Here is a 54,673-nt window from a genome sequence, read left to right on the forward strand (position 1 = left end):
GCGCGAGCTACTGTCACAACAGTAGAACTGCGTCTTGGGCCTCTTTCTGGCACCAGAGTAGGTATGGCATGGAAGTGGGTTTTAGAGGGCATGGTTCGGATGACGGTCAGAGAGAGGGCATGTGAGGATGTGACTGTCTTTGGGCTCGCCTTCCCATCAACCAGAGGCGAGGAGTGGTGGTTGTGGTTACTTATGCCCCCACTGAAGGCGAACATCCGTGGAGGGATGCAGGCAAGGCCGATGAGTCAGATGCCTTATATGACCTGTCACAGGTGCTAGCTAAAGTGCGCCCTCGGGAAAGAGCCATCTTGTTGGGTCACTTCAATGCCCGGTTTGGTCATGATGCTGGCACCTGGTCTGGAGTAATTGGAAGGCATGGGCCAGATCAGCTCAATAACGGCAGGAGGCTGCTCGATTTTTGTGCAATTAGCAACACGCTGTTCCGGCATCGGCGCATCCACACCACATCATGGATGCATGCCGGGTCCAAGCAAGAACATCTGCTGGACTACATAGTGACGGACCAGCGGATGCGAGCCCATGTCCTTGACACCAGAACTACCGTGGAGCTGATCTGCCCACTGACCATTGACTTGTCATCTGTAAGATGCGCCTGCCATTCTTCCATTCCGGTGGTGGGTGTACACCCAGGACCCCATTCAAACCCTTAGTGGCTTGGTCTCAGCGAGCTGATGAAAGTTGCAAGCGAGAATGTCATCATCGCTTGCGGCTGGGGTTGGCATTGTCCCCCACTCCTGATGTCGAGGGGAAATGGTGCGAAGTGTAGGACTGTGGCTCATGCAGCTGCAATGGCTGCTTTGGGTACACGGTCCAGACCTACCAGAGACCCTGGCTGACAGAGGTGTTCAAGCTGGCTGAGAAAAAAGCGACAGGCCCACTCTCATCGGCTACAGCATCCCACGTCGGAGAATGAAGAGGCTTAACGCAGCCTTCGCTCGGAGGTTCGGAGAGCTGTGAGGCGCTGCAAGGATGGGTGGTCGCGGGTTGCTGAGGAGATGGAGTCTGCCTTAGTGGCCCGCGATCGTGAAGGACGCTACTGGGCAGTTGGAGGCAGTCGCCCTCCAACAACAACGGAGGGCGGAGGAGCGACGCTCACAACAACGAGCGGAGCGCCGGGTGGCTCAAGCACAGCAAGTTGGTACAGTAGGGGGCACAGGTGGTGCATCAGCCAGTCGCCTCAGTCGACCCGTGGCATCTGGGTCTGCCCCGTGACCTGCCAGCGGGCGTTCGACACTTCACTTGGCCTCAAGGTGCACATAGCCTGGCACAAGCGTCGTGGTGACGTCACCGCCACTTAGTGGCGAATGGCGGTTGTTGTTGTCTGGGTGACCCCTAGAAGGTACGTGACCGCACAGGGTAGCGAGGGGGCCCAAAGGGTGGCTTGAGGGACACGTGATGCTCGGTCGAGAACCTTCAGATGAGATCCAGAAGGGGGCGTGGCAGAGGGCGGAGCGAGGCCACGCTCGGAGCATCAAGCAGAGGTCCCGAGAGCAATCGCGGCTGTCTGTTGGAATGGATCCCGTTGGTGCTACGTCTCTTCGATCCTCGGCCTTCGGTCTTTACGCTCAGCTTCATGAGTCAGGCAATATGTTACTGACTGACATGGTTACGTAGTTACCTCGTTGTGGTATAGTTACCCCGTTGTGGTCTAGTTAACCAAGTGTACGTTTATGCAGTTACCCTGTTGGGGTGTTATAATAATGTGTTACCTCCAAGTTCTAGTGTGTGCCTCCGTGAAGAACACTACAAATATAATGAAATCTAGTAGTTTCCTAATTGATGTTTGCACTGTTCCAGACATTCCCAGAACCATAAATACCCCCCCCCTCCCCCCCACTGAAAATTGGCGAGAGGTTTACGACTGCATAAGCAGCCCTAAGGAGGCTTTAAAATCCAGCAGAGACATTGGATGGTCACCAGCAGTTCTATAAAAAAAAACACTGCAGTGTTTGGAAGTAGCGACGTCAAACACTGCAACGTAAATATGCCGTGTGGTCCACACTCGGCAATTCACTGGAGAACAATAGACACGGCCAATTGTTTGATGAGAGAGACTCCCATTAAAGCGATTCTATAAGACAGCAGGAAGACTAAAATTAACTCAGGCATCACAGGAATTAGGATGCGAGATAGATTGCATGTCGTGGGTCATAAAGACTGCATCGGGTCACGAGCGAAGATGGCAAATGGAGGAAGAGACGAGCTGTGGAGGTGAACTGTTTTTATTTTACCAGGTAAGGCCCACTGAACTATTCGTCTCTTTTTCAGAAGCGACCTGGCTATCGCAAATGATAGCTCAACGAAGTGGGCTTACTCATCACGTGCAAATGTATTTCAGCCAAATATTCTAAAACGCATGTTTCTAAATGTGGAAGGGGAAACACCAGAGGAGAGAGAGAGAGACATGCAAACTCCAAATAGACAGCAGGTGTCAGGGTCGGGATCAAACCCACGACCTCCTGCATCTCGCCACCGTGGCACCCTGCCGTCGCGCCCCAGATGATGGCCCAGGACAAGCCTGAGTGGAAATGGAGGAATGGCAGGTACCGTGAGTGGGAATAGCGCCATGAAGAGGAGTTCATTTTTGAGGCCCGTTCCCTGACATGCCACGGCAGTCTCGCTGCTGTCTGAGATTTTGAGGACAATTCCATGGTATCATTGGCACAAACGGCGTAGAATGTAAGTTAAATACCAAGCGGTTGTGTACATGTAGCTATCTAAACCGGCAACAAGGCTCCCAAAAATCACTTGACTTCTGTGCGGTCGCCACCAATCGAATTCAGCCCATAATTTATATATCTCTTATCTCTCTAAATCATCTCAAGCCTCCCTTAAATCACGTGACCTGTGTGTGTGTGGCCACCCCCACTCTGAGCTCCTCTCTCCCCGCCACCGCCCGCTGTGAAAACAGACGCGGCTGCTGCTCCGTGCAGTAGCAGCAGCGGCGTCAACGCCCCGATGCAGCCTCTTCCTCCTCCCTCTCATCTCCCCCCGACCGCTCTTGCTCCCGTTTCTCCGTTCCTTCTCCACCCTTTTCCTCTTAATTCCCAAATCACTCTCTTTTTCCCATTCGTTACATCCTCGACTATCTTCCCGGGGTGTGCCACGGATACAACGTTTTAGACCCTCTAGTTACACAAACTCAACTGGTATTGACACTTTGATTTACCATGAGCATCCGCGGGCATTACGAGTTATGGACGTAAAAGGGCTTAAGACCGTTCCGAAGAGTTTGACTGTATAGTTGTGTTTTCGCTATTAACTGCATGATGTGTAGCATTTTATATTTAAATAATTCAAGGGTAAAAACAAAATTGACTCCAGTAATCTGAACGCACAGTAACGTATGCCATGTGTTGTGTGCAAACATTTTTCACTCCACTCTCCGTTTGTGTTTCATAATTGCAAAGTTCAAGTGCACATGACCATACATGTTCACGTGTGCGTGAGTGTTTACATGGGGATCGGTGGTGCAGTGGTTAGCGCCACACGAGTTCGATTCCCGCACACGGCCAACATCAGCGACGATTATCTGAACCGGTCCTGGGCCTCCCCTAGGTCGACTCGGCCTCAAATGAGTACCTGGTGCGGTGTGTAGTAAACATCGCCACTGGGGAGACAAAGGCGACCGCGCGTGGTGCTGGCCACCCACCCCTTCGTGTGCCGTGCCGGCCTTCATAGGTGCTCGCTAACAGCACTTGCCCCAACAGTCTGTTAAAGGCTGTACGGGGGTGGAGGAGGAGGAGGGGGCGGTGTTCTATGTCTTTGTTTTGTTTCCATCGAGAGGGGGGGGGGGCGGGGGGGTATAACGGCGTGCACTTAAACCTTCTCCCGCGGACTCCATAGTTGCCAGCGCACGTGCGCGTGACCGTGCGCGAGTCGGTGCGCGTGTCGGTGCGCGTGACCGCGTGCGATTATCTCCGCAGCGTAACACGATGTAGCACAATTTTTGTTCCTTGGTACTAAGTGTTACTTTTTTTTAATTGCTCATGCCTAAAAAGTGTATAAAATGGCTATTATTCCCCACAATCTTTAGCTTTTGTGACCAGGACTTTATGTGAACGAAAGACACAAATGCACACGTTTTCTCACTGAAAATATGTCAATTTCAAAATATCAATGACCTGGTCACAAAAGCAAAGTTTGTGGGGAATAATAGCGACTTTCTGTACTTTTGAGGCATAAGCAATTAGGAACTAAGACTTACTATCCAGGAACAAAATAAAATGTTTTTCTCTTACACAAGTGTAATCGCTCTGCCCGTTGTGGTTTTTGGTTTGCGATCATCCCGTGGGGATGATCGCAGCAACAAAACTCGAGACGTGATGTCACCCCCCCCTACTCCCGCACCCCTCCTTGCGCTGCGAGTCGCCCCCCCCCCAGGACTTGTTTATGTTCTCAGACGTCTAACTCGGCATCCATCTATCTCCGTTTCGGAAGGTGGGGCGGGGAGAGGGAAAGAGCGCTCTTTGCCAATTGTGTCAGGGCGAAAGCGGCCTATCTATCGGCTCTCTTGCCTCTGTCTCGCTGCACGTACGCACGGGCGTTTCCCCTGGGGAGTGTGCGCGCGTCTGCCGTATCGCCACGTGTGGGAGCAGCGGTGAACGCGCTTGTCGCTTTAACGCGCGGTAGGCTTTTGCGACCAATGTCATCCATAATAAGAGGTTGTTGTTTTTTTGGGTTGGATCGCATAAATGTATGTGTCGTTAAAACCCGCCACCACCCGACACAGTCAACTCGTAAGGGTTGTCACGTAAACAGAACGTACCTACGTGACTTTACCGAAAGAACCAAAGAGTATGGATCCCTGCAGTCACGAAAACTTCAAATCTTGATCAAACGTGCCAATTCTTCACTAGTACAACACACCCGTTGTGTGTTGGAGAGCCAAGCCACAACATTTACAATCTGAGCTACGGACCCGGCAGAGACCCGGGTTCGATTCCCGCTCACAGCCACCAACATCGGTTATCTGTGCCGGTCTTATGCCTCCCCCCTATGTCGACTCGGTCTCAAATGAGTACCTGGTGCCCGTGTGTGAAGCATCGCCACTGGGGAGACAAAGGCGGCCGGGCGTGGTTGCTGACCACCCTTCATAGGTGCCACTCGCTAACAGCACTTGCCCAAACAATATGTTAAGGCTATACGGGGGGATTTTCGTCTTTGTATATATCCATACACACACACGGAACATGCGTGTGATTTATATATTTTACGCATGTGCCAATATGTCTCTGTCTGAACCCGCCTCTCGCCTTCACCAGCCAACCAAATAACCTCTTGGGGGCCCCCAGATTATGAAAACCAGCTGTGGCTTTCCTTCCAACCCTCTCTCCTCTCTCTCCATTTTCCTCCCCGCCCTCGCTCCAAGTTCAATCTCATCCACTCTCTCCTTACCCAGCCCTCTCTGTGGCGTTCGCCCTACGTGATGTGTCCTCGTCAAATTTAGAATAAATACGCGTCCCGAGATATAGATTTGATTTTGCTGCCGTGAATTTCCACATTTAGGATATCGTTTGTGGCCAGGTCGATTCTGAAAAAGAAGCGAATAGCTCAGTGGGCCTTACCTAGGAAGATAAAAACAAATACAAATTTCGTTTTATTTTTATATATTTTGAAAGTTTTGTTTACTTTGTCTATAATGTGCACTCCCGTCGTGTTTTTGTATTATTTGTTGTTGGAATGTTCTGACGTGCCCCAACTTGACATCTGTGAAAAAGAACTTCATAGCTCATCGGATTCCTCCTGCAGTGTCAATACATAATACAGGTAGGAACAACAGTTCCACACTGCCCACCTGGGATTATTTGTCTGTCGTGCATAGCCCCTCCCTCCCAAACATGTACGCTCCCGGATTGGTTGAAGTGCGTCACGTGACCGCGAGCTTTCTGTCGTGCACGAATGCGCTGTCCAACCAAGTTCCTACCTGCCCACTCCGAAGGAACATGTTTTGAAATATTCTGATTTGAACATTGCGGATAGTTAAAATACCACCAGGGGTGGGGGGGGGGGGTTGACGAAGCCCATCGCTGTTGGACTTGCCCCCGTCATGCGAATGTGGTGTGTCCACGTGTTTGGCCAGGATGCTGCTGTAATGCGGGCGTAAACGGCCTCGCGGATATGACGTCACGGGGGGAGGAGTTAGGTCACTTGGGAGAGAGGGATCAAGTCTTAAGGGGGAGAAACCGGAAGAGAAGGGACACAGTTGGGGACAGAGATAGGGTGAGGCCACGCAGGGCGGAGGTTGGAGGGTGGCGAGATCGCCACACACACACACGGGAGACTCGGCACCGTCGGCCAGCAGTGACCGAGCAGGGAGGAACGGGGAGCCGGGTGAGGCTGCAGTGAGGGCAGCCGGAGGCCTGCACGAGGAGATCAGCAGCGGAGCTGCGTCAGAGTGGAGTGAGAGGCTACGGGAGCGACGGCAGCACAGCGGCTGCCAAGCGGGGGAGTCTCTGAGAGGGAGCCGTGTGGGACAAGTGTAAGAACCCGAATAAAGGACAACGAAGACAGACACAGTGATCGAGTCCTTTATTACACTGCCACCAGGGGTGATGTAATGGTTAGCCTTACTGTAATGGTCAGCTCACTAGAAACCACAGGTTTGAATTCTATCTCCCGGTGCGGCAGGCAGTTTAAAGAATTGTACGTTTATGACCCCCCCCCCCCCCTGTCCGCACCTTGGTTCACCCGGCAGTATAAACGGGTACCGCCACAGTGTGGTGGGGTAAAGTGTGGGTACCTCCACCTTTTCCAACACGTCTGGCCCAGTGTGGAAGAGTAAGCCAAGTATACCGTCTAGAGGGGCTCTCTGCAGAGCTCCCTCTATTGGAAGGTTCTTCTGCCAGCACTTGCTTGGGTAAGCAATTGCAGGGCTGCACCTTTCTCTTTACCCTGCACGGAAGTTGAGCCAAAGCTAAATATCCCCCGTATAACCAAACAGACTGTTGGAGCAAGTTCCCCAGCACTTATAGAGGCCAGAGCGGCACACGAGGGGATGGGTGGCCAACACCACGCCCTAAAGGCCTTTGCCTCCCCATTGGCAAAGTTTACACACCACACCAGGTACAGCCCTCATTTGAGGCCGAGTCAACCGAGAGGAGACCCAGGACCAGTTCAGATAATCGTCATTGGTGTTAGCCGTCGGCGGGAATCGAACTCGGGTCTCCGGGCTCGTAGCGAAGCGTGCTAACCGCTACACACACACTCCACTCTCACGCTTCCCACTCCTTTGAACATTGAGACCACGAACCGGACGAGTTCCCCCTACAAGGCTGGCTTTTCTTGGCTTGGGGTCTGCAATGAACCCATCTCGATGTATACCAAGCACCCCCCGCCCCCCAACCCATGTCTGTTTACCCACAAAGGCCTCCACCCCCGGAGTCGAGAGACACGGTCGTTTGCAGTTGCGTTTCACTGTGGGATATTTGGCCATTTCCTTATTTGTGTGTGCATAACGTTCAGACCTTTGTCAATCCACTGCTGGACGAAGGCCCTTCTCCCTATGACGTGTCGGTACCAAGGGTTGGTTTGACCATACTTCACCACGCAGATTATCACTCAATTGATGTTTGCGATGCCCGGGAATGAAAGCCGGCCCCGCCACGATCATGGTCATGCTGTCCGAGTCGGCAGCAGAGAGAGCCAACACCTGGAGAGTCAGCTTGCCCGGCTGAAGTCACGCTCCAAGGAGGCACGCAGATAACGGGCTGTGTAGGTGGGTGAGTAGCGCGGGTTGGCGCCAGCCTCGCTCGCCAAACTCGTCGGTCCGCCGGGCACGTGCTGACAATGCCGCCGCTGCTGCTGCTGTCTCGAGCCAAAGGTGGAGCTGTCATTTCGCCAGAGGGCCCCGCGCAGAGCAAAGTGGGCGCGGGGCGGTCACCCATGATCTTGTGTTTTGATTTAGTGTGCGGATCTTTAAAGGTGCATTGACAAATGTTGATACTCCTATTGATGCTCCTGCTGTTGTGGAGTGACTTATGCAGCTAGCTTTGGCTACAGGGTTTTGGTGGTACATGTTGTTAATGTCGTTTATTGTTAAATTTCGGTCACAGTTCCTATGATCACTGTTGCATTGCTTTTATGGCTTTATTTTGGTGATTTCGAAAAGTTTTTTTGGTTTGGCCATGTTTGTGTTGTTGTAGTACGGAGTTAGAATGATGGCTTTAAACAAAGTTGTCGTGTGGTTGTTGTTGTTGTTTGACTTGCATCCCACTGGGATTTTTGCACACAGCGTTGGTGTACGGTGCTTTTTCTGGAAGATTTTTTAGCAGTTTTTTCCTGGATTTTTCTGTTTGCGCATATTCACTTTAAGATGTTTTCTTGTTCATGTTTTTGTTTGTTGCGGTTGCACCCGATTCAAGAGCCGAATGGCTCACAGGGCTATACCAAATAAATGAAACTGAAAACTGATTTCGCTAAGGCAGGGGGCGTCGTCAACCAAAATAACAACAGAAATGTTTTTCTCAGATTCGGTCAAAAAAAAAGCCTTTAATATTTCAAGGGCCGCAACACACTGTGGTGAATACGAGACGGCGAGTTCTTCATAAGTAACGTCACGCAGCCAGTCATTTAAGGGGCCGTCCATAAATGACGTCACGCACCTAGGGGGGTCAGACATTTGTGACGATGTGTGACGAGGATGGGGGGGGGGGGATTTGAAAAATATGACGTCACATCAAAATGCGCAACTTTAAATAAATATAGACAACACGTTCTACTTAATTAAATAGACTTTTTAATAAATGATTTCTCCTACAACATCAGAGTGCAGCGCCACATTAAATACGCACTACAATGACAATAGTGTAAAGCGATTTGAAGCATGTTTAATTTTCAAAATGGAAATGTTTTTTTTTTGGGGGGGGGCAGAGCTTTGTGACGTCATTTTTGAGGGGGGGGGGGGTCTGACTTTTTGTGACGCCGTGTGACGAAGCGGGGAGGGGGGTCAAAAATCGTCCAAAATCGCGTGACGTCATTTATGGACGGCCCCTAAAGACACGCGTGCGGATCCCGGAGCTGGACGTTGCCGACCAATGGCACTAACCACTGCACCACTTCACGGGACCTCCTTTGCCAGTACCAAAATATGAGAATAGGTTTTCCCCTGTAGCCGACCTCCCCAGTGCTGCCGCGGGGTCCACCTTCTGCCCCGCCTCCTGCCTCCCCCCCTTTTCTCTTCCCCCCCCTACTGACGAGGCCTATATAACCTCATGCCACGGCAGATCTCTCGCCTACTTTAGCAGTTTTTTTTCTTGCTGTGGTTGTCCCACCTGATGACGATTGCTTGTGTTGCGATCGAAACGTCGTGATCGGTTATTTTTCTACCTACGTGACTTTACCGGAAGAACCAAAGCGGAACAAAACAGCTGTGTTAAGATGTTAAAACACAAAACTGAAACCTTTTAGAAGGAATCATGTCTGCAGTAACCACAATACTTGTGGTCAGAATGCAAACAAAAAACGCTCTAATAATATTTGCATTGTCTTTGAAACTGATTGTTCCACACCAGAGACAGCTTTCTTTTGAGCCTCGTCTCAAACAGTGTTAAACCAAACGGTGTTAGACCGCCTTTTGGCGTCCTCTGGTCTAACACCGTTTTGAGACTCGGCTCAAAAGAAAGCTGTCTCTGGTGTGGACCAATCAGTTTCAAAGACAATGCATATATTATCAGAGTATGTTGTTTGTTTGCATTCTGACCACAAGCATTGTGGTTAATGCAGACATGATTCCTTGTAAAAGGTTTCATTTTGGTGTTTTAACATCTTAACACAACTGTTTTGTTGCCAGAAAAAAAGGGGAAAACCTATTCTCACTGCACCACTGCTCCCTGTCCCAGAAGCCCTAGTGCCCGTTGGAGCCACGCATTCGGAGGAAGAACACTCACCGACTGTTCAGTAGTCTATTCGCTTTTACCTATTTATACAATGACAGTGTCCTATAACGTGTGCAGTTTTCACGACAAATTGGATACAACGCGATGATGAATGTATTAGGGATTTTTTTTATATCGAGCAAAAGGAACTATGTCGCGCGAGTAGGAATAAGCGGTTAAATCTCGACTTAAAGCTTTCGACACTGCTGGGATTCATATTCTTGGGTCTTTCGGTAAAGTCACGTAGATGGGTGCAAAGAAAATAACAACAACCTACGACGTTTCGATCGCAACACAAGAATAGGAATAAGCGGTTGTATGTCTGCCTCGGCATAGCATCACGCAAGGCGGGATCCTGCTGGATGCTTCTAGATGCTACCCACGCGCCTCAGTCTTTGTTCAGCCTGCGTACGCATCTCACGGCATTATCGCGGACTGTGCCTTTACCCTATGTTACATATTATTCATTGCAACGCAATTTTTCTACAACGCGGTGTTCTTCAGGAACGAAACTGCTGCCGCGTTAGAGGAGAACAGACTGTACCTTGTGCTGCCCGACAGGTGGGCGTCTCATGCAGGCTCCATCTCAACGTGACCCACCAACCCCGGCCAGATTACAGGTGTGCCACGATGTCTGGCCGCCTGAGTCTCTTGAGTGGCGATGTTTACACAAACTGGCCAGACAATTGCTCTTTTGTTATTTCGGTAAAGTCACGTAGGTATAAAAAATGCAATAAATTTAATCACAATTGCTGAAGTGGGCAGCTTGCTGTGGTTGTCCCACCTGATGACGGACGCTTGTGTTGCGCCCGAAACGTCGTAATTAAGTTTACATTTAGTTTATTTTTTATACCTACGTGACTTTACCGAAAGAACCAAAGAGTTAGGATCCCTGCAGTTACGCAAACTTCAAATCTAGCTTGCCAGACACTTATTTAAGGCTGAGCCTATCTAGGGGAAGTCCGGACCGGATTTGGATAGCACATGCGACTAAAAATGGTTTCGTGGCCTGTCACATTATTTGAATCACTGGGCTCAAAAATCACGGTAGCACCACTCCGAATCAAAGGAACACTCGCACGCACACACCAGAGCACATTTGCTTGACTTTATTTTGTGAAATTACATTTCGTAAAACGTATAAAATATATATTATTTGTATTATAATCAATTATACAGAACACAATATTAATATAACACGTAAATGATTTGTAACTTTTGTACTGTATGAAAAACAAGAATCCTTTATGTGTTTAATATGCATTGTTAGGCTGCGAGCAAGGGTCGTCAAAAGCACACGTGGATTCTCAGGACTTAGACGCAGTCGCACGCACGGCTCGGCAAAGAACGCACATGGGCAACATCCGCACGCACGCAGGCACGCACGCACACCTCCACACCACGCCACGAGGGCAACACGAGCTCACAAAACACGGGACGGCACCATTTGTACAAACAGCTCTTTCGTCCATAATATAGGTTTTTTTTTGGGTCAGATCGCGTTATTTATAAATGTGTCGTAACCCTCCACCACCCGACACGGCCAATCAGTAAAAAATGTGTCACGTTTTCAAAGGACAAAATAATTCACTTCTTTAGCCTACCGGTGTGCTGAAGAGAGATTCAACAGCATTTTTAAATTTGAGTAGTGCGACGTTTCGCTGATAATTACAATCAGCTTCATCGGGCAAGAATGGTGAAGCTCTCCTGTTGCTTCCGGTCTTAAATAGAGCAGTATCAGGGTGACGTCATCATTTAATTCAATTCAATCTCTCTTTCGTGAAAAACATTTCAAAAACACAAAAAGACCGAGATCCTCATGTGTCGAGATCCGTATCGGCTGTTTGACTTATACCGAGTTTCCATGAGCCACACGAACTCGCGTTTGAACTCGAAATTGTCATCCCCGCCAACCCCTTCCCATATTATTTCGCCAACTCGAGTGGCCCATGGTGGTTAGGGCTACGGCTTGGGATTCTCTGGGACGGATTTGGCTTTCGTGGGGGGATCACCCAAATCCCCCTACTGCCAGAATACAGGCTCTGCAGAAATGTAAGAACCGAAACGCGTTGTTCCAATAAAAAACAGATTGCAGGTGGTGGGAACATTTTGACGTTACATTAAAATGTTGTCATCACCGTGCTCGACTCGTGTATGTCAGGATGGAATTGTATGCGTTTTATTTTTCTGGAAAAAAACGGCCCAACTCTACGCAATAACTCAAGTAACTCAGCAGACAATGGGAGATAACTATATTTTAGCCGACCAGAGTTGTCCTTCAACCAGATATGCCCTTCAACACAACTGGAGTTCTGGAAGAAATGAGACTAACTCTCATGGAAACAAGGTACGTATTAGAAATTCGTTGGCCAGGTACTGTTAGTGATCATCTTTTAAAGGGTCAGTAGCATGAAACGCTCCGCTACCTTTTCCCATTGCCAATGAGTGGACCACACCATTACGCCTGGTACAAATGTTTAGGCCAAACGAACTACATCCCCAAGGACGTACTCGGCAGGATCGGACCACCAGCCACAACGCACGTGCATCGCAGTCAGGAATCGAAACCGGATCATCAGGATCGTAGCGCAGTGCGCGAACCACCGCAACAACAAAAAATACTACGCTGTTGCTTGTACATGTGGTTAAGTCTTTTGTGACTAGACTTTTTGGCAAGATGAAACCAGGGCCCTTGTGAGTTTTAGTGTTGCACACACACACAATACAAGAAAAATCGTTACATCTCTCATTTGGATATAAAATATAAATCGCATTAAATAACAGACATCAGACAATAAAAATACAATTCGCAGGCTCTCAAAACAAGTTTCAACAGTTCCCGAGAACCCAGTTGCTTTTTTCCGACCAAAGATTAAGAAAGACTTCACATTGTAAACATACGCAGTATATGGTACGAGGAAGTGCTATATAGATGAAAGTATAACATCGGGTTAGTTATTCATGTACATGCAGTTTCATAAACAAACAAAAAAAACCTGCAGCCGCACGCGCGAGCTCGAGTTTTCTTTTAATATAAAATAAACCTTCACTTCATCGTTGGGAGTCTGGGCCGTGTGTGTCAAGGGGGGGGCGTGGGGGGGGGTCTCCTTCGACTCGGGGGGGGGGGGAAAGAGGGCACAGAGGGCCCCCTCACCAGATGTCGCAAACGGGTTTTGATTCATTACCCGTACCCGACCGCACCAGGGTCGCAAACGGGTACCCGTACCCGGTCGTACCCGTACCCGGCCGGGTACGGGTAGGGTATCGGGTACCTGATTGCGACCTCTGGAATGAAGCCATGTTGCAGGCGCGGGTGGGTTGATTCTAGGAACTTGAATTGTGAGAAGAGACAAGACGTTGGGAAATGAATGACAAACGGTTACTCACCAGTGACTCACGGCCTACCCGTAGCCGTATCCGGCCGCACCAGGGTCGCAAACGGGTACGGCCGGATACGGGTAGCCGGGTATCGGGTAGGGTACGGGTATCGGGTACCCGGTTGTGACCTCTGCCCTTCGCTACCTCAATCCGCAACCCCGAACGCGAGTTGGCACTCGCCGCACTCAAACCACAACGCGGCGGCGGACTTGACAAGAGCGACAGCGGACGTGGTGACTCTCAGCGCCGATTACAGGGCCAAGCGAATCGCTCCGCCGTTTTTACGGAGTTTTTTGGTGTTGTGTGTTGTTGTGTTGTCAGCGGTTGCGGAGAAACGTGGTTCATTTTGCGAGCGTGGTTTTTTTTATTTACACGCTTTTTATTAACTCACTCCGTCTGTTGTTGTTGTCATATCCTTAAATCTTGTAACTCAATTTTAACCCACTTCCCAATGTGGTATCAACTGCAAACTTGGTATACTTATGTCATACTGATGACAATACTATATTCTTTCATAAAAAAAACATATTTTTAAACATATTTTTTATATGTTATGTTTCGGCTTGGGTCTAATTGTCCACGCTCAACTGACGTTGGCTTACGTTATGGCAAGCCTCGGGGCCACTTCCTGGAGTCGTGGAGTTCTTCCATTATTAGTACGGTACATTTCATTAAAGCGTGTTTAAAAAAACTGTCTTTTTAATATTACTTATTTTTGTCGTGGCCGAGGCAGCGTGCTTGTTTGGAGAGGGTACCGTCTCCAATAGAAATAATAAGGCGACGTTTTCACAATTGTCCCGTCTTCATAGCAGATGAATTGACAGGGCCAGATAGACAGTGGAGAATAAGAGTTGGACACTGCACTTAATGTCATGGGGGTCCCATGAGAATTATATAAAAATGCGTTCTGATGATCAGGTTATTCAATTGGCAGAATCTGGTTAAACCAGCAGTATTTGTTGACCGAGGCGAACTGATGTTTGAGAGGCGATCAATTAGATAAGTTTTGTTGGGTAGGTATAAAAAGGAAGAACAATTTTTTATTTCGTGATGACAATTGTCAGGCGATGACAGTAATGTGACATGGACTTCCTACGGCATCCTTCCTGTAGCAACTGTGACCTGACAAGCGTTATGTAGTAACGTAACTGTACTTGGCAGTTCTCGCCATCATTGATGCATGCAGTCCCGATGACTCTGGCGACGAGACACTGCGTATCGGAACCAGTCCAGAGGTTGCTTGCATTGAATCAATACTGCTGAAATGATGCACTTCCCACAAGGCCGTCTGCCCGATGGGTTGTGTAAAATTAACTGCTATTTTTTTAATTTGGAGAGACAGAAATATGAAAGGAGGCATTATGTCTGTTCAGGCTCTCGCCTGTCCAGGCTGGTGGCGTGCAATAGGAATTGAGCTCTGGCTCCGCGCTTACGAGTTCTGGATGGAAATTGTTTATTATTATTCTTGTTGTCATTCTGATAAAACGAGCTTTTTTTGCCCGTCCAAGGACGGGGTTATTCGAAAGTAAATCTGAAATATTCAATCGAAAAATTGTTCAGATCATGATTATTAATTGCCCCATGTGGAGTGACGTCACCCGCTAATGGTTATTGGGGAGGGGTGCGGCATGTGGAGTGACGTCAAGCTCGACCTTTCTCTGCGTTAGTGTAAAAATGCACCCACTCATGAATATTAATGAGGGGGAGTGGGAATCCGGAGTCACGTCACGCAGAGGGGTGGGCCTCATGAGGAGTGACGTCACGCGCGGGACGGACAGACATTTCTGGGTGATTATAGTAGGTAATGGTTCTGAACCCAAGAGGGAAGATGGAACCGTGTTGTCCATTGACCAGGATTTGAACCCTCACACATGCGGCTACAGCCATCGGAACACAGCAATACTTAGACGAGACCCACCCCGTGGCAATCACTCAACATGTTGAGACATTGTGGAGATGTTTTATTTTGGCGAGGACAGCCGACTCGCGCTGTGTGCATCCAGGAGTGGAAAGCAGTCTCCCAAACTCGAATTCATAATTAGTTTACGTTTGTTCAGATCGTCGTGTAGTGTATGACGCCAATTTTCTTACAATTATAACCCCCCCGCCCCCATCTGACAGAGCCAATTGAATAAAGTTTTCACGTGGGCAAAACCGTAATGTTGACAAGCAAGCACAACTTCATTGAAAACGAATTTCTTTCGAACGGCTTTTTCTGTATTTTGTTTGTTGTCCTTCCCCCGCACCCCCGATTCGCATGGTTGACTACGTACGGTGCGAAAGAAGTTCAACAGATACACAACTTGGCGACTTTGCCCCGATGTTTCGCTGGAGATTACAACCAGCATCACCTGGACTTGAATAAAAAGCTCCGTTCGAACGGCAGAGCTACTGCTATCGTTAAACAATTGTTACAGTTAAAAATATGGCCGTTTTACGTACGCGATCGAACCCAATAGAAATGATGTCCCATCGGTCATGGAAGCCTACGCCCCGAATTCTCCCCCTCCCCGAACTCCACGGACATTCGAGTGGACGGCTCGCTTTGCCAACATCTGCCACGAACGACGCATACGGAGGCCATGTGGGGGCCCATTAATATAGTGGGACCATGCATGAGTTGGCGTACTACGTATCGACTAATATATCCTTATCCTTTATAAGAGCAATATTTACAACAAAAAAACACACACATACTTCCTATACATTCGTCCATGCTATACAATGTGGATATATAACTTGATATGCGAAATACTGTAACGCATAACTTCACAGCCCGACCGAGAAAAAAATGTTCACCTACGGCGAAATAACGCAAGCGGAGCTGAAGGTACAATCGTTCATTTTTTTTTAAATCCCACAAATCCTTTCCAATTGTAGTGACGCGGGAGAAGAGCGTTCGCCTCTCTCGTGGCCGATAATGGCGCTGCCCCCATCCCAAGGAGCATGGCAGTGGCGCGTTTAAAAAGAGGGTCTCGCGATTATTACACGCTGCATGGCTGGCGGCTTTTAATTACGGACAGTGATATTTTACAAAAATGTCGACTCGGTAGCAATCTCATTCTGAAGTCAACGATTGTCATAAAAAATAAACAGCTTCGACTGGCCAACTCTATTCATAGAAACACACCCAACTATCGGGACCTATATTGGGGCACAGGGAAACACTTGTCACAGAAGAGGGCCAAGTTTCATTTAAAACGTAGAAACACGCGGCAGTGGAAAGGGACGTCGAGATGCATGGCAGGACATAAGAACGTGTCAGGACAAATGGACAGATTTCAGGACACGAGGTTCGATGTCAAACAACACGTCAGGGCTAAACGCAACAATGTTTGCAGTGATTCAATGCGCCCACTCATTATCGGAATACGGTATTATGTGCATGCCTAGAGCCTAAGCCCTAAACCATCACCGACGCAACCCAAAAGAAATATAACTGTTATTCTGTCGTTTTACTACCTCGACTGTGTGTCCAACACAAGTTTGAAGCTTCGTTAAAACGGGAACAAAAGAAGTGAACGTTGCAGGCACGTGGCTTTCAGGAGTGCTGCCCTAGCGCCGTTTAGCGACTTCAACTGCGGAGGGACCGCCGTAGCTTTCATGAAAGGTAGAGAGGGGCATGGCATTGCATCTATGTCACGATGCACAATGCATGCTGGAAGCCGGCCATATTAGGCCAATGCAGGTCTGCGCGCGTTGGGGAATTTCAAACTCACTCCATCTGAGAAGCAATTGGCCACGATTCGAGAGTTTGTTGTTGTTTTTGTTTTAATTCACAGAAGCAGATTTCTTCCACTGCCACGCTGCCGGGGATCAAATTAGTTTTAGCAACAAAATAAGCGAGCACCCAAATGTTTTGTCGCGTTACGTCCTCCGTTCACAAACATGCAGCCCAAGGACTTCATCTGGCTAGAGCAATATTCTGGTCAATGAAGAGCAGAAGTTGAAATGCGGGAAAGAGAGGGGGGGGGGGGTAATGCATTGCTACTCCCACAGTTAGGGGGGGATGTTCTGCGAGACACTGATATCAGTTTTAAGGGGTCATTGGTCCAATCGCCACTGAATATTAATGGCACCTATTTCTCCACGACGATTGTGCCAACACAGGGGTCGGCAAACCAAAGCAACAAGAAGAGCCATTTTCCGAATTCGGTACAAAACTCAATATTTCCAAAGCCGCAATGCATGCGAACACGTACTACACACATTACGTCACGGAGCAGTCCGTATAGAGCCGCAGGTTGCCCGACCCTTGAGCTTACAAGAGGTCATAACACCGACCGCAGATATTGTTCTTTCGCTCCGGCTGACGTTCGGCGGCATAAGCTTGCAGGACCATTCTAAACACGGCGTCCGATGAAAGCAACAACGCGCCCCACCACACGGAGGAAGGGGGCCACACTCTAGGCGAAGGACCGAAATTACCACGTGGGTGCGGCAAAGGGTTGTGATCGCTGGCGGTGTTTTCGAAGTGCGACGGTGGGGTTGGTGGGGAAAGATTTTATTGTCGTCAACACACGGGGCCCAGCACCGAGTCTCCTGTAGCCAGGGATCAGAGAGGCCGTGGTTCCCCCACAGAACCATTTGTCAAGAGCCTCTCCCAGCTCCCAACGAGCACACGGGCCGGTCGGCTTGTCACTTCCTGGCGGCCCCGAGCCAGCGGTGGGATTTCCGCATGTTTGAGTAAAGCAGGCGGCGGGGGGGGGGGGGGGGGGGGGGCAAGTCTTTCCCGTCTGACCTCTGTTGACTTCCCACAAAGTGGTGCTTAATTTACCAACCCCCCCCCCCCCCCATATATACGATGGGTCGAGTCGGCCCCTGACTGGCATAACAACGAGCAGGCATCATTTGGCTCTCCCCCCCCCCCCCACACTCGAATGACCTTCATTATATCTAAAGTTGCGATAATCGAGGTCTGTTTCAAAAGGGCATAAACACTGAAAGCTTTTGTGGAAAATTGTACAGCATAAAAAAACATATAGGTCCTATGAATAAAAGTGGCAAAATATGGCAGCTTTATCAGATTTCTCCTCGAGGTCTCCATTGAACCAACATTTAAAACTGTTCCTAAATTTTTCTTCAGATAAAAAAACAAACTGCTTCAAAAGTAGAAAATGTAATAACGATCGCAGTTTGTCGCAATATTTCAATAAATATACGGAAAATAAAATAACAGTTTCAGATCGGTCGACTGAGAAGAGCATGGTGGTGGTCTGACTGGCGATGGGAAACTACCATTGCTGTAATGGCAGACAAGTGCTCCAGACGGCCGCGAGAGAATGGGACCAAGAAGAGAGGTTGGTGCTCTCACTCACGGGGGCCCACTACCCTCGTTGCATCTCTGCGGACTAAGAGGACTGGTCCCCGCCATCAAGGCGGCCGTATGGGGGGGGACACTAGAAGGTTTTTTTCAGGCCGGGGAAAAGAAAAAAACTTCCCACGGCCCTCCCGAGGCTGTACGTGAACCCATCAGTTCACGCCAACGCCATAACCCCCCAAAGCTTCAGCAAAATCCGAACCACTCTGCTGGCGATTTGATGGCACCACCAGCTTCTCACAACGGCCATCACATCGACGATGTTGATCAAGATGATGGCGGCGATGACGATGATGACGATGATTAACATGGAAACGGCAACTGGATTCACATCTCATTACAAATCCTGAAACGAATTTGAATTGAAATCGGCTTTGCGACAGAACTGGACACCGGTAGAGCCCCTGGTGAAGCACAATCATCTCACTGGGGTTGGCTGCACTGGGCATCGACTGGAGCACGGGGTGTTGCCGGCTACGTGTTCCTAGAGCTGGGCCTGCCCTCACCCTGCCTCCCCCCCCCCCCCAACTCAAATCTCAACCTCAATTAGCCAGCATTGTATTTCGGTTGTTCCGCGTGATCCAACTCCAGGACTGGTTCGCCAGATAAATGCCCCCCCTCCCTCCCCCACCACTGCTGCTCGGGTTGCCGCCTATCCTGGTGCTCTCAGAATCGTCCATCCTCGTGTCGAGGTAGCCATCCTGGGAAATTTGTAAACATCCCGGTTCTTGGCAGTCTGCGTAATAACACGCCGCTCTAAGGCAACACGATCACGTGTATAGTTCTTCCCTTCTTGCGGTATTTCTTCCCACGTTTTTTTTTTATTAAGAATATTACACGCACGTATTTTTGAACCGAGGAGGCGGCCACCCTGGCAGGCTTTCCGCCCAGCACCCCCCCCCCCGGGGGGCCGGCGCCTCTACTTGTCGCTGTCGGCACAGCTGCTCAGGCTCTGCGTGGTGGTGCTGTTTTCCGAGCCGGGGAGCGGGTCCGAGTCGCGCGCCGCGTCTCCCCCGGGGAGCAGGGCGGGCGCCGCCTCCGGGGTGGTCGTGACGGACGCGGCGGCGGGGCCGGCGCGCGTCGCGATGGCTGGAGACGGGGTGGTGGTGGGGGGAGGGGGGGGGAGACGCGGTACGGAGGGAGGCACGGGCAGAGAGAGAAGGGGGTGGGGATGGGGGGGTAGGCTCGGCGAACGTGGTTGGGGGGGGGGGGGGGGCTCCGCGTTGACGTCTGGGAGCCGTGCTGGCGACGCGCGACACGACCGATTAACGCGCTCGGGTCGTCGACCCAGACGGGCAAGCAGAGTGGCAAGGGGAGAGAGAAAGAAAGGTTAGCACCGTTGGCTACGTACGGTGCGAAAGAAGTCCAACGTACCCACAAACTAAACTACATATCGAAGCGGCTTATCGTGCGGAAATTTTAAGCGGCCAAATACTCTAAACGCTTGGTGTCGAGTCAAAATGTGGAGGGAAAAACCGGAGGACCTGGAGAAAAATCCACACGGCCACAGGGAAAGCGAGACACATAAACTCCAAATATACAGCAGGTATCGTCAGGGTCGGGATCGAAACCCACAAACGACTTCCTGTATACCAGTCGAGATCGTTAACATCTAACCAACGTAGCACATTTATACATACAGAGGAAGGCCGCTGCGGAACACGAGGAGATGGCCGTGGTGAGCACCATGGTGGGAGACCAAGAGGCAGGGAAAATATGGTGGACGTATGTTGAACTTCTTTTTCACCGTACATAGCTAACCGTGATAAATCAGACGTGCGGGGAAGGAGGTCCCATGCCAGGATATGAAGGATTGTGGAGTGGACATAGAGATGATGGCCCAGGACAAGAATGAGTGGAGAGAGAGGATCAGGAAACCATATCCACAGAGAAGTGGGTTAAAATTCCAGGAAGAAAATACGAGGCTTAAGTTGTTTTATTATAGGGAAGACAGCTCTGAGATCTCGAGCCTGGTGGCGCTGTGGTGGTTGGACCTTTCCACTCACAATTGAAAGGTTAAAATTTCCAGTCAATGATCGACTTGACCCATTATCATGGTCAGCACCTTTCTATGATCAGCAAAATAAGTAGCACTTTGTGGGAAGTCAGCTGTCCCTCTGAAAGACAGGCAAATCGTAATGCCATGGGGGATGTGGAATTCCCAACACTGACAAGGCTACGAAGAGATAACAGCACCGCTCAATGCCCTTTTGAGCGGCAGAGGAAAACAGTTTGGTTTGGACCACCGGGGAGATAAGGGTGGTTTACACGTGACCGACACTGGCCAACACTTTCCTCTTGCGTGCCCGTGCCAGCCCCAATTAGGCGCTCGCCAGCAAGGAAGTGACAACCGGCGGCTCCGCGTCTCTTGTCTATGCGCGTGTCCACGAGCAGGCGTGTGCTTTTCTACCTAAAGAGCCAGTCCGGCTGTGGATGAGCCAGAGCGCAGCGGTGAGGAGAGCGCCGATGAGGAATGCGCCAAACGCCACTCCTAGCACCGACGGCGTGTCGACGCCACGCAGAGCTGCACCGCAGAGAGAGACGCACGTGGTTAGCCGGGCGTGTATGTAGAACTTCTCTCGCACCATACAGTCAACAGTGCTGAACGGAGGTGTGGGGGAAGGACAAACGGAACGCAACTAGCAGTTCTAATGAAATTCTTTTCAATCTATATTTAAAGAAGTGCATAAATCCAGTGGCTTCCTAATACATCATCACACTCACATGCACCACCAAATACCCACACCGTCACACTCACATCATCAGAACCCTGTGCTAACCCCGCACCTTCGATTAGCACGGTTGGCTACGTACGGTGTGAAAGAAGTTCAACATACATGCAAGCACCAAATACCCACACCAGTGCGGTTGCTCACCGTTACTGCGCAGCTGTTCCTGGCTGGTGGTGGTTGCGATGACGTGTCGCAGGGTCGGACCGCGGAAGTTGATCATGCAGGGTCGCGCGGGCACGTCCGGGCACTGGGCATCGCGGCACGGAAACAACAGCGGAAGGGGGAATGTCAACAATAATGTCATCAGCAACGGCAAAGGGCCCAAAAACAGCCGTCAGACAACAACGTTGGCTTCCCACAGTACAAATACAACAGAAGTCCGTTTTTGCACACGAACCTAATTGTACGCATTAGGCGAGATCGCTTTGTAACCGAATCAAATCGTGTGCAAATGCGACGCTAACATTAAATTTGGGCCAATGAAGCGAATGAGACGGAATGAACAAACAACCAACATGGTGGCACAATTAAAGAGAGACGAGAAAAAAAAACAATTCTTGACATCAAATCGCAATGCCCACCATGCACCTACTTCTCCGTGCCTCTCTGGATCACACGGAGGCACGGAGGGGGGGGGGGGGGGGGACGAGGTGGAGGAAGGGGCGAGTCGTACCCGTATCTGTGGCAGCTCCTCCATCATGGACAAGCACACGGACACGTTGCAGTGCAGGTACTGGAGACGCGCGTCCGAGCGAGGGGACAGCGGGAACCGGAACCTCATACTCGCCTCTGCCATCGCAGACAGAAAGACAAGGACAACCCCCTCCTCCATGTAGCCCACACAGGCCGTTCGCGAGTCACGTACGAGGGGCCGGTACGACGCACGAGGCGGGCGTTTTGTGGTGTGGTTAGCACCGCCGATGCCTGGCCTCCAAAAGTCTCGCTGGTGCCGATGTTTTACACGCCGCACCAGGTAGTCATTTTATTCTTTAGGGAGAGGCACAGAAAAGCTCTTGTTCAGAGGTGACATGGCCACACACGATAAGCTCATCGAAGTGGCTTATAATCATATTGAAATTTACCAAAGCCGAATAAAAGCTACAACTAATGTTTCTAAATGTGGAAGGCAAAACCAAAAGGAACCACTGCGGGGAGAGAGAACACGTGAATATTAATATGTACAACAGGGTCGGGATTGAACCCACGACCTCCTGCGTACCAAGTGAGGGCGATAGCATCTTCTCGCAACCGTGGTGCCCCAGTAAACTCGGCGAAGCCCAGGACCAGTTTTAAATAATTTGCCGCTGATGTGGGCCAGGGCCAAGAACTCAGGCTCGTAGCATGGTGCACGCCAACCACCTCGCTTCCACAATTCACTTCCACCGAGGAAATCGGTACCAATCAGGGTTTGTCCCCTCAGGCGATATGGCCAAGGGGGGAACATCTGGGTCAGGCCAGATGTGTTTTTCGCCGACTACGAATACAATTTCCATTTGATTTATGAAACGACTGAATGTCGTTTCATAAATTGGTGTCTCAAGATGTGTAAATGATGGGCTTTTTACGTGATTAATGAGGCAGGAAGAATTTTTGGGGGGAAATGGGGGCAAATTTTTCTCCATGCTGGAAAGAAACAACGGAGCACATTCATCATCACTGTCATCTCAGCCACGATCCATCCCCTACGGCTGGATGAAAATATTCACATTATTTGTAGATACAACTGATAGATCACGGCTGCTGTGATGATAATGATGATATCAAATGAATTACCTCAAGGCTAATGGAACCAGCGATACAACAAAGGCATATGAAACAGGAAATATGACAAACGAGACATAACACGAGATTTTATTTTAGATAAAATGTTTTACTTCAGAACCCTGTAAAGTGATAATGAATCCAATCGTAGGGGAGCTGGAGGAGAATAGTTTTGACGGTGCCGAACCACCACCCTCCCCTGCCACAGTGTGTCCACACGGCCCGCTATAAGCCCCCAGTACTAACAGACCGGGCCCAGTTAATGTGGAATGTCGGGCCAACGTTGGGCCAATGGTTCCAACGAGGTGCCAACGTTGGTACATTTTAGCGAGTGGGCCCCATTTGACCAAATTGCATTGACCAGTGCGGGTGATGTATGTTAAAAAGATGCCCGTAACGGACACGGCGCGTGGAGACCTCTATCCAGCAGTCGATTGAGAATGGGCTGTACATATACTTGCATTACCGGACCACTCCCCCGAAATCCCCACCTTAACATTTCGTCTCACGACGCATGTGGTGGGACAAACATTTCGGGTGAACCTGAGCTACCATAGGAACGTACCTTCACCGGCCGGGGCGACCCTCAGAAGCTCCACGCGTGGGTTCACAGGACAGAAGTTGGCAATCAGCGAGTCGGCCTGGGCAACACAGAGGCAGCGGCGGCGGCGCGGTTACACGAAAGACAAGCTCGTTTTGTGGAGTAAAGAGAAAAAAAACTCAACGTGCAGTATGAAAAATAAGAATAGGTTTTACTCTTTCCAGCAATAAAACAGGCAAAGGGTAAGACATTCTTATTTTTAATACTTTGATACTGGCTAAAAGGTCCTATGATAAATGTACAGTGTTACGCGTGTAAAGTGGGTGTACAGGTAACAAACAAAACACCCCATAGTCACACTGTCATCACCACTGCCTTAGAAGAGGATAGATTAACCCTTTCCCATTCGGAAACATCTGGAAGTTGTAGGGTGGTTGTGGGGGTCCCGTTCACTGCCGAATCTCGGAATGCGCAAGCGGTTCGGCGTTAATTTTATTTAGAGGCGTTGTTTTTATAGACATTGTTGCTCACTGCAGCAATGACCACTGCACTCTACGACAACTGGCACCAAATTGTGCCACGCGCCTTCCCGCGTGGCCTTATGGGAGTTTCGGTACTGATAAAGTTATTTTTATTTAGTTTTCTTCTGGTTCCGTTTTGACGACGTACACATACAAATTACACGAACGTCATCGGAATGGAATCGGAAGAAAAACTGATGACGTACATGTACAGCATTGGAATGGGATAGGGTTGAGCAGGTCGACATTTCAGGCAATGAATGACGCCAAAGTCAGGAATCGAAACCAGGCCCCTTCTTGCTGTGATGCCCCATGCCCCATTCCAGATTGTTTAATCCCTTTGCAGCCAAACCATTTGTTTTATTCTCAAAGCTGTGATTTAGCCAAATTATGATTTTGTTTTAAAAAATTGTTATTTCGTGCAATAATTAGTGACAGAGCTGATACCAGAGATCTGCTAGAGTTGAAGATCCGGTTTCTTCACAAGTGGCCGAATTCAAATCCAGGATTTCAGTTTTGCCTTTTTCTTCTTGTCGTATGGCTGTTGATGTAGATGCAGAGCAACAACTACAATTTCACATTAAGGCGGTCAAGCCGGGCAACCACGTCAGGGGCAGAGGAGGGTATCGCCGTGATGTCTCCTTCGTATTTGCGGAACAGGCATTGCGTTGATAATTGGTTTTTTACCCTTTTATCTGGCAACAAAACTGACACCTTTTTTACAAGGAGTCATGTTTGCATAGACTACAATACCTGCAGTCGTAATGCAAACAAAAAACACAACTCTGATGGTGCACTGTCCTTGAAATTGATTGGTCCACACCCGAGACAGCTTTTCTTAGAGCCCAGTCTCACATGGTGTTGGACCTTTTGGCGTCGGCCACCTCTGTAGTCCAGTAACCTCTCGTCACGCACCTCTGGGGGTAGCTGTGCAGGTTCCTCAGATTCTGATGAAGCTGGTGACCCCACGGCAGGTTTTCGGGAATCCGAGACGAAGCACGCTTGCGCGAAAATCTGCGCTCCCGGAATCTGCGCGGAAATCTGCGGAGCCAAAACCCGAAGACGGCAAAAGCTAAGATCGACAATTCAACGTGTTTTTTTGCGGAGGGGATTATACCACACATCGGAGTTTAAACCGGAGTAATAATTAATCCAACATGGTTAGGATTCCTGAACGTTGCATTGGCGGAAGCCACATTTTGACGATTTTTTCATAGGAAAAGGGGTGGTAGAACTGTCAGGTTCATGTCAAATATCATTGCAGTCCGCCTTTTTCCACCCAACACAGGAGGGAAACTCGAGTAGCGTTGGGAAGGTTCCTGCAGATTCATCGCCCCTGCGCGTCAACCCACAAGTGTCATAAACCGCCCACGCATGAATAAATTATGAACTATTCAATAAATACAAAAAGTCCTTTACCTTCCAACCCCTCCCCCCCCCCAACACATGGGTCAAACGAGAGTGTTTTATATTTCACCCTGGCACGGCGTTGAGATTTCGCCTAATGGAATGATGACAGCCACATGGGTTCTGGTAACGTTGACCTCATTTCTCCTCCAACCAGGATAAACGTTTTTTGTTATCGTGCATCTTGTTTAACACAACACGTCTCAGGGCAGGCGTGGGGGCACAGCTGTGAGTGGCTTTTCACCAGAATTAACCAATTCCTGTCTGTGGGCTTGACGGCAGCGTTGACGCTCAGGGAGGCCAAATGCCAAAGTCGAGGTCTGCTCGCCACTTACGAGAGAGGACTCCAGGAGAGAGTTTGTGTAGTTTTGCTTCGTTGAAGGGCGGCCCAGACTGCAGGTGCTATTTACGATATGGTCTATCCTGCCCTCTACCAATTGAAGACAAGGGGAACTTATTCTCCGTTTCCACAAGATTTGATTTAATTAAACAAATCATCATCTTCCTTCTGTCCTCTCACCCGGATCCAAGATGGTATTCCTCGTCCTGTGCTGCCTTTAAATTACAAACTGTCACGTGGTCTACAGTTCGGGTCACATGGCCACAAACCGCACTCCTGAGATGTGTCTGGAATCTCCGAAATACGTGAAGGAGATGTGCACATCCGCCTGTTGATGTTCTGATGATGTTGCTGGTTATGCGCACGTCTTGAATATTCGAGGATAAAATTACTGGTGCACATCAGAAACACCATCGGACCCCTTCAAAATATTTACATTTAAAAAAAGAATCTGCTGATAATGTAAAACAGACCAAGGGAGCTTGCTTATGACACTGTAAATGTATAGGAAGATTCCGCATTGAGTCACACAGGGTGTTGGAGAGAGTTCCTTCAGCGAGCACCTATCACGTTTGACGGGGCGCAACGTGTGGTGTGGCCAGCATCATGCCTGGATGGCCCCCAAGTGGTGCTTGGTGCTGAGATTTACACAAAACAGCAGGTATTCATTGAAGGCTTAGCCAACCTAGGAGATGCACATAACAATTTCTGATATAATTTTGCCACTCATCTTAGCTCCAGATGGGAAATCGGAACTCGGCGCACTAACTGGCATACTACCGCTCCCCACAGCACAGACACACACAAACACACAGCACACGTAAAGCACAAACACACCAAACAGATTCCTATCTTATTTCAACTTGCATAGCGCCCTGACCAAGGCAATGAACAAAGAATTAGCTATTTGTACAGCAGAATTAGCGTGATGAAATGAGATGAGTTGATGCCGAGGAAGATAGTAAATTAATTTGATGATGTGCGAAATAAATGATCGTGAAAGTGACGGTGAGTGGTGAACGGACGAGCAAGCATGATGAATGCGGAGGGAAGTTGGGAAAAAGAAGAGATTGGCGCTCACCTTCACAAAAACATCGCTTCCCGTTTGCACCAAATCCGTAATGGGCTGCATGAACTCGGAGTCCTTGAACAGGTCAAACGAGTAGATCGAACGGTCCAAGAATTCAGGCTCCGTCTGTTCATTGATTCCCATGTGACCGAGAGCGCCGTGCGGGTTTGGTGGCGAATTATTAAAAGGTAGGGGGCAGTTGAGCTGGAAAACACAAGGAGAGACACATATCATCATCATCATCACCAACAACGATGACGACGACAACGACGTGACCATCACTGCTGTCACCATGGTCACAAAGCGGCGAATTCAATGATGCACTGGAGAAGCAATCGATTTTTATCGTCTTACGTTGACGGTTCGCAGGATTCCTTCGCCCTCAAACTCGGGCACGTCGCCCGGATTAATCCTGATTTGGATCTGCACAAAAAAAAACATCCACACACATGGGATACAACCGACGATTAATTAAACTGTACGCTAAACGCATGACAAAAAAAGACTCGATCGGCCGTTCACCCACGCACACCACGGAGGGCAAGCGCTGCTCATGAGCACACCCGGTCGTTATGCGCAAGCGTCGGGATGGACACTGAACGCCGCCGACCGCCTCTGCCTGGCTGGCAAGTTCTGAAGCTTGCAAGCCACTATTTGACCTTTCGGATCTCGCCGGCAAATGGGGCCCAGTTGCGCGGGTTTTTTGTGCCGATGCGGGGGCCTCCGTTCCTGACGTGTTGATGGAGTGCTCTGATCAATAACATCTGTACAGACCAACTGTTTTATTAAGAAGCCTGGCTTCTGCTGATAAAACTCATAGGATGAAAAGGTTTACTCAACTACAGTTATTTAACACGAGTCTGGAAGGCCCAGTATCTGAAGGACATTTCTATTTTTACAGGGAAATACAGAATGGAGGGTCGACGCACGAGTTTTGTTTTCCTATTGGGGTAGCAGCCATGAGGGGTCGCCAGGAGTCATGCGAGCTCACCACATACGAGTTGCACAAATAAACAAAGGTCGACGATGACGTGCACAGCGATGCATCACGAGCGCGAGGTTTGAGTGTGGACAGTGGCACCACGGCTCTCGAGGGTGCAGACGGTGCAATTGCACCAGGGCCAACGGGGCTGGAGCAGCCCAGGCACCCAACCAATGACGTCAATTGGTCAGTGGTGGGTGAGTGGCATTTCATTCCTTGCCCCCAGGAGCCTCACGGAACACCATTCATCGGATTTTTTTTATTTACGATGGCGGATCGGAAACACGCAACACTGGCTTCCGTCGACTACAACGATCCCCATACATAAATACAATTCCGAGCGCGAAGGCTTCGGGGGAAGTTGGCAGCCTTCAGCGGGCCCTCCGTGCCATCTGCAACAACGGCCACCGGGCCCCCCCCCCCCCCCCCCCCCCCCCCCCCCCCCCCCCCCAGCGGGCACCTGGTTGGAGTAGGAGATGAGGCCGTCCATGAGGGTGAAGTTGGAGCTACAGTTGTAGTAGTCTGTGTGCAGCACGAAGTGAGTCTCATTCTCCATCGCCACGCACCGCTCGTCCAGCAGCGTCAGGCGCAGCGGAGTGCCGCCCACCAGCTGCACAAGCAGTAGTCGGCACGGCAACGCGCAGACATGGTCAGCTGCGATTGCGCGTGTAGCGGCGAGGCGACCCGCCGGTTCGTGGACCGGCGCTAAACGCGATTGGTCAGCGAACAGTGGGGGAAAATCAACGCGCGTGCAGCGACGATGACTTTGACTAATGACACCAAGCGCGAGTGACTGCGATGGGACGAAACCAACGAGTCTGAATGAAGACGCAGACCGAGGCGATTTACTCAATTATTGGAGACCACGGTGCAACCAAGGAAGGTCAACACACAATTGGCTATCTGCGTGTGCGTAGGTATATGAAAAGATTTACAGAGTTCAACGATCGCCTGACTTGATAATAATTACATGGGTTGGAGGGGGGGGGGGGATATTTGCTCACCCCTTATACCACCATCCATTAGGTAAGAGTGTGTTTGACAGAATTTTCAACTGCTTTAGGTCGACGAGACTAAGAGAACGATCAAATGAAATCCCCAAACTAAGACCTCAGACTACGACTGTAATAACACTCCCAGCTAAGTTTGACACTGGCCCTGCCTGTAAACACTGTCCACCTGGGTCGTCTCACCCCTCCACGTGCTCTCCACTCCAGCTCTCCTACTAACTAACACCCTCCCCAGTCAGCCCCCACCTCGGTGCCGAGTGGCTCCTTCTCTGCTGTTCCTGCTCTCTCCCCCCCCATAGTCTGGCATTTCCTTTCTCCGGCCGTCCACAATGGCCTCCCCCCATTTCAAGTCCGCGCTCAACGATTTCGCTTCTTCCGCTCTCCACTTGCGACTTCCTTCGCGACTTGTCTCTGTTGGTTCATTGCCGTGGCCCGTTCTCCCTTAGACCCCTCGCCCCCCCCCCCCCCGCCGCCCCCCCACTCCACGTGTTTCTTCCGTCACACAGGATCCTGGGATGCGCTCTCATATTAGATTGAGATCATTTGGCTGCCTGTACATCGCCACACGATAAGCCATTTATTGAGCTATCATTTGTGGCCTGAAAAAGAAGTGATCAGCTCAGACAGCCTTATCTGCTAAAATAAAAATTGTTTGGTTTTAGTTTATTGGTTTATTTTTTGTGATTTGCATACCTTGCCTATACTTTAAACTCCTATTGTTGTTTTGTATTGTTTATTGTTGTAACTTTCTGACCCACCCCTACTGAACATCTGTGAAAAAGAGCTTTATAGGCCATCAAATACCTCCAGCAGAAAGATTATGATGTGGATTGTGTTTATCCTTATTATATAGAAATACATTTTCATAATTGAGATGTTCATTTTTACGATGATGATGACGACGGCAGTGTTGACGATGATGATGTTGACAGTGATGCTGCATATACCGACATTTGTGATGTTTGCGTAGAGATTGAAGACAATGTTACCGTTGTGCTACAAGGACGACGACTATCGATCAATGATGATAATTACGACGACGTGAACGATGACGACGATTTTAATATCGACGATGTCGACCTATCGTGCGCGAGCGAGCACTCACAATGGACGCTTCCTTCCACACGCTCACGGTCATCTTCGTCTCCAGGCAGCGCAGGGTCACGCCCATCTCCACCTCCTTCTCCAGCACCACGTCCCCGTGGCTGTCGTGCTTCATGCCCAGGCCCGGCGGACGGTTGTGAGGGTTTCCCGAGTCAGAGCCGTCTCTCTCCGACGGGTTCACCGGCCACAGAATATCTTGCCCCAAAGGGAACGAGGAGAGCATTTTCTCATCCAACGGATAGATCTCCTTGCCGTGCTGGGACGGAAACAGCCTGACGTCTCCCAGATCAGGGAAGGCGTGGGCGGGGATGTTTATTTGAAGTCCTTCGCCATCGGGGCTGTGGGTGTGGTCATCGAGGTCTGGAAAAAGAAGACATAGGATTTGCCATTAGATATCTGACCGAGAAGGCCCAACAACAACTAGGCGTGTGAACATCGGCAGCGGGGAATCAAAGGCAGCCAACCACCCCCTTGTGTGCTGCGACGGCCTTTGTAGATGCTGGCGAACAGCACTTGGTCCATATGGGGGATATTATTTGTCTTCGTTTCATGGGAAGCGGTAGCACAGTGGTTCGCGCACTGCGCTAGGAACACGGCGACCCGAATTGGATTCCTGCACATGGTCAACATCGGTGATGGATATCTAAACTGGTCATGGGCCTCTCCTAGGCCGACTCAGCATCTGGTGTTGTATGTAAACATCAGAACTGGGAAGACCAAGGTGGCCAGGTGTGCTGCTGGCCACACCACCCCCTCATGTGCCATGCGGACCTGAATCGATCCTCGCGAACAGCTCTTGCCCACAACACTGTCAAGGTCTACATGGGGGATCTTTGTCTTTGTGCGTGCATGTGGTACGTCTGTGTGTGCAAGCATACCAGGTGAGGGTGGAGGGTTTCTGTTAAATCCCTTTTGAGGTTGGAACTTGAGGAGAGGCACTCTGTCAACCTGCACATCTGCCAATTCTGAAAACAAAATCACACACAGATAGAAAACAACGGACAGATACAATCTTACACACACACACAGACAAATACACATGCACAATCTCACCAAGCTGGCAAGGCTGAGGCCCTGGGTTCGAATCCAGGTCTCAGCCACCTGTTATTATACCAGGTGCTAAAGTGTAGCGAGGTGATGGTCTCAGGTCACGAATTAACTTCACGGAACAAAAACTCCCACATCAATTCTAGTCAGGACAATTTGTCGATTGAGTTTAACCAATCGACTGAAAGTTATAAAATCGATGACTTCGGGCCAACTAAAAATAGCAACTACCCCATCACATCCAGCGTGACGTGGCCAATGGTGTCGATGACATCACCAAGACCCCCCCCCCATTTCCGGGTTATCGAACCGATAATTAATCCGTAGAGTCAGCGATCACTGGGATGACCGAATTACCCAGCTCTAATTACTCAGTTAAAACTATTTGTTTTTACCATTTAAGGCCCACTGAGATAAACAACTCTTTTTCAGAAGTGACCTGGCCATAAATGATAGTTCAACAAAGTGGCTTATTTGGAAATTTATGGCAGCCTAAATACTATAAACACATGATGTTGATTCTAAATGTAGTGGGGGAAAACTGGAGGACCTAGAGAAATATCCATGTAACCACAAGGAGAACATGCAAACTCCAAATATACAGGTGTCAGGGTCGGGATCGAGCCAACGACCTCCTGTACAAGAGGGGAGGTAGTTAACATCTCCCCACCGCAGAACAATTTAGCTTGTCACTATATTCCACAAACTCCATCTCCAAGGGCTAAACCACTGCAATTTGATAACCGTGCAATGCACACACGCGCATTGCAGGGCATAAGGGGTGTGCCCCCCCAGTGTTGAAATTAGGCATGTTGAATTAAGGGGACTTCAGGAGTAGTTCTGCAAAGCCAACTTCATGGGCCTTCTCTACCAAAATGTCACCCTGCTCACCATGTAAGTTCTGAAAAGATATCTCGCAACGCTGATAGCACAATTGCTCACAATTGTCTCCCCGCGCCACCCCTCAAAAAAATGTAAATCCATAATCATAACATAAATATTACATCTGTTATAGGTTCACATATGAGAGGTGAATCATAAAGTTTGTGGCCTGACAGGAGGAGGAATAGTGCAAGAAAAAAGGGAAAATTTTGCTAATCCGGATTTTTTAGCACTCGAAATGTATGGCTACAGAAGGATACTACATCTAAGCTGGACCCAAAAATTGACCAACGTAGACGAAAAGGGTTGCGGATAGAAGAAGACAACCTGATGATGCAGGCAGTGATGAGGAAACTGGCACTATTTGGGACCCATATGTAGGATGGACAACAGGAAAATTAAAAAAGTGTGTTCTTTGGAAAAAATTAAGGAACCAGAAAGAGAGGAAGACCTAACAGAGAATGGCTTCTTGATGACGACATAACAGATTGGTGCCACAAAGATGTGGCATTACTTGAGCATATTGGCACAAGACAGAGGAAAGTGGAAACGTAACGACACATGCAGTGGACACATATGGGCTATTTGTCCATCGGTTGTGATGATTTCACAACAATAGAATAATGGTCATGTTCTACATGCATTGGGTGGCAAGGTGGTGACTCTCATGCCATCGCTCGGTGCAAGAAGGGCCTAACTTCGAGCGCCTTGCTGTGTGGAGTTTGTATATACCCCCCCCCCCCTCTCGCCCATCTGTTCTGCATGGGTTTCCTCCCGTTGCTATAAAAAAAACTTCACACAATGTAACTGGTATTTGCCAAAAAAACCCCCCAATGCAATCGACTCAATTCGGATTACACAGGGCAATATCGCCACCCCTACTGCAAAACATTGGCAGGACCCTCTTTGAGACGAACAAAAAGAGTCTTGAGACTCAAGCGAGGCTTTCCTGGGTAAACAAGCACAATAGTAATAAATAGACACTCCAAGCCTAAGACGTGCCATTTAGACTCTGTCTTATCGACAGACATGTTCTTCACCTGAGGACGGCTGCTTGCGTTGTGGCCGAAACGTCGTGAGAATTATTTTATTATGCTTTATTTTTATTATTTTATTACTTCCCTTCTACGTGACTTTACCGAAAGAACCAAGAAGATGAATAGTAATACTAATAATGCATCCGTCAGCACAGCCAGCACAGCTCACGTGGGGTACCCAGGTCTGCAGGGATGGTCAGGCGGATGTGGTTGGCCTGAGCGACCAACGTGTAGGTTGCCACGGGCGACAGGCCCCGCCTCTGAGCCCAGCCAATGAGGTCGCGGTTGGGGCCCATGAGCTCCTCTCCTTGTATACGCTGCACCGTCATTAGCTGCTTGTGGGTGACGCGGCCAGACGTCTGGAAAAATGAGAAGTGGCGTTTGGGTCGAGGCAAATGGAATTCAAAGCAGTGCGATGCTCACCTGTGTGTGTGTGTTTGTTGGTGCGGGAGTTTAGTGGTTAGCGCAATAAACTTCGAACCAGGCGACCCGAGTTCAATTCCTGCTTAGGACCAAAAACAGTGAAGAATGATCGACTTAGTCCTAGGCCTCCCATAGGTGGACTAGGCCTTAAAAATGGTGCTATGCTTAAACATCAGCACTGGTAAAACAAGCGGCCAGGCGTGGTGCTAGCCATCCACCTCCTCATGTGCCGTACCGGCCTTCATTAGGTACTCGCGAACAGCACTTACACCCCAACATAGCTGATATACAAATGTGTCTATGTATTCGGCATTTATATATGGTCTCCGATAAAAAAAATTTTTAAATCTCATTTTACATTAACGTTGTATTTTTCCCATTGGCTTTTATCTCATGACAAATTTCATTTGCCACATTCGCCTAAATGTAATAGGAGCATGTAACGTGCCTGTAATTCGTATAAGCCCTGGAGGGGAATTTTTACACGCTCAATTCGATTCATCTATCGTGCGCGTGAGAGTTGATTTTATCAACAAATGGGTGCAATTAACAAAAACAGCTCGACACATTCATACATAACACTGCAGCCTTAAAAAGAAAAAAATAGATAATAGGAAAGATGTGGAGCAATGGTACTTCTTCATCATCATCATCACGATCCATGGGCAGATAGCCCATAGGTGTAAATTACAAACTCTTTGGTTCTTTTGGTAAAGTCACGTAGGTATAAAATAAAATAAACCACGACGTTTTGGGCGCCGACTACTACTACGTGTTAAACTGACCGAAAGACATCCCAGGACAACTACCTCGAAAAGAGGACGATGTTCAAATCAAATCAACCTAAATCTTGACAAAGCTTTCGTCGTGATTTTTTATTTTATTATTTTTCTATCTACGTGACTTTACCAAAAGATCCAAAGAGTACAAATCAACCTAGTTCATCACAGAATAACAGTGCAGTCTGTAACACCACCGGCTTTAAACGAGAAACAAGAGGACGATCCTGCGAAATCCAAGACAGGTGGCAACCCTCGAGATAACTGGAACGCGCGCACCTACGTGTGCGTGCACGTGTGTATGCGCGCATGCGTTCGTGCCCGTGCGTCGCGTACGCGTGCCGTGAGCAGAGGCAGGCCAGCCGCGGTGTGGATCACCCAGTTAACAGGCATCGGGCAGTACAGCAGCAAGACGACCTCCCGCATCACCTGGCCCCCACGCGGCCCCACGTCCACCTCCACGTGCACGTCCGTCTGCAGGCCGCTGCACAGCAGGGAGCGACAGGAGGAGGAGAACGTCACGACAAACGGGATATGACGTGGGGATCATCACGTGCCGTGGTCTGTGCAGCGCCTTGCCACTGGTCGAGAGGAATAAAAAACTTTCAAATGGCGAAATACACTCGTGTTGATGATTAAACGTCTCCTACGTCTTTCTCGTGAAAATTATCGGCACCAGCTTTGTCCAAGGAGATGTGTTTCGGTTATATGGGTCAAGATGTGAATCTAGAACAAAGGGTCTCCTCACTACACCAGGCAATAGAGTGGGCACTCATTTTGGTGGACCTGTGGTTATCACAGTGCGTTAACCACAGCGCCACCACTCCATCTTTGCTACGTAAAGTTAGCATAACATAAATAACTGGTGTCGTGTGGTCAACATTATTATGGTTGGACCATATTAATGCCAATTAGTGCTCGGCAGATGGGATGCAGCGGTGGCAAGATGTTATCTCCCTCGCCTGGTATGCAGGAGGTTGTAGATTCGATATTTGAAGTTTGCATTTCTACCCGTGGTTGCGTGGATTTTTCTCCGCCTCCAATTTTTCCCTCCATTTTGAGAATCAACGTGCGTTTACAGTATCTGGCTGCTATAAATGTCCATGTCATAAGCCACTTCACTGAGGCATCATTTGTGGCCAGGTCACTTACCTGGTAAAATAAAAAGTTTAGTTTTTAGTTTTATTAGGGTTAAAAAGGGGATGTGGTGCGTGCGTTGCCACATCCTCACGTCAAAGGACCGCTGCTTGGTGCTTCCACCTCCACAATGTGGACATCCTGGCCGGGGTGGAGGTCGGGTGCCGTGTGGGGCCTGGGCGACCTCTGACAGCCGCTGACCTCCTGCCTCTTCTCCAGCGAGACGAGGAAGCGCTGCGAGAGGAAGCCGTCCCGTGGCGAGCACGTGCCGAGCTGCGGGGGGTCTGTGAGGCAGAGAGAGCGCACACGCGGGAAGCAACCCACTTAAGCACGTGGGCTGGTGAAATGGAGAGATGCTCAAATTCTGGGAGGCTCAACCTAGACACATGGTTCGCTGGTAGCCCCTCCCCTCCATCAACCCCACCCACTCGGTCGCTAGCCCCATTCACGAAGTGAAGCAGCATCCTCCTCCCCCTGTCTGATGCTGGCCTCACCTCCTCTTGCGCATAGACCCCGCCCACTCCAGTCAACCCTGACCAGGTAGCTCCACCCACTGCCCAAGTAGCTCCACCCACTACTCAGGTAGCTCCACCCACTACTCAGGGAGCCCAACCCACGAATGAGGAAGCCCCGCCCACTTTCCAGATTGCCTCGTCCACTGCTCGGGCAGCCCTGCCCACAGCTTGCCCACCGGCCTCATGAGTTGAATATGAACCATGGTATTTAGTAGCTTCTGCATGGATATTAAAAAAAACCATGATAGGCAAACAAAGAGGGAAATATATATATATTTTTTATGGGAGTGAGCTGCATAGGAGAACCTCACCCGCACTCAGCCGGATGTAGAAGTGGTTCGCCTGGTCGGCATGGCGATATGATGTGACTGCACCAAGATGTCTGACACTCCAGTCCAGCAAGGCCTTGCCCGAGCCGACAGGGCTGGGCTCAAACACGCGCACGCACGCCCCATGCACATGCACGCTCTCCGAGGCCTGTGCAACAACACAAAGCGGGCATTTAATGCATGCGGACGGTCAAACATACAACAGCGTCTCAACGACGGTGCGCATGCTGGAAAGCCCATTTTGACCGAGAAACCAAGTAGGCATATTCGGCTAAATTAAACGAGCAATCGTAACAGCAATTTTAACACGCTCCTGACGATTGGATGTTCGGATCAGAACTCGTATTAAACAATGCCACGAACCTTTAATAACCTGGCACGTTTGTTCACGTAACAAATGTATTAATTGGTCATGTTAGATGGAGGAGGGATTACGACATACATTTTTTTACTTTACTTACACAATCTGACCCAAAATCAATTACGAATCAATCATGACAGAAATCTTAGTAAGTAAAACAATGTTCTTGAAGTAAATGTGCAAGGTTGGTCAAACGTTCCATATCTACCGTTCACAAATGTAGACATTTCAATGAAAAGAATGGACATCGAAAGCAACTCTTACTTTGGTTTGTTATGTCTGTGTTTAAACAGCATTGCAATGTTGTGCTTTCGTTAGTGTAAAGTTACTACGGTATCGGCACGAGTAAAAATTACAGTTGCTATCGAAGAACACCATTGATTTTCAGTATCAGATTTGACTGTGGTGCACTTAAAAGTCCATGAGCTTTTTAATGAAATAAAAAAAACTAAAAAAATTTAATGAAAGGCCTCACGTGGACAATGCAGTCGAGGAGCCCGGTGAGGCCGTCCGTTTTGATTCGCCAAGCGGTGTCACCTGGCGACGCCAGGACGAGTGTCATTGGCCGGAGCGAGTCTCTGGCCCCACCCTCGGTGCTGATGTCAACCGTCACCTGAACGTTCATGGAGGACACAACAACAACAACAAGCCATCAGCACGACGGTTGCCAGCTGTGGTTTATTGGCAAGAAACACCACCGCCTAACACGTTGCCAATGGTTCGCCTGGCCGGCATGGCGATATGATGTGGCCGAGTCCCACAGCTCTCTCCGTTGCCATTCGTCTAATCAGTATTAAAGTGGATAGACCACAATGTAGGCCTATGCATTGCAAGGCAGAGTTGACCTCGACATACATCACTGTTTGCCACCAGTGTAATACACAGGGCTTGAACTTGGCTCACCTGGGATGGAGGCGCAAGTACACGAATCACTGCACCGCCACTCCCCAAACAAAGACAAAGGTCACCCGTATAGGTTCAAAGACTGGTGAGGCAAGTGCTGTTAGCGAGCACCTATGAAGGCCGGTATGTGACGCTGTTTACAAACCGTACCAGGTACTCATTCGAGGCCGAGCCAACCTAGGGGATGCCCAGAACAGGTTCAAATAATCGTCACTGGTGTTGTCCATGAGAGGGAAACGAACCTGGGTCGCTGGGATCGTAGCACAGAGTGCTAACCGCTACACTACCGCCGCTCCCCACACACACAGTCTCTGCGCTCGCAGCGTAAATACCACGTGAAACGCAGCTTTGCATCATCACCAAGTTGTTTACGTACGAGTCAACTCAAAGTATACCGTTGATTAATAACACTTTAGAGGTTAATTAAACCGCGCGTTTTCTTCCCAGGGGGTAGAGGCTGCAGGGCGCTCTCTGGCACGCCCGCTCACGCCCGTGCACACCCGCGTGCACCTGCACGGCGAGAAGGTCCCAGGTGAACACAGGAAGCACTGGCCCGGCCGTGAACCCGCGCACACATCCATCAATGCACGCGGCACACGCGCACGGCTGCTCGAGTACCTAGACGCTGCCGTGGCGTATCGGTCAGCGCGAACTCTGGACAGAGGTCACAGGAGGTTTGAACTCTCGGCACGATGGTGGAATGAATGGGTACATTATTATTATTTTTTAAATCCTCCATGGCCTGTGTCTACCCCAGCAGCATAAACAGGTCGCAGCACAGTTAAGTCAATCGGCAGGTTGCGTGTGGTAGGGTAAAATGTGCGGACTCCCACCGCTTCCAAGACGTCTAGCCAGCGTGGAAGATGAGGCCAAATGCCCTCGAGTGGAGGCGCACTTCTGCTGGCAGTGGTGTGATCAACCAATTTCAGGCCTTTTTTGTTCATATCGTCACATTGTCAGAATAGATTATATGTGTAGTTGACTGGGAATGTCACTGTGTGGTGCCGGGCTTGTGAGGCCACGGCGGAATGTCTACTATTGTGTGTACACCCCGGACACGGGGTGTAGTACCAGCCCTAGTGGGAGCTTGGGTGAGCGCTGGTTAAGTGCGATGGCCATGCACAGCGTGCAGTGCGGGCTCCCGTTGAGAGAGCGAGAGAGTGTCAGCCAGCTGGGGTTATGTTGGGGGCATGATACTCTGGCTGACCTGGGGACACGTGATTGGATAATACTGGAGGGGGACCACCGGCTAAGGGGGCCAATGGTTGGTCACGTGGTCCGGGAAGAACTCTCGAGAGCCTTCGGGCAAGGCGGCGAGAGAGATCGAGAAGGTGGGCGGGGCGAGAGGCGGAGCCAGCCCCAGCCCGGCCCGATATAAGGGGGGGGGCCCTGTGAGGGGCTCGGGGTTCTTTCTGTTGGAGAGGCAGGAGATCCACGTCAAGCTTGAAGAAGCCTCCAGCCACACGGTCCGGGACCCAGCTTGTGGTCCGGACTGGGATAGTGGAACCGTGTCTAGTTCTGCCGTAGCGTGGTTAGTTGGGTGGTCACCACCCGAGAGTGTTGTGTTAATAGCCTGGAGTATGTTGTGTTAATAGCCTGGAGTATGTTGTGCAAATAGTTGAATAAAACGTGTTGTTCCCAAGACAACGTCTGCGACTCAGTTGGACTCACTACATATGTAAATTAACTTCTGGTTCAAGAGACTATATAGGCAAATTAGTGTCTCTCACCTCTGTCCTGTCGGCATCTCGCATTTCACTCCATCTCTATTGGTCTACGTTTCTCTTATTTCGATACACATCTATCTCTTATATCTCTTCTTGCATCTCACGACGAGCGGATATATTAAATGGGCCCCCGTTTAGCCTGAACAGACTGTTGGGGTGGGTGGCCAGTACCACGCCTGGCCACTTTTGTCTTTCCAGTGGCGATGTTCACACAATCGCACAAGGTACTCATTTGAGGCCGAGTCAACCTAAGGGAGACCCAGGACTGATTCAGAAAATTGTCACTGGTGTTGGCCATGAGCAGGAATCAAACTGGGGTCGCCGGGTTTGTAGCACAGCACGATAACCGCTGCACTACTGTTCACACACGTTTACAAGCATGCACAATCACTCTCAAACCCACATTCACATTCGCACCTACACACATGCATCCACACTCACACCCACAAGCGCACACCGACACCCACAATGTTGGCCAAGAGCAGAAATCGAACTCTGATCGGCAGGTTTCGTAGCACAGCACGCGAACCACCACACTACATCTCCCCCACGCAACAAAATAACAACAACCGTCATTCGCAACCAAATGGCGGTCACATCATCATGGCAATTGTGCCAGGCTAAGTGCACTTTAAGGCCACGTGAAGTACTGAATGCCTGCTGGCAGGGGGTCACGGGACAGACCCAGGTGCCATGCGTTGACTGATGCACCCAGACACACGCACACACACGCAACGAATGCCCACCTCTCCGTCTGCCGGGGCGCTCTCAAGGCTCATGACGTGCACGCTGCGTGTGCCCGGCGTGTCCCACGCCGCCCGCATCTTCGGCGAGGAGTGGGAGCCCGCGGAGTCCCCGGCTTCGCAGCCCGACGAGATGAGGAACTCCTCCATGGAGGCCGACACCGGGTGGCCCTGGAACCCCGGCGGTGAAGTGACGCACGGCGCCGCTTCTACAAAGACAAAGACAGCCTGAACAGACTGTTGGGGCAAGTGCTGTTAGCGAGCACTTATGAAGGCCGGCATGGCACACGAGGGGGTGGGTGGTCAGCGCCACGCCTGGCTGCCTTTGTCTCCCCAGTGGTAATGTTTACATGACCAAGCCTCACTTGAGGCCGAGTCGACCATGTACACAAGAACACAACGGCATATGCAACTTCACACACGTGTGTTGTACCAAGTCACACTCGGGCATCCATACCGTCACAGGATTTTATAAACCGGCGCAAGAGACACGAAAACATCCGAACGTGCCGTGGCACTAATCAAATCTAATTTATCCTACGGTAAAGTTAAACTCGTGCATGCTAGGAATTACGTTGGGAGAGAGAAAGGAGGAACACGTGGATGAGAGAACATACGCAGGTGAAGGACATCATTTGAACACCGTTAAGCAAAGCAGGTGGGGCGTGGGCAGGGAAGCGCCACGGCTCCAAGGGACGACGGTCAAGAATAAAGACGGAGTGGTAGCCAAGGAATGGACTGCTGTCCAAGGGACATCCACCGGGGAGACGGAGCGGTGAAATGGACTCGTATGCCGGGTGCCAATCGGATCGTCGTGTTGCAGAATCGCGAGAGGTGGTGGCGGCTTGGGGAGGTCTTCATCCAGCAGTGGATTGACCACGGCTTATGACGATGAAGATGATGTGGACGTGTGGCACTTTCGAAAGATAATAAAGAAGTGCCTACTCCGTTGCGTTTTGACAACAGTCTCCAGGAATTTACCGACTTAACATTTACTTTTGCCGACAAATATTCTAAAACGCGTGATGTTGATTCTAAAGGAGGGAAAAACCGCAGGACCCAGAGAAAAATCCACAAGACCACGGGGAGAGAACATGCAAACTCCAAATATACATCAGGCGTCAGGGGTCGGGATCACACCCATGACATCCTGTATACCAGGCGAGGAAGTTAACATCCCACCACCGAACGCCCCCCCCCCCGTGCGCACACGCGTGGATCAAGATGAAGTTGACTCCGTGTTGTCCTGCAAAGGGGCCCTCCCCCACAGTTGCGGAGGCCTTTGCTGGGGGAGGTCGCTGCTGTCCCATCTGGCCTCCGATGCCTTTGCAATAACAAACAACGCGCCGCCCCCCCCACCCCAGTAAGCCCACCACCGCCGCCGCCAAGCCAGCTGGCCAGGCCCTCCAGAGAGAACGCTCAGATCGAAACAAACACGGCGCTTGCGCTCGCCCGGTCACTCCGCGTCGCCGGCGACCTCCTGTGCAATTAGTCCTGGCATTGTTTTGCGTGACCTTCACGGCATCCTCCTCCTGCCTAATGCCTTTCTTCAAAACGTGTTCCGTGACGATGTCCATCCTCTTGCCGCTGGCTTCTTCCTCCTCTGTCAATCTGCTGTTGTCGTTTGTCTGTGCCGACAGCCTTCACTGTCGGCCGAGTGGAGAGCCCACGGACAGCGCGCGGGCTTGCGAGTGCCGGCAACTGGGGAAGGGTTCTACCGGTGTGCGTTCAGGTCATACCGCGTGCCATTTGTTCGGCACCGTCTCTGTTGTCAGTACCCTGAGAAGTATATTCGGTCACGAGGTTGTTGTTTTTTTTTATATAGAAGCAGCGAAACGCAAATTGCATAAATCGCTTGGGTTTTCTGGTTTGGAAGTAACTTTGCTTCTTTTTGTCGTACGACTGCCGATGTATATGCAGAGCAACAACTACAATTTAATAACAAGGTGGTCAAGCCAGATAACCGCAGCAGTAGCAGCGGAGTGTATCGCCACGACGTCCCCTTCATATTTGTGGATCGCACATTTGCGTCGTACGGTCTGTTCTGGATGACCACAGGTCGCACAGAACTCGAGGGGTTTTAATTTTCCATGTGTGCATCAGGTATCCGCATCTGTCATGGTTTGTGGGGATGGTGTTTCGGGTGGACCACGAGCTTCGTGGAAGATCAAACTCGAGATCTTCTGTGTTGGGTCTTTCACAAGAAGTAACTTTACTTCCCGGGGTGGAGCGGCAGCAAAGTGATGGGGGCGCTGCGCTATGAACCCCTGGGACACGAGTTAAATTCCTGGCCACGGCTATCGATGTGAGCTCGCGAGCTGACATCCACCTGCACTCACCAACGTGGTGAAGAATGGTCAAACAACCACCATGAGCAGGGGTCGGCCACCAAACTAACAAGAATCCGTAACAATTTAAAAAACCCCTCAAATATTTCAAGAACCCGCAATGCATGCGAATACGAGACGGTGAGTTCGAAGCAGTCCTTAAGAGAATCGCGTGCAGTTCTGGGGCCACAGGTTTCAGACCCCTGCCCGTGACTGACACGGCATGGGAAGGCTTTCACGAGCGGCAGTAGTTTGACAAAGGGCTGCGGTATTTTGTTATAACTTGCGAATTGGACTCGACGACGTATTATACATTTATTATCATAGTGGATTAGATTGATTTAACCTTGGAAATACGTGCGCTAGGCCTGTTGACTTTGTATTGTGATCTATTAGGCATTGGGCTCTGCGGCTGTCCCCGCGTTAACCCAAGCTGCTGACACCATCACTTCCCCCTTTTGTTTTTGGGATTTTTTTGTCAATTATATAATTTTTTTATTCATGTAAACGTGACAAATGATCAACCGTCACGTGCCAAATATCAGCATTACGATTACACAGGAGAAGCTGAGTAATGTGGGACTAGCATTATCTGCTTTTAGTTATCGGAACACTGTAAACATTACAGATTCAAGCGGGAGAGACCGAGTGTCGAAACCGGTCTAGAGTTTTTGCTCGTATTGAATCAATGCTGCTGAAATGATGCCCTCCCAGAAACTTGTGTGGCAGATGGGCTGCGTATGGTTTACGTAAAGAGCCCGATTTGCTGGCTTATTTTGACTCCAGTCAAGGATTATTCCCCAAATCACAGCCACTGCAAAAAGAGCGCGGCTTTATTCCCAGTGCATTTCACTGCCGTGGAAACGCTCATGGTGGTGCATGCTGGGAAGTAAACATTCAAATTTAATATAATTTTGGGAAATTTGTATGCAATAAAAAAAAGTGTTGTTTTACAATCCTGTACTTCTACGAGCAAAAAAAGCTCCGTTTTTATTTACCGACTAAATATTCCAGCTGCGCCACCGGAGTCTCGTCACGGCACAAAGGGGTTCAATTTCAGAACTCTCCACTGTGAGCAGTGGGGAAGTGTAGAAGAGAAAACAAATCACAGTTTTGCTGAATACAGGCCAATATGCCCAAAATTCCAAGCAGCCAGCAACAAACAGAACTACAAAAAGTGTAAGAGATAACGGAGATAACTGGTTTCTTTCATTAAGCTCAGTTATAAGAACTTTGGAATAGGGATGACGGGAGCGAATTCCAAAGTCAAGCAGTGTGAGGAATAAAAGCAGATGGAGAAGTGTTGTGACCTGCAGTGTGGCGAGTGCGTGGGTGATGTTGTGACTTGCAGTGCGGCGAGTGCGTGGGTGATGTTGTGACCTGCAGTGCGGCGAGTGAGTGAGAGTGGTGAGCTGCACGCTAGCGTGGTGGTTGAACACAGCATGAATCAATCAGTGAAGTTCAGGGGCATGATAACCATGGTTGTAGTGATAGTCGAACGATAAGGAGGCAATTGACCGCCAGCGATCGAGTAACTAGAGTAAATCAGTAAGTGCCGGATCACAAAAGGTGATGTCACGAAATCTCTGAAGGTCACCTCAAGGGACCTCTTCACTACACTAGGGACATCACCTCTTCACACGCCTTGCTAAGCGTCTGTTTCACGGAAAAATAATAATTTTAAAATTGTAATCGTTAGCAGTATGCTGGATCAAGTGACAAACCAAAATGTAACGTGACGATTTTTTGGTACAGCCATAGGGCAACCGGGCTGAAGTCATCGGCTCGCCAGACGCAATATCTCGTTGAACCATATGGGTGGCCGAAGTCTGGCCCTTGAACCCAAGGGAGCTCTGCGACGCTTACCAAGCGTCTCCGCAAATCTTACAATCTCGCCCGAGCAACACGGGCCCCCTGGAAATGGGAGCAATCTGAAGGCATCGCACCGCCCAGTGAAAACCTGCTGATGTTTGCACACAGTCTTACAATAGCCAAACTGGCCGCGTGCATGCATGCACGTGCGTTTTTGATTGGTCTCGCACAGCTCGGCCAAGAACAGCGCCTTATCCGAACCCACCGTTATCTCGACGTTCTGATGGAAGCGGCGTCTTCCCAACGTAAATAAACCGATTTAAAAATAATACACAAAAAAACACGCACGGTGGAATTTTACAAGTTTCGTAAGCGCTCTCCAGACTTCCGAGACCTCAAACTAACATCCACTATCACTCTGCACAACATACTCACCGGTGGCTCATCCTATGCACTGCCATAGGAATGTGGAATTTCCACCATGCTTCTGAGCCACTTAAGGAAGTATAGCAACCCTCCCCCACCCACCACAATGCTCACCTCTGCGGGACGATTCGGACTTTTTCCAGACAAAACCCTTTCCTTTTCGAAGCAGGGTTTCATGGCCAATACCACGATGACATGTACTTTTTGAAAAAACTCTCAACACATTTATCAATAACACTGTGGCCTTAAAAAAAAGATACAATGCGTGATGTTTCGGGCAATGCTATTGCACAATGCAGCAGCAGCAGCACCACCAATTTATTTGTTTTGATATTTTTTTTTTTTGGGGGGGGGGGGGGGATTGGCCACACGTGGTAATTTTTCTGCCAAAAACTCTTGACATGAATCCCTCCGCCACCCGACAAGATTGTCACATTTACAAAAGAGATTGTTTACAGGTGGCCAATGCAGTGATAAAAATTATGAAAAAGTTCAAAGTGGCTTTGGGGTTTTATATCTTTAAAAATATATAATTATGGATAAAAAAAAATCTCTGTAGAGGCCGTAAGAATCAAAACCACACGTTTGGGCAGGCACCAGTGACATAGACTCAGGCATTAACACGAATCACGAGCGTGAGAATTTAGTACTTTCACGTTTTATGATAATTATTTTCAACTGAAATGTTATTTTCACATTTCTGGTATTGAGATTAATAAAAAAACTGGACAGTAGAGAAAAAAAATCACAAAGAATCAATCCATATCACAATCCAGAACCATGAAAAATCATCGAATCACTGTGGTGTGAAGCGTGACATGCCTGCTAATTAGTCAATTAGTTTTGCCGCGTTCTCACCAAACAGAGTTTGGTGGTGCTGTAGAGAGAAGGAGCCTGCCTGGCATCACGCCTAACATCACAGCAGCCCAGCATTGATCACCCGACACTCGGGGGATACAGCCTTTTCGAGCGCAGTCCCAAAAATCTGGAACACCGTGCCTGCCTGCCACCGGACATCCGAAATGTGCCAAGTGTCTCTCAATTCCATGGTCTGTGCAAGACGCACCTATTGAGACTTGCCTTCCCATGAAATCTTAAATAAATAAAATGGTGTCTTTACATTTAATAATTTTATCTATTTGTATTTACACTTCTTACCTTTATTTATCCTACTCATTCTGCCCGGTTGCACTTTATTTTGCGCACGATCGCAATCTACTCTACTCAGGTCGGTGTTCGCCGCCGAGTTCGTGACGGATTTCTCGTTTCATTCTCGTTGCTGCTCCATGCCCCCGGTATCATTCCCGTTCTGCTGTACCGCCGTTCACCAATGCCTACTTTAATCGAGGGTGATATTGGCACGTAAAATAAAAAAAAATTGTTATTGATTGATTGAGCATGGGCGTTGAAGATGAATGGGGGGGGGGGGGGGAGTTCAAGTCTGGGTTTTCCCACCTGACAGCCAGCGGGGGCCACATCCGGAGCGATGAAGGCTCTCCGAGCCGCCTGCAGAGCTACGGCCCGACGAGACACAGCGCTCACGGCGACGCAGAGAGACACAGATCGGTGAGGTGAGCGATAAACCAGAGATGGAGATGAGAGAGCCGTTACCAAGGAGATACAATTGAGCAGGACTAAAGCAGGATAAACTAGACTGAGATGGGATGAGATACAGAATAGGCGTCACAGGTACAGGTATTATGACGCCACGAAGCCAAGCGACGCTCGTATTAGTGATGTGGCTGGCCAGATAATAGTTTAAGAACCCCTGGGTTAAAGGGTCATTGGCTGTATCAATGCAAGCACCGTGGGGCGCCACGGTAGCGAGATGTTAACTACCTCGCCCGGTATACAGAAGGTTATGGGTTCGATCCGGACTGACACCTGCATATTTGGAGTGTGCGTGCTCTGCCAGTGGTCGCGTGGATTTTTCTCTGGGCCCCCTCCCCGCTTTTTCCTCCTCCACATTTAGAATCAACATAACGCGTTTAGGGTATTTGGCTGCTATAAGGTTCCACGTGATAAGCCATTTCGGAGAGCTGTTATTGTGGCCAAGTCACTTCTGAAAAAGAGTTTCAGAGCTCAGCGGGTCTTACGAGGTAAAACAAGTTGTTTTTTTTACTCTGGGTTCCAATGAAGGTAGCTGCCCGTGATTTCAAGATCTCCACAACAATTTGAGACTGTACTCTCGCAGAACGCTCACCAATGACAAATAAAGTCCACGTAGGTAGGGTAGGCAGGATTACCAGGTTCTTGTGCGTAGCAAATCACTCAAATCCATCTTAATTTGGCACAGTGCCCTTCACCATACATTGCGGCGATGTGCTACACGGACAGCAAAAAGGTAATGAATGAGAAATAAAAGCAAATCAATAATTATGCTGACAAGTAAACAACGAAAGCATTAAATAGGATAGATTAAAAAAAATCAGGGCAAAAAACACATTACAATGTGAACGACAGATTATAAATTGTAACTACAAATTGGGTTTCACAAACTGCAACAGCTGGTTGCCTCCCAAACAAAATGAATGTTCGTTTTTTTTTTCCACTCTCTCCTAATTTTGCATTTAGCCCAGCTGTGCGGAGCCAAGGGTGCATAACTGAATTAATTTGGCACAGAGCGAACCACTCGCTGGGTTATTACTTTCACCGTCACCAAGAGAGGGAAAGGAAAATCTCGACCTTTGGGGACGAGTGGCCTTGCCGGACCAAAACAACGCACTTTGGCTCTGAACAAGGCCCGATCTTCAAGGCATTTGTGTTAGATCGCGTACGTATGTGTCGTTAAGCCCGCCACCACCCGACACAGCCAATTAGTAAAGGCTTGTCATGTAAACAAGACATGCCTTTTCGTTACCAGTTCAGCACACCGGTTGTGTGTTGGAGAGTAAACCCACTACAACATTTACAATTATAGTGTAGTGTATAGTGTAGTATACTAGTGCAGCACACCGGTTGTGTGTTGGAGAGTAAACCCACTACAACATTTACAATTCGAGTACCATGGCGTTTCGCCGGTAATTACAACAAACAGCATCATCAGGTGACAAGCCAGAGTTGTGGAGAAATACTCCTGTTTTGGTCTTAAATAGAGGGATAAATGTGATGTCAGGTGCCAAAACCAGAGGTGGGTGGGGGAGGGGTTCATGTATTCATATCAATTACAATGGATACCCATTATTTATGCGATCTAACCCAAAACATCGATAAAGTATAATATTGGCCAACTAGATACGCACCTTTGCGATGATGCAATGCCCGTGAGAAAAGCGGCGAGGTTTTGATTGATTGACGTGATAGACTCGGTTTTAGTCCAAGTCGGCGTCTCTCCTTGTTCAGGCAAGCGCGAGTGCGGTGTTCGCTCCCAGGCCCCTGCGCACATCTATTGCGCCCTGTCAAACTCGATAGGTGCTTGCTGGCGGAACTTTTGCCAACACCTTGTGTGGCTCAAACGCGCACGCCTTTTCCTTCATGTACTTTTTGCGAGTATCAGCAAGATTGCTCCCTGTGGCTGTGTTTATATTATCAGTGGATTATTTTTGTTAAGTGGAAATAGTTTGGAGGGATCAAAAAAGGTGTTTATGATGTGCATCCGTTATTTTATCTTCAAAAAGGTACTGGTGTAACCATCAACGTCATCGGAACATCAACAGGCCTATGCGTACATCAACTTCATGAATGGAAAATTAAAGTTTGTGGCCACGCGACCCAAACTATGGACCACACCACTGCAGTCTGCACTCCTTCAACAAAACTACGCAAACTCCCTCTCCTTGAAGCCCTCTCGTCGTGGCGAGACCTAGACATTTAGCTCTTGAACACATTCGCAGGAACAGGATGGAACACAATTCCCAGCAGTGGCCCTGCACCGCTTGAGGTGAGAGTTCCAAAGAGGACATTAATTCATCTAATTCACAAGACGGCCAATCGTGCAATTGGGACATTAAATGGAAGGGGGAAAACATACGATACCGAATAGAAAGCAAACATTTCCCGTGGTACAGAAACGTATTCACCATTGCGAGGCCTAAGGTACGACTCCAGTGGGATGATGCAACCCAGACAATGGAATGCAGAGATATCTGGAGAAACAATCTGCAGTCATTTGAGACGATTAATACAATTCACAGATTGGAACACCGATCGGCATTCGTGAGCGCGAGTAGGCGAAGCTGCCAAGTGGCTGCTCTACGAATTCTATTCCGCACGATGCGGCAAATGTCAGGAACGTCGCGATTTGTATATATGTAGAAATTATTTCGCACCGTACGTAGCCAACCGTGCTAATCAGAGCTGCGGGGAAAGGACAGGACAAACAACTGTTATAAAGAAATGAGTTTTAAATCTAGATTTAAAAGTGTTTAACTCATGTGGCTTCCTAATATCGCAAGGAAGAGGCGTTCCAGACGGCCGCAGAAGCGTACCTAAAAGCACGCAATGCAGTGACCATCTTTGTTCGACGGCTAGCCAAAATCCGCTGCGAGGATGACCGGAGTTCGCTTGGTGGTTTGTATGTATATATGCAGAACTCATTTCGCATCATATGTGGCCAACCGTGCTAAATCGGATGTACAGGGGAAGGGCAACAAATTAAGCACAAAAAGGAGCTCTAAAAAAAAAAAGAGTTAATTGCTCCAGTTTATTGTGGTGGAGCATACGAGCCGGGCGCATGCTGCTCGGAACAATGTGGATGAGGTGGGGAACGGTGACGCGTTGTGCGTGAACACAACTTCTGATGACGTACAAGTACGTCATCAGAACGGGAAAGGGTTAGAATGGGAAAGGGTTAATAAAGTGATGACGTCATTAGTGAAATGACGTAAATCGGGGTATTACTGTAATACTGTACAAACCATGCCCAATGCCAAACAATTCATTTGCTATTTCACCTTGGTCACTTCAGTTCTGGGATTTTAAAAATGTGATATACGATCTGTAAATGCGAATCAAAAGTTAAAATAAACAAAAATATTTTACATTTCGGCACGTACCTGCTTGCAATACACAGTTGAGCCATGGCAATAATTACCACATTACACTATGTATGTAGAACTTCTTTTCGCACCGTATGTAGCCAACCATGATAGAACCACAGTTCTAGGCTGCAAGGTCCTACAGCGGTGGTTCTCAGAGTGCGGTCCCTGGACCACCAGGGGGTCCTCAACGGTCCTCCAGGTGGTCCCATGGGGGCTGTGATGCAAACGCAGATGGATCCGGCCAATAATGACAACGTTTATAGCCTTTTGTTTTGGACATTAATTAACATTTTACTCAAGGATATTGGATTTAAAAAGTTAAGTAAACAACCCTGATTAAACTACCCTAACCCCAGGATCTTAATTCCACCCCCCCCCCCACCCCTAGAAAAACAACTGATAGCTGCATGAAAAAACATCTTCCGGGAATATGAATCATTGTGTATGACTGGTATTGAGAGAGAAGTGAAAGCGTTCGTCACCAGAGGTAGGGGGGGGGGGCTTAGTGGTCCATGGAAATATTTGCATCGGCCGAGCAGTCCACGGGCCACAAGAGTTTGAGAAATACTGCCCTCGAGTCGATATGTTACGGTTCGTGACTTTTTTGCCACACCCCGTATCGCACGGTTGCAACACTCCGTGGCCCTGAGTGTTTCCTTCAAAACAACAGAGCGTGAGAGGAGATCGCTATCGTGGGAGACTCGTATCTGGATTCTGGGGACTGGGCGAGGAAGAGGTAAAATCGCATGTGCGGCTGCGCGGTGCGTCAGCTCGCGACAACGCCAGCCCATCGCAGAGTTGGCAATTGTACCGCACAATGACGGGCGGGTTTGCCAAGCACTGGAGGATGCGTGAAATTTTTTAATAGGTTTTACCCTTTCCGATACTAAAATAGGTGTCAAGAAGTTTAAACACCAAATAGATATCGGTTTGAACATCTTAACACCTGCTTCATTGCCAGAAGTAGTAAAATCTATTCTTATTTTTTTCATACTTTAATACTGGCAAAAAGATATAGCTGCTCACCCAGAGCTCGACAATGCTCTGATATGTGCATTGTCTTTGTGCTGTTCGCCTTTTGGTGTTCCTGTCTGACACTGGTGAGACGAGGCCACAAAGAAGGCCGTCTCTGGTGTAGGCCAATCAATTTCAAAAACAATGCAATATTATTATCAGAGCATGTTAGTTTGCATGTTCACCACAAGTACTGTGTGGTCAATGCAAACTTGATTCCTTGCAAAAAAATTAGTGTTTGAAGATCTTAACACCTGTTTCATTGCGAGAAAGGGCAAAACCTCATTCTCTGCAATGGTCACTTGCAGATTTTTTTGCTTAAAGGACATTGTTTTTTGCCATGCCGAGTAATAATGACTCATCAATCTGTCAGTGGGTTTCTGTGAACGCCCATTAAAACTGGAAGCAACAATTAGTACATGGGAGGGGGTTGGGGTGACTTGAGTTCCGATTACTGTCATGGAAAAGCCACGAGGATGAACGATGTCGGATTTTGGTGAAGGCGGGGAGACGGAACGCATTGAGGACGTGCGCTGGGAGGCTCAAACAGGGAGCCCAACCATCACGCCTCTTCCTTGGCAAGAACAAAGGCAGAAGAGGAAGACAAAGACGGACGTGGTGGGAGAGGGAGGGGATAGATGTCGTCAGGAAGCGGACCCAGCTCGGCACGGAGAACATCAATGGATCTTTCGCCGAGAAGGAGTGCCGCCACACACTGATCATTGACCTCCGAATCCAGAGTTGACCACGATAGATACGAGAGAGAAAGTAGAAGCGAGGCATTGTAATCCCACGTGTGTATTTTTTTCTCACCTAATGTAATCAGAGTGCTCACGTTGTTATACGATTACAGTACTTTAAAAATGTTTATGTACGCCGTGTTGAACTTTCTTCGCTCCGTACGTAGCCAACCGGCAATAAAACACTTTTTCTCAACTTGCCGTCTTCGCAAAAAGTTTACGCATCTCGCTGACATCGCGTGCAGCGACTTGGCTATCGAGCGCCGCACAGATGGTGCATCTGCACATTTTATTTCTTGCACCAAGGGCCCGTGTCAACCACGCTAGGCCATCGGGGTCTGAGAAACAATTTTGGGCCTAGAATAGCCTCCTGTTCAAGTGAAGTAGGCCTACTTTTTATTGGATAGTACGAGGTTCAAATGCATATCCGAAATAAATAAAAACTATGAACTATTTTTATCTTATTTTACTAGGTAAGGGCCACTGAACCATGTAGCTAATTTTTCAGACACGACCTGGCATGAAATAGCTCCACAAAGTGGCTTATGTGGAAATGAAAAGCAGCCAAGTATTCTGAACGCATGTTGATTCTAATTGGAGGGAAAAACCGGAGGACTTGGGAGAAAATCCACGCGATTAGAAAGACATGCAAACTCCAAATATACAGCAGGCGCCAGGGGGGTCAGGATCGAATCCACAACCTCCTACATACCAGGCGAGGTCGTTGGTTCCATCACGCCAACCGTGGCAAGGATGTTAACGACCTCCTGCATACCAGGGAGGTCGTTAATATCCTCCCCACCCACGAGATCATAGAGATACACAACAGCGGATCAGGAACGCAGGCCTCAGAAACGTACTTGAGGAATACATAGGCCGGCCGTGCCACTTGAACTGCCGACCCCGGAGTGAGCAGGGGCCCGATGGGAATCGCTCGCATTACAACTCAATTACCGACCAGGCGTGCCATGCACGCCGGCGAGACGCGCGGCACGTGCTCTCTGCATCGAGCCCAGAGTGTGGGGGTAACTTCAACTTCTGATTGGGAAGCAAAAGGCGGACGAGTGCGCGAGTCGCCTCGTAAATAAGCACAGGCGCCAAAAACAAAACAACCAATTACAAAAAAATCAGTGGCAAGCGGCCATTGTCGTCTTATGCCGCTATTATTCTTGTGAATAAATGAGGACAAGGGAAAGCTATTGCCACGCGGGCTCTTCAAGTTTTATGGCATACGAACACAACCAAGAGACCTTATTTGGTAAAATAAAAAAAAGTTCATAGTTTATAGACGGGGCATTGCTCAAAGCCCTTGTTGCTCTGCACGGAAGAATGGTTTTACCAATGAAACAATCGACAAATAATTTATTAAACTGAAACGAAACTACTTTTATTTTACCAGGTAAGGCCCACCGAGCTATGTAGCTCTTTTCAGAAGCGACCTGGCCACAAATGAAACATTTATAGCAGCCGCATGTTTCTAAAATGTGGTGGGAAAAATCCACGCGATCACGGGGAGAACATGCAAACTCCAAATATACCAGCATCAGGGCCAGGATCAAAACACAAACTCCTGTATACCAGGCGAGGTAGTTAACATCTCGCCACCATGGCACCACCAAATCAGCGCTGGGAAGACAAAGGTGGTTGGCCAGCTGGGCCTGGTTCTGTCCACACCGCTGCTCAGGTAGTGAACGAATCTCGCCCCTGGTGATGGAGGAAGTCCTCCCGGTGTACCGCAGGATTTTCAGAATCGTAGGAAAAGAAAGAAGCTCGGTGCTCGCAAGCTGCGACAAACGGAATCTCCTCCGTGCCGTTCAGTGTCCGATCCAGCTCTCACTCCTGACTGGACATCTGTGAAAAAGAGCTTTATAGTTCATTGGATTCCTCAAGTGTCCATAAAAATTATTCTGATTCTGATAAAAGGCAGACAGCAGCGGTCACAATCACAAGGCCAGCACCACGCACAGTTTAATAATAATAATGAAAGTGTGATTTCCCTGCACCAGGTACTCGTTTCAGGCTGAATTGACCAGGAGGGCACCATGGTGATCGGGTTTCAGTTTCCACCGTTGCTGAGCAAGGTCGGAAATTGAACCGAGCTCTCTAGAATCTTCTTGGTTCTTTCGGTAAAGTCACGTAGAAGGGAAGTAATAAATAATAAAACATAATAAAATTATTCTCACGACGTTTCGGCCACAACGCAAGCAGCCGTCCTCAGGTGAAAACCTCGACGGACCTGGTTTTCACCTGAGGACGGCTGCTTGCGTTGTGGCCGAAACGTCGTGAGAATACTTTTATTATGTTTTATTTTATTATTTTATTACTTCCCTTCTACGTGATGACTTTACCGAAAGAACCAAGAAGACGAATCCCTGCAGTCACGAAAGCTTTAAATCAAAATCTCTCTAGAATCGTAGTGCAATGGGCGAATTACCTCTCAGATACCACTCCCTCTCCATGCATACAAACATCACCATACACACTTGCATAGACAACTACCAAAACAAGCACCGGCACTCGCATGGGAAGTGGCGGGGGGGGGGGTCAGCACCGAGACGGAACACCTTAGTCTCTCCAGTTGTTCATGTTCTACACACTGCAACAGCTGCTCCTTACAAAGGTCGAGTCAAATAAGAGAGGTCCTGGAACTGCTTTTTAAAATCTTTTATATTAAGTTCGCATGCTTGCTTGCGTGCTCGCTTGCTTGCTTGCGACCGTGCAAATCTTTCGGTCGTTTTTTAACCCACTTCCCGTGATCCAATCGAGCTGACATTTTCCACACAGACTCGTTGTGCCAGACAATTAATGTTCGTGAAAAAAAATTCCCAAAATGTTACACTTTTTAGGCAAAAAAATTTATCATATATTCAAACAGAACTCATTCATCGCTTTGGCTGAACGTCAGAGTGTAAGAGCCCAGAGCGTAACCCCTCCACAGGCTGTGGCAGAGTAGCGCAGTTGGTAGCGCCCTCGCTTCCCATGCCAAAGATCGCGGGATCGATCCCGCGTCCTCCACAGGCGAATATATTTTTAAATCCTTTATATTAAGTTCGCTGCCACGCATATGGTAAGTATTCAGGAGGCTTTGACACGGGGTCGGAGGCACACTTATTATTAACACCAACTTGTGCACAGTAACGGGTACACACAGTACTTAAGAGGTTATCGTCCCCTTCACTCGGCTACAGGGAGACACAACATCTAACCCCGCTAACCTACGCCCAAGTCCTCCACTATGGAGCTAGGGGAGGCTACCTATCCCAGCCCTGGTCAAGCTGGGATCCCAGCACCCTGAGTCTCCAGACCGGCTCTTACAAGAACGTCAGTCTGGGCTCTCGGGGCCGCGCCACCGGCTTGCCCTGGTCGGCCCTGACAAGGACAGCGAGCCAGGGGAGTTCCGGGGCCTATTCTAGCTGGTCTTCACTCTCGCT

At 49.0% G+C, this 54,673-nt stretch overlaps 1 protein-coding gene across 1 annotated transcript; it reads right to left on the reverse strand.

Annotated features, from left to right (window-relative positions):
* Positions 1–10,990: 10,990 nt before the first annotated feature.
* On the reverse strand, positions 10,991–40,149 carry LOC133348644 (transforming growth factor beta receptor type 3-like). Its single transcript, XM_061561578.1, has 17 exons — positions 39,948–40,149; positions 37,047–37,184; positions 36,193–36,358; positions 35,461–35,650; positions 34,566–34,713; positions 33,206–33,386; positions 30,940–31,026; positions 30,063–30,421; positions 28,408–28,557; positions 27,320–27,388; positions 26,978–27,169; positions 25,065–25,190; positions 23,653–23,728; positions 22,000–22,115; positions 21,471–21,573; positions 21,005–21,118; positions 10,991–19,683 (listed from the first exon to the last, which is right to left on the reverse strand). The coding sequence occupies exons 1-17, from the start codon at positions 40,092–40,094 to the stop codon at positions 19,514–19,516; spliced, it is 2,532 nt and encodes an 843-aa protein (XP_061417562.1). The 5' UTR covers positions 40,095–40,149; the 3' UTR covers positions 10,991–19,513.
* Positions 40,150–54,673: the final 14,524 nt, after the last annotated feature.

The sequence above is a fragment of the Lethenteron reissneri genome, chromosome 27 (genome assembly GCF_015708825.2).
Source record: "Lethenteron reissneri isolate LAM-NWPU_2019-01 chromosome 27, ASM1570882v1, whole genome shotgun sequence".
In the NCBI taxonomy this organism is placed as follows: Eukaryota; Metazoa; Chordata; class Hyperoartia; order Petromyzontiformes; family Petromyzontidae; genus Lethenteron; species Lethenteron reissneri.

What these genes read in the sequence shown, in the direction of transcription:
- LOC133348644 (XM_061561578.1), bottom strand. Translation starts at nt 40,094, where the DNA reads ATGGAGGAGTTCCTCATCTCGTCGGGCTGCGAAGCCGGGGACTCCGCG. An exon ending in CTACATCCGGCTGAGTGCGG is followed by an intron (nt 35,651 to 36,192) that starts GTGAGGTTCTCC and finishes TCTGCCTCACAG; the next exon opens with ACCCCCCGCAGCTCGGCACG. An exon ending in AGGAGCTGCCACAGATACGG is followed by an intron (nt 21,574 to 21,999) that starts GTACGACTCGCC and finishes CGCGATGCCCAG; the next exon opens with TGCCCGGACGTGCCCGCGCG.